Source organism: Antechinus flavipes, chromosome 5 (assembly GCF_016432865.1).
Source record: "Antechinus flavipes isolate AdamAnt ecotype Samford, QLD, Australia chromosome 5, AdamAnt_v2, whole genome shotgun sequence".
Taxonomy (NCBI): Eukaryota; Metazoa; Chordata; class Mammalia; order Dasyuromorphia; family Dasyuridae; genus Antechinus; species Antechinus flavipes.
The window spans coordinates 257,183,439-257,255,527 of NC_067402.1; the positions used below are offsets into that span (position 1 = coordinate 257,183,439).

General features: G+C 36.0%; 2 protein-coding genes across 9 annotated transcripts in view; one reads left to right on the forward strand and one right to left on the reverse strand.

Annotated features, from left to right (window-relative positions):
- Positions 1–23,764: 23,764 nt before the first annotated feature.
- C5H12orf50 (chromosome 5 C12orf50 homolog) lies at positions 23,765–60,023 on the reverse strand. Of its 8 annotated transcripts, none has more exons than XM_052001060.1 (15): positions 58,441–58,682; positions 56,085–56,204; positions 55,587–55,707; positions 47,436–47,609; positions 42,482–42,559; positions 42,284–42,394; positions 39,852–39,962; positions 36,436–36,546; positions 35,394–35,525; positions 32,607–32,711; positions 32,189–32,392; positions 27,624–27,716; positions 25,445–25,576; positions 24,970–25,120; positions 23,765–24,105 (listed from the first exon to the last, which is right to left on the reverse strand). In XM_052001060.1, the coding sequence occupies exons 1-13, from the start codon at positions 58,492–58,494 to the stop codon at positions 25,551–25,553; spliced, it is 1,440 nt and encodes a 479-aa protein (XP_051857020.1). In that variant the 5' UTR covers positions 58,495–58,682; the 3' UTR covers positions 23,765–24,105; positions 24,970–25,120; positions 25,445–25,550. The 8 variants fall into 8 exon arrangements, with proteins under 8 accessions (XP_051857020.1, XP_051857022.1, XP_051857024.1 ...); XM_052001062.1 differs by having other exon boundaries at positions 35,409–35,525; positions 58,441–58,677; XM_052001064.1 differs by lacking the exons at positions 25,445–25,576; positions 58,441–58,682 and adding an exon at positions 59,924–60,023.
- Positions 60,024–63,966: 3,943 nt separating this feature from the next.
- The window catches only part of C5H12orf29 (chromosome 5 C12orf29 homolog), a 21,920-nt gene continuing 13,797 nt past the window's right edge, over positions 63,967–72,089 (forward strand). Inside the window, exons 1-2 of the mRNA XM_052001066.1 lie at positions 63,967–64,150; positions 71,123–71,240. Of these exons, the coding sequence (XP_051857026.1) occupies positions 64,061–64,150; positions 71,123–71,240 (208 nt within the window). The 5' untranslated portion in view covers positions 63,967–64,060. The remainder of the gene's footprint in view (positions 64,151–71,122; positions 71,241–72,089) is intronic.

Genomic DNA, 72,089 nt, shown 5'->3' on the forward strand with positions numbered 1-72,089 from the left:
TAAAATGGGAGACACCTTGGCCTTTTTTAAGCTAAGATCTTCAACACATCTCAGTTTGACTGAGGCCAATAAGAGATTTACTTAAAAGTATTGGAGTGGGAAATGACATTGCCAGACTTGACACTTAGAAAGTAATTATTTTGTGCCAAGGACTTTTCCCAGATTTTGTAAATTCTACATAAAAGGAAGTAGGGCTTCAGGATCCTTTGAGAAGGAAGCTGAAGGGCCTTTAGTTCTGGGTACCAAGTAAAGAAGGGGAAGGCAACAGGCATTTATTAAGTGTCGACAATATCCCAAGCACTATGCTAAGGGCTCCTCAAGCACCTGAGAAGTAGGTGCTGTTTTTTTCTCCATTTTACAAATGACGAAACTGAAGCAAACAGCTATCAAGTGATTTGCCTGAGGACACACAGGGAGTTAGTTTCTGAGGCAAAATTTAAGCTCAGATTTTTTTGATTAAAACCCAGAGTTCTATCCACCAGGCCACCTACCTAGCCAAGTTCCATCTTGCTTATTCATCTATTCTAAAAGCCTTTGATTTTAGGTGTGCTTTAGGACTGACAGCAAAGAGTTAACATCTTTAAGTAGCATTCTTGGAAAATCAATATGTTCATTTTATCCAGCCTATTAGAAAAAATTTAAAGCTCTATGTTGTAATTTAGAGGCTTATTAAACCATTATCCCAACACTTTCCCTTTGCATGGACATTAGGCATTTGTTAAATATAACTGGCTGACAGAATGCAAACAAAGTACCAAGATAACTCTAGTGGGCACACATTACTAGATCTTTCAGAAGTAAACCAGGGCTAAAGAGAAGCTTGGTACTAAATTCTTGGTTTATTTCAACCAATGTCACTTTTCAGTAAGGTTGCATAATGGAAAACATAATACTACATTTAGATTAAGAAAGACGTAAGTTTGAATCCTGCCTGAGACATTTAACAAGCTATTTGATCCTGGACTAATCACAACTACTCTAATCCTCAGTTCTCCACGAGTAAAATGGTGATAATAAGGTGACATTTGACATTTGAGTGAATTGGAATGAAGTGGGACAGGGCTGTTCAAAGTCATCAACCTCACTCTAAAAATTAAAATCGATAGCAAATATTCAGAATTTTATCTTGATTAGCTGAAGCTCTTGTTAACAAATTAAATCAACAAATATATTGGCCCACAAATGTATTACTGAGACATTGTATATAAATTGAATTTCTGTGATATAAATCGTAGTTCATTGTTTTTCAATATTTCAATGAATCTGTGATCTCATCAGTTTGGGAAGTCCCTGCCACAGGATACATTGCAACTCATTCATGCTCATTTATTGTAAGCAACTTTTGTTCACTTTCTTTCATAAATATCCCAAAGGAGAATCACCTAGTATCTTGGAGTTGTCCTCTTAACATTGTGTGTAGAATAGTGGAGTATGCAGGTTGTCGGTGAAACTAAAGAATGTAAGTCAAAGTCATGATTAGGATGGGCTTTGTTATAGGAAGAATGTAAGTCAAAGTCATGATTAAAATGGGCTTTGTTATAGGATACTGAAATTTTAAGTGTGTTAATAATATTTGTATTCAAAAGCATAGAAATAATGAAACAAAGCAATTAAAAGAAATTAAAAAAAAAATATGAACTATAAGAGTGCATTTTCTTTCTCCTACCAGTGTCAAGTTAAGTTCAACTTTACCTGTCCTGTTAAGTAGCAGCCTTCCCCCATCAGTAGACTTGTCCCATCCTAGAAGCACAAGAGTGGCATCCCCAAGGACTCTTTATTCCTTTCATAGAACCAAATTGAAGTCTCCAAGATAGTCCCAATATTTAAATTTTTATTTTAGTGTATGTTATATGCTTCTTGCCCTAATATGAAATTTCCTAGCTATGGCTCTATGTAAGTTATTAAAGGCATTAGAGGACTAGCTGTTTAAAGTGACCCTAGGATTGCTCCTCTTGCAAAGTCCTTGTTCTTTGCTAGATATAGTGCAGAATAAGAAGTTAGAAGGCATACAACAGAAAAGAGTTTTTAATGCATAATTCCATCATCCATTAAATATTCTTCTTTGAGTTTTGTCAGGAGAGATCCTGGGCACTGAGAAATTCTGGACGTCTGCCAACTTCCTGTCCAAGGATTGAGTTCAGTTTGGAATTAGGTGGGAAGGGAATAGAGAGAAAGATGTCCCACTCACCACTTGGAGAGAACATGATTAAGTGCAGCAGAGTTCCTCATTTAGGGGTCCTTAGACAAACCACACAAGTTGGGGAGTCCACTGGGCAGAGTCGTGCTGTAAGTTTAAACAAGAATCCTAGTGGGTAAAAACAAAAGCAGAAGTAATCTAATATAATTGGAGGCAGTTCTGTCTTTCTGAAAGGCAACAAGTTTACTAATATTTATATTGAGTGTTTAATTGTTTATTCAAAGAAAAGAAGGAAGATTGACAGTGTTGAGTGTATGCAAACTCCGAGGTCAATGTTTGCTAATGTGTGGAGATACAATAATTTAGAAGTCTCTTTCTGCCATCTAGTGGTAAATGTCCTTGAAATTCAGATATCAAATTGGTGGCGTTCTAGCAGAAAATCTAAGAGGGGTTGGGGAGAAATAGTAAAATGACTTCCAGGTTTATTCCTAAGAATTTACAAAATGATATATTTTAACATTCCTGAATCTCAGTTTTATCTACAAAAACATGGAGTTTGAATCCCTAACATTCATTCCTGACCTAAATTTATGTTCCTAGTTTTCTTGGTCTAATGAGATGTTTAAATTAAGTCTCCATCCAAATGACATTTTGCTGTTTTTCTGAGATTGGGTAGTAGCTCCCCATAGGTGGACAAGCCAAAACATAAAAGCTCCATCCATGAGCACTAGCATCACAAGGTCTTTAAATCCCATTCATATGGAAGAATTGTGGTCCCTCTGATAGCCTCAACACAATTTGTCTTTAAAATTGTGTTCCATGTTATTTTCCCCAGTATGAAAATTACTAGGTATGACTCTGGTATGAATTGTTAAAGGCATTAGGGGACAGGTAGTTCAAAGTGATCCAATGATTGTTAACTATGAAACAAATATGGGTCAATTTTCCTTTGTTCAATCACATCTTAGTTATTGCTTGAGTCTGGATTTTCTATCACACAGTAGGAGATAGGAAGTGAACCTATAATGATATATGGAATTCCAAAATGGAAGATTCCCTCAAATAATTGTTTGAGAGTTAGTTAGCAGCTTCTCTGAAATTTATAGAATATTGAGAAGTTAATTAACTTCCCTAGTTCTTAGTATAGTGCCTGGTTATTTAGACAATTAATTAGTGTTTATAATTGATCAATTCTAAACATAACCAGTGTGTGTTCCAGGCAAAATTTGAACTTAGATCTCTTCTGGTTTCAAAGCCAACTCTTTATCCAATATATCATACTACCTCTCTCTATCACTTTAATTACTTCAAATCAGAGGATTATAGATCTAGAACTGAGAGCTATCTTAAGAGTTTGTGTAGTCCAACTCTCTTCTTTTTTACAGTTGAGGAAACCAAGCACAGAACATCTTGATTTCCTTCCTCCAAGGTCACAGGAAAAATAAGCTGCAAGACACAGTGGGGAAAATACTATTTTTTGTGTCAGAGACTTGGCATTTGAACAATAGCTCCTCCACTTAAAATTACTGACAATTTAGGCAAAAGGAAACCTCTTTTGGGCCTCAGTTTCCATCTCTGTAAAATAAAGGCAATGAATAGAGTAAATCCCTATACTGGTCTCAGCTCTAAATCTCTGAGGCAGTCAGATAGTACAATGGATAGAATACTGACCCTGAGTCAAGAAAACCTGAGTTCAAATCCAAGCTCAGACACTTACTAGTTGTATGACTCTGGACAAATCACTTGAATCCCCATTGCCTCAAAAACAAACAAAACACAAGATAAAGCTCCTATCCTGACTAGCAAAATTAAGATTAGAATTCATTTTTTTCAACTCTAAAGCCTACATGAATTCTATCACAGCAAATCCTGGAGCTCCATTGATTTTAGTCCGTATACTGAAATCAGTAGGTTTTAGAGTGTTCAGATACAGGACATTCATCCCATATCTTTACAGCAGGAACAAAATATATAGACTATTCACTTTATAATGCCTTTCTACAAGCACACATAAAAAGAAAAAAAGAAAAAAGCCGTAGTCAAGAAATATATCATCTTAGCTTAAATTTATGCCCAGACACACACTAGCACTTCAGCAGAGGGTAAAACAGTGCCTGGAGAAATTGTAGTAAAACCCAGAAACTTTTCAATTTATTTATCAAAATGGCTGAAGTTCCTATATCAAGTAATAAAATATTCAACAAAGGTAGCCATTCTGCATCTATTTGTGTGTGTTTTTTTAATGTGTTTTATACCTTATCCTGTTATTTTTGACAGCTAATTTATCTGTGCCATCCTACCTCCTGCTGTCTAACTTACTGCTCTCCATATCCCATGACTGTCTGTTTCCTCGTTATTCACAGATTCAAATGCTCCATTTTCAGCCTTTTTTCATTTTTTTAACATCTCTGAAGGTTTCTTATTAGTTTTCTCTCAGTCTTTGTATTGGCTTTTTTCCTGCCCTATTTTTGTACGAGACTCTCATTTTATTTCTTCCTGCATCATCCCTTGATAGAAGCTTTTAATATCCAGATTCTAACACTCCTAACATGTCCTCAAGCCCTTCCAGATATATTTGATTTAAGTAGGTCCTTGGATTCCAAAAGTCACCTTTCCAAGCAGAAACATAAAGGTTGCATACTGTCTTTTGGAAAACTGAACCACCCCCCAGCCTGGACTGGGACAGAAGGGCTTTCTCCCTTCAGTGCACACAGGCAACCTGTTATTACCAATGTGGGTTAGGCAAGGGCATCAAGAGAAGAATATACCCCCAGAGTGACCCTAGCTCCATCTGTCTACCTGTTTTATTTTCAAATATAAAACAAACAAACAAACTCTAGTATAGCTTCCCTGCATCCTTATAATTTCAAATAAATTATCTGGCCTAGCTATATAGTCTCTTTTCAGTGAAAAGGTTATTCTTTGTTTATTTTCATCTTTGAGAAGTCCTACTGCTAGCATCAATGTGCTAGAAATAAATGGACCCCAGACCAAGTCAGGCAGTTGGGATTTTGTTGAAAATCTTCATTTTCCATTCCTATGATGATGGTGACCCCTAGTGTTCAGAGCACTGATGAATTTTCTCTTTAGCTGTACTAAATATTTGAAACGAGACATTTTTTAAAAAATATTTTTATATGAACCTATTTCTATTTGTTGATAATTCAAAATGGGGAAATAACATTTTCAGTAGTATATTTTTGTATACAGTTTATATATATAAACCTGGTTGCCATTTTCTGAGATCTTGCTATGATCATCCCCTAATCTCCCACAGATGTTGGTGCTTTACTTACTTTTTAAGTATAGCTTTAGTGTGTGTGTGTGTGTGTGTGTGTGTGTGTGTATAGCTCATATATGTATTTACATATGTGTATATATCTGTGTATATGTATATACAAGTATATATGTAGAGTGGTATATGTACACATATAAGTATAGCTTATATATTCACAAATGGCTATGCATGTATATATACATATATATGCACATACATACATTATACATATCCATGTATACAATGCATGTGTGTGCATTATACATGTATATGTGTATAGTTCTGTATATATGTGCATACATACATATATTGTGTGTGTAAATATGTATATGTATAGCTGCTGAACCTTCCCATCTTCCCCCCAAAAAAAATGTAAGTTTCTTGAGTGCAGGGACCCTCTTTTGTAGTTGTGCTTCTATGCTTAGTACCCTAGAACAGTGCTCCCATACATAATAAATGCTTTGCTAATTTGGATTGAATTGATTCTGATAATGAGATTTTAGCAAATTTATGTCCGTTTTGGAAATTTATGCTTTTTAGCATTTCTCATTGAAAGCAAAAATATTGAGGAAAAAATAGAATAAAAATCAGCTGTATTATTCATTTTATAGTAATTATCATAGAATTTAGAGCTGGAATGGATCCTAGACATTGTGTAGTCAAGGGAGTTGTAGATTTAGAGCTGGCAGGAGCCCTAAAGATCATGTTGCCAAGTTTCTATTTTGACAAATGGGGAAATCGAGACCAAAAAAGCTTAAAATGATTTGTTTAAGGTTATACAAGTATTAACTAACCAAACCAGGATCCGAAACTCAGGCTCATTCTGCTACACTGCTTGTGGTGTTTTATTTTACAGATGAGAAAATTGAGATCCCCAAGAAGCTAAGAGAATTTTTGGCTCCAAGTCAACATGGATAAGTAATGTCAAATGTGGGATTCAAATCCAAGACATCTGGTTTTAGGACCTAGCACTTTAGCCATTGGCCTCTGAGACCTTCAGGAAGATTTGGCCTCTCCCTCACTGTATTTATTTTCACCGTCTATCTTGTTTCTCTTAAATGAAAGCTAAGAATTCAAAATAATGCACGGAGTACTGTTGTCTGGAGTCAGGAATTCAAATTCAACCTCAGGAACTTACTAATTGTGTGACTTTAAGTGCACTCTGCCTCAGTTTCCTCAACTGTAAAATGAGGATAATAATAGTAGTTACCACCTAGGGTTGTTGGGAGGAGCCAACAAGATACTTGTAAAGCACTTAACACAATGCCTGGCATAGAGGAGCTATTTAGTCTAATTTGTAAACCACTTACCTGTTATGAATCTAATTAGACCTAGGATATTAGCTCCTTGAGTACTCTGACATATTCATTTTGCATCTAGAAGATAAAGAGCTAGGCTTAGAAGACCTGGGAGTGAACCCCACACACCTCAAATCTTCTGTAATCTTGGGCCCTTTATAACTTGGCCCCAGCTATCTTTCTAGTCTTCTTACACCCCACTTACCTACACATCCTCTTCAATCCAGTAATATTGGCCCCCTGATTGTTCCATGAACAAGACACTCCTCTCAGCTCCTAGCATTCTCTCTGCTTGTCCCCCATGCCTAGAATGTTCTCCTCTATTCTGCCTACTGATCTCCCTTGTCTTCCTTTAACTTCCAAATAAAATCCCACCTTTTACAGGAAGCCTTCCCCAACCTGTCTTAATTCCAATGCTTTATCTCTCTTAATTATGTCTTATTTACATTTTGCTTTGTATATATACACATCTCGACTTTCCCCATACAAGTTTCAATATATCATGCATCAATATAAGAAATTTAATGGGAATTTGGGAGGAGTTTTGCAGATGACACAGAAAAAGTGTAGAAATTCAGAAATGCACAAAATATATTGGATAATGTCAATATATTTTCCTTTGATATCACATATATAATTTCTTTTTTAATGTTAAAATAAGTAAAAAAGTTAAAGTTTACAAAAATAAAATAAAAGTCAACAGGTAACAAAGCTAGCATTTTTACCTGTGACTAAAGTTTACAATAAGATACTGAAAACATCCTATAAAAGAAAAAGAAAAAAAATCACACTTCTTTCCTGGTATGAAGGCTAAAATGTGTTTACAGATTTTCCAGATCCAGGGTCCCAGATTCAGGATTCCAGCCCCAAGAAGAAGAAGATATCACTGTATTTGTCTGCATATTGTCTTCCCCATTAGGTTGTAAGCTCCTTGAGAACAGGGACTCTTTGTATTCCCAGAGCTCAGAATAGTGCCTGGCATATAAATGAACACATTGTCAGCACATTGGCTAAAAACTCTAATCTAAGTTTGGCCATCCAGAGCATGCATGATTTGAGCCCAAATTCCTGTTGATGGTCATCTTTTCAACAAAGGGTCTAGTTGTAATAACTTCCAATCTACTCTAGCATGAAGATCCAGAAGTTTGCAATCCCTCAAATACATGAAGTTACCTCCACAGCTAGAAAAATCTATCTTAATTAAAATCATTGTTTGGTTATCTATAACCAGGACAAGAAATACAAGCAGAAATAAGGGGTCGGAAATCCAGGTTCTAGTTCACTGAAGCAGCTCCTATGCTGACTTCAGCTCTGTTCTATATGGTATACAAAATGTCCCAAAAATCTGAGTGTTATATAGACATTTTAAAAAAGTAAATTTCCTGAAGGCAGGAACTGCTTTTTTGTTTTTATGTATATTTCCAGAACTTAACTTAATCCCCCGAAACATAGCACTTAATAAATGTTGGTTGACTTGAGGGATTTTTAAAAAATCTTAAATATTATCCTCAATTTACAGTTGAGGAAATTGAGGCAGGCAGGGGTTAGTTAAATGATTTGCCCAGGTTCACACAACTAGTAAATATTTGAGTCTGAATTTGAATTTAGATCTTCCTGTTTGAATTCAGATCTTCCTGATTTCAGGCATTATAGCTCTACTTGGACATCATGCTTTCCGATTGGATATACCCTCAATACTCATCAATATAGAGAGCATCCGTCTCATAAATTTGTTAAGATAAACTGAGATAAGGCATAAAAAGTGCTTTGTAAACATAAAGTTCTGTATTGGAGGTCTTTATGCCATGAACTTCTTTAGCAATTTGGTGAAGACTATGGATCCCTTTTAAGAATCATTTTTTTTTAATTTATCCATTAAAAAAATACATTTATCAGCAGACTGCAATCCAAAATCCTCTATCATCCCTCACCCATGGATACCTTCCCTCCCTTTTCACCTCAACCAGCTCCTTGAAATTTCCTTTTTGTGTTGTCTCCCCTTTTAGAATGTAAGCTTCTTGAGGGAGGGCTGTCTTTCTTTTTGAATGTATATATCCTCAGCACTTAGTACAGAATTTGGCACAGAGTAAAGTTCTTAATAATAGCTTGTTGAGGGGCAGCTAGGTGGCACAATGGATAGAACACTAGCCCTGGAATAAGGAAACCCTGAGATCAAATTCAGCCTCAGACACTTATTAGCTATCTGACCATGGACAAGGCACTTAATCCTGATTGCTTCCAAAAACAAAAATTAAACCTAAAAGGCATAAAAATAAAATAAAAAGCTTGACCAACTGACTGACACAGATTCTAGGTTAAGAATTCTTACATGTAAACTATAATTAGAAATGTAAAATGATCACAATTTTAAATTGAGATGCAATCACTTTGATGCAAAAACTATGGATTTACCTTGAAGTCAGTATTGCACAAATAAAAACCTGTCAAGTAAATATAACATAGAACAGGGCTTCTTAAAACTTTTTCCACTCATAACCCTTTTTCACTTGAGAAATTTTTATGCAAACCTGGGTATATAGGTATATAAAATAGGTATACAAATCAAACATTTACTGATAATAAATTATAATTTTGTGAGCCTCCAGATTTAGTTATGCAATCCTATGTAGGGTCACAATCCACAGTTTAAGAAGCTTTGATCTATTCCAACTTCTTCTTTTTTAAAAATTAAAAAAATAACAACATTGTGGTCCAGCCTAGTGAAGACACTTGACTAATGGCATACTATTTTCTCTCCTTTTCCCCATCCTTCTCTTCCTTTTCTAACCCCTTTCCTTCGTCCCTTTCTCCTCTTCCTTTCCCCTTTCCCTATCTCCTTCCAAGCTTCTATATACTCAAAACTTCAAAAATTATTCGCCAAGAACTCAAACTGTATCCTCAATCCTTTCTAGAATAATAGTTATAGCAGTGATTTTATGAACTGAATATAAACCATCAAATATTATAATATAACTAGGACACACTGAGTATCATTTTCCCTTTTTCTTAATAATCAACTTCTATTCATATAGCTTAATATTTCATTCACTTGTTTGGTTGAATGTTAAATTCCTGATTCAGCACTAAATTTGCAAGTCACTCAAATCTCAAAATGTTTTTCAAATAAAATACTTTCTAGCCACATTGCCATATATATATATATAATATTTTATATATTGTATATAATATTTTATATACATATAAATTATATATATATATATATATATATATATATATATATATATATATATATATATTTGTAAAAATCCCTAATTTGAGCAACTAGGTGATCCAATTCTATCCACCTCAGTGGATAGAGTGCCAGGCCAGGAATCAGGAGAATCTGAGTTCAAATCTGGCTTCATTCACATCGTATATAACACTGGGCAAGATATTTAACCTTGTTTGTACCTCAGTTTCCTCATCTATAAAATGAGCTGAAGAAGGAAATGGCGAATCACTCAAGTTATCTTTCCCTAGAAAACTCTTTGGAGTCACAAAGAGTGGAACAACAACAAAAACTCTAATGTAGAACCTTTCACCTATGAATTATTTTCATTTTAATCATATTAGATCTGACCCATCATTCTAAGCCTATTGACATCTTTTTTATATTGATTTTCTCGTCCAATGTGTTAGATAATCCTTCTAGTTTAGCTGCATCTACAAATTCACTAAATGTAGAACTGATATTTTTACCTAAGTAATAAACTTTATAGAAACACACCATTAAACAGAACAAAACCCATAAGAAAACTCCCTCCGGCTAGATATTTCTTGGGTATTATCTTTCAACCAGTTATGAATTTCTATCACTTTTTTTCATACTTCACGAGAATGTCACACAAAATTTACTAAATTTCAGCTTTACTAAATCAATATATGCTGTCTTTTTGTCTATCACCTATTAAATCTGTGTGATTTTTGTCTAATAAGTCTGACCCTGAAAAAATTAAATTAGAAGATTGTAAAGGGCTGAAACTTGAGTTGATCCACTGAAGTCAGATAACTGAGCACTTAAGGCTAATTACCAATTGGACGATACTCTATTAGCATATGCTTGGAAAATAACCTTTCCCACTATTTTGTGCTGGTTCAATCTTTTGGTGTATATAGAGAATTGTGGGAAGGATTAGGGGGTGGAGTAAGACAAGCCAGAGTCACTTTGGCAGTAGACAAAGGTGGTCGTGGAGATCCTGAGTCCATCCTGTTCACTTCTACCCCTAAAGACCAAGAATAAAGACCAAGGACTTTTGCTAATCCTGACTCCGGCTGATTCTAAGGCATCGAGGGTGCTAACTCAGTCTTCACAATTGGTGCCCAATGTGTGGACCAAGGACCTTAATTTCCCTGAAGAAGGCCCTGGTGAACAGGAAATAGGGTGAGTATTTTAATAGACAAACAGGGAATTTACTTTGTTTAAGGGCTAAACTAGTAACCTTTTCTAGCTGAAATGGGGCAGATGTTAGGAAAAGATTCTCCCCCAGCCCCAGCCCCACCCCCACCCCTATCTCAAGGGGGGCACTATAGAAAGCATACTTAAGTTGATCAAGGGACAAGACTTAATTGTAACTTGGGAGCAAATCATTAGACTCTTAGGTACAATAGAATGCACGTCTCCTTGGTTCTTAAGAAAATATAGAGGCAGATAATTGGAAACTAGTAGGAGATCTCAACTATGTGAATACTATAATGATAAAGATCCCGGGTTCAATTTCCAAGGAAACATTCTATGTATACAACATAATACAATTGGCCTTAAAGAATCCTGCAAGTTATAGAAAAAATAAAAGTTTTCAGAACAGCCAGATGAGGAACTATGAGAAAAAAGAGGAAGACAAAGGACAGATTAATGATAATATCACCAGAGGTCATGAGGATTTAAGTGAAGTTGAAGGGCATGGTGAAGGGCGTGGTGATTCTCACTCTCACAAGGCAGCTTCAACCCTGCCTAAATGGAAACTTATTCTTGACACACCCCCATCAACTTCACCTTCCTGGATGGAAGGAGGAAGAGTAGTTGTAGGAGGGGCAATAATACCACCAGCACCTCACCTCCAGCAATCACTCCCTCCTATAACTAGATTGCAAAAGGCACTACCCTTAAAGCCACAGAAAAAGGACAGGATATAGCTAATTTGAAAATAGGAAGGTATCCTATGATTCAACAGTTTAACTCTTCAGGTCAAGAAAGTAGAAAATACACTCCTTTTGATATAGAAATCCTCAAAGACCTGAAAAAGGCTTGTACTCTTTATGCGGCTACATCAGCTTATGTTAAGATGTTATTACAGAATTTGGCTTATGAAGTCTTAACCCCTAGGAACTGGAAATCTACAGCAAGGACGTGCTTAGAACCTGGACAAAACTACTTGTGGCTTTCTGAATATAGTGAGCTCTGTAGGATACAAACCCAACAAAATAGTCATAGTGAAGTTAATACTCCAATCACCTGTGACCAACTAACAGATGTAGGTTCTTATGAAGACATTTCAGTACAGATTAATTGCCCCATAGCAGCATATGAGCAAATTGCTGCTGCTGCTATCAAAGCATGGGCTTTTCTCCCCAGTGAAAACAGCAAGGATGAAACCTTCACAAAAAATTGCACAAGGGCCAAATGAACCCTTTGCTGATATTGTGGGACATTTGCAGACAGCTATCATACAAACTAATGGTGAAAATGCAGTAACAGACATTATGATAAGGCAATTTGCTAAAGAAAATGCTAATTAAGTTTGTAAAAGAATTATACTAGGACTACGCAAGGATGCTCCTTTAGAGGAGATCATAAGACGCTGTTGCCTCAGTGGGCACAAATACTTTTATAGCCAGGGCTATGATGCAGACTTCCCAAGATCCCAACATGGGAAGATAGGGTCCCTTTTGGGCAAGGGACTTCCAGAGAGACTCGTCAATGCTTTCAATGTAGTAAAATAGGGCATCTGAAAGCTCAATGTTGGCATAGAGATAGAGTGAGAAAACAGGGTGGGAGAACAAGACCCAATACCCAATGTCCAATAAAATGCAACAGAGGCTTCCATTGGGCAACAGAATGTAGACTGATTCAGGGAAACAGGATGAGGAGCCTAGCCCCAAGGCAAAAAATATTTGGGGCATGATGGCAGCTGATGCTACACCCAGAGAGTGCCTAAAAGTTCAGTACCCAGACATGACCAATCAGCCAGGAAGCAATCTGTTGAGAGAAAGGGATTATGTAATCAATCAGCCAGGAAACAACCTGATGAGAGGAAGGGATTACAATTGGGGAGAATAGAGTTGTATGCAGTATGTATGTATGTATGGATTACTGAGATACCCCCTGGAGAGGTGAAATCTGTTCCTCTCCAGCTTCTGGATTCCCTTGCCTCCAGGCACAGTAGGCTTGACCATTACACCTCCTGAGTGTACTTACAAAACAGTGCCCATCCATACACTGATGTGGGAAACTGGGGAATGTGTAGATAATATCCCAGTCACTAATACAGGTAGACAATGTGTGACTTATCACCCAAGAGAAGTAGTGGCATCAGGTTTAGGATACAGACTCCTGATAGGCAATCTGGTGATATTTACTCAGATTTTGACACTCAGATTTTGACTCCCAACAATGGAATCCAGGAATATTCTGGGTTGTAACCATTACAGCAGCTAACCATCCTATGCTCACTATCTATGTAAATGGCATACCACTGAAAGGGTTGGTAGACACAAGTGCTGATCACACAGTCATTAGAGGTGCCAACTGGCCCAGTCACTGGCCAAAGATTAAAGCAGACACCTACATGTCTGGTGTAGGAGTATCAATAGCAGCTGAAGTTAGTGCTACTCCTTTGAGATGACTTTTGAAGGTGAAACAGGGATTTTTACTCCTTTTATAGTTGAAAAATCCCCATCAATCTATGGGGAAGAGACATTTTACAACAATTAGGATTACAAATGAGTACTTCGTTTTTTTAGGCAGGGCTGCTGTTGAAGGCCTGCCAACACTTTTACCTGTTCCTATCCAATGGAAAACTGATACACCAGTGTGGATAAAACAGTGGCCCTTAGGTAGCGATAAAATTCAGACCTTATTAGATATAGTATAGGAGCAACTTGACCAAGGACACTTACAACCTTCTTTAAGTCCTTGGAATTCACCAGTATTTGTTGTAAGAAAGAAATCTGGAAAATGGAGAATGTTGACTGATTTAAGAAAGTTAAATGAACAGATGGAAACTATGGGAACTCTTCAGCCTGGACTTCCATCGTCTACTCAATTGCCTAGAGAATAGCTCCTTTGGGTTATAGACATTAAGGATTGTTTCTATTCTATCCCTCTAGATAAGGAGGATATGAAAAGATTTGCCTTTTCAGTGCCCAGCATTAACTTAGCTGAGCCTTATAAAAGATATGAATGGACAGTTTTGCCACAGGGAATGAAAAACAGCCCTACTATGTGTCAAATGTATGTTGCTGCTGCTCTTGCTCCAGTAAGAAAAGCATTTCCAAAAGTAATGTTACTACATTACATGGATGATATATTGGGATGTGCACCTGAGGAACAAATGTTAGAAGCATGTCTACAAAAGACCATAGAAACACTAAGGAACTACAAATTGCAAATCACTCCAGAAAAAATTCAAAGACATGCTCTTTTTCAATATTTAGGATATGAAGTATATCCTAAGGTTGTAAACACCTTTACAAGTACAAGTACAAAAGCTTTCTTTAAAAACAGAGAAGTTGAACACCTTAAATGACTTTCAGAAATTGATAGGAGATATCCAATGGATGCGTCCAGTGTTAGGTTTGACTACCTATCAATTACAACTATTATATGACATTTTAAGGGGAGACAGTGCTTTAAACTCACCACATCAGCTTACAAAAGAAGCTCAAGAGACTTTGAGAGAAGTTGAACTAGCTTTATTCAATATGTTGAAAGAGTTACTCAAAAACCCTTGGAAATATCAGTTTTTGCTACACAAGAGGCACCCACAGCAGTCCTTCATCAACGTCACAGTGTGATAGAGTGGGTTAACCTTCCAGCACAACCAGAATAAAGCCTTACTCCTTACCCAGTGCTTGTGGCTAGAATTTTTTTAAAAAGCCATTAAGCAAGCAATTATCTGGATAAAACCTGACAAGATATACACCTTTTATACTAATGCACCAATAAATGTATGCTGTGAAACCATCCCAGAGTGGCAAATTTTATTAGCCATGGCTCCAAATTTTACACACAGGTCTCCATTAAAAATAACCAGATTATTACATAATTGGTGATGGATTCTTGAAGAAAAGGTTTCTAAAGTTCCTCTTAAAGGACCAACTATCTTTACAGATGCATCCAAACTCAATATTTGTGCTGTATACTCTCGTGACTTAACTATAAAGAAAGTAGTCAGAACTCCTTTTCAGTCCACTCAGCAGAATGAATTGTATGCAATCATTCTAGCTGTTATTATCCAGGAGATATATATATAATATCTGATTCAACCTATTCAGTAGGTGTGGTACAAAGAATTGCCACAGCCCAAATAAAATTTGTAGTCTCTAATATATATCAGCTCTTTAAAGAACTTCAAGACCAAGTGAGAAAGCATCCAGGTTAAGATTTACATCTTGCGTATCCACTCTCATAATGGACTTCCAGGTCCTATTTTTGATGGTAGATAGCCTTCTAACTATGTTGGCCAATACTCCTGTATTTCAAGAAGCCCAAGAATCTCATTTTAAATAAATCAGGCTGCTCAAGCTTTACGTTTACAATTTGGAATAACAAGAGAGGAAGCTAGGAGCATAGTAAAAGCCTATACAGCTTGCCTTCCTTTCCACACTCCTACACTGCCTCCAGGGAAGAACCCTCGTGGTTTGAGAACCAATGAAATTTGGCAAATGGATGTGACCCACTATAAATCTTTTGGTCGTCTGTCTTTTATTCATGTTGTGGCAAATCCTTTTTCAGGATTTCACTTTTGCAATACTAGCAGCAAAAGAGAAAGCCTGAGTAGTCATTGAATTCCTTATATAAGCCCTTATACAAGCATTTGCAATTATGGGTCTGCCATAAGAAATAAAAACAGATAATGGACCTGCGTATACTTCTAAACATTTTGCACACTTTTGTGCTCAGCATAAGATTTTACACACCACTGGCATACCCTTTAAGTCTGAAGGATAGGTAATAGTAGAGAGAGAAACAGACATTAAGACACTCCTCCAAAAACAAAAGGGGAAGCCAGAGGTAACCCTAGAGAACTTCTAAATCTATCTTTTTATACTATTAACTTCTTGATTTTTGACAAAAATGCACTGGCTCCAGCAGACAGGTTTCATAACCCACCAGAAGGGCAGTGTCCAGTGTGAGCAGCTCCACTATCTTTAGATAATCACCAGGTGATGTGGAGAGACCCAAAAAGTGGTGAATGGAAGGGACCAGATAGGTTAACTGCTTGGGGGAGAGGGTTTGCTTGTATCTCTACAGATGGAGAAGGAACCAGATGGGTGCCAACAAGCTGTATTCACCTTGTCCATCAGAGAGAGACAGAGCAGACCCTTAAAACGAAGGAGAAGACCCAAGAAACATCGGGTGGTTCCATCACTGACTGTGCCCACCACTGAAAGAGCATGGCAGTTATGATATTTGACTAATGGATATCAAAAATTGGTGGACTTCAAAACCCTCAGGAATCATTGGATAAATTCGCGTGACCACCTGTGCTCTAAAACAAAAAAAAGCAGGAGATGTAAAGGGCTGAAACTCTGAGTTAATGCACTGAGGTTGGACAACCAAGCACTTAAGGCTAACTACTGATTGGACAATACTCTATTAGCATATACCTGGAAAATAGCCCTTCCCACTATTCTGTGCTGGTTCAATCTTTTGGTGTATACAGAGAATTAGGGAAGGATTAGGGGATGGAGTAAGACAAGCCAGAGTCACTTTGGTGGTAAATAAAGAGAAGGAAGATCGTGATGATCCTGCATCCATCCTGTTCACTTCTACCCCTAAAGACCAAGAATAAAAACCAAGGACTTTTGCTTATCCTGACTCTGGCTCATTCTAAGGCTTCCAGGTGCTAACTCAATTTTATAGAGAATATACTGGATATAATGTCATTGAATCAACAACCATTTATTAATCTCCTGCAATATGCAAGACATGGCGCTAAGAAAATAAAGGTAAAAATGAAAATCTCTGTTTTTTATCAAGAGAAGCAATATAGAGATATATAAAGTATTAAAGTATTAAATTTCAATTTTAAAGGTAGAGAAAATGTTTTTGAAATATTTGGCTCAGATATATAATTTTTCTTTAATATTACCAATATTTTTCATTTGTGCTCCAATTGGGGAATTTTATAATTTTCTTCTCCAATTCAGCAAACATTAAGTGCCTAGGAGAGGCAGTAAGACATTAAATGTGACATTGAAAGGTTTCAAATACTCCCTCGTACATTTTATGTTGTTTAGTCATTTTAGTTGTGATCTTATTTGGGTTATTTTTTTGACAGATATACTGGAGTGGTTTGCCTACTGGAGTGATTTGTCATTTCCTTCTGTAGTTCATTTTAAGATGAGGAAATTAAGGCACAAACAAGATTAAAATGTCTTGCCTAGGATCACACTGCTAATAAGTGTCTGAGGCCAGATTTCTCAGTTTTTCTCTATTCCAAGGCTGAAACTTTATACATTCTGCCACCTGGCTGTCCATTGTCTTATACACTTATTACCTGCAAAACTTTTATCACTTACCTTATAGGGTGGACTGTGAGGATTGAGAGAACATAGGTAAAGCACTTCACAAACATAAAAGCATTATATGTTGATTCATTTGTATGTGTCTTCTTTCTCATTTTGGGTTGTGTCTCTCTAGAAGACTGAAGTATTGAGAACTGGCTTAATGAGGAAGTGGCTTGCTTGATGAGCAACTCTTCCAAGTGGTCAGTGGTCAGTGGAAACAAAGAAAATAAACAGTTACATAAAAATACTGAAACTTCCAAGATTGGGTAGAGTCAATGGTTAGCTCAATGGGCTGTTCTCTTGCCTCCTGATTTGATACAGACTTCCTGGCTTGACTCTCCACCTATCAAGTTTTCCCACTAACTTGAGCTCCTTGGTTTTCAGAAGAATGAACTTAATTGTCCCTGTCCCCTGTCTCCCTGTCCTGTAACTAAACTCAGCTCAACATCTGAAGGCATTGTCCACTCCCCTCCAGGTAAAGGCTTCTTCCTCCCTTTTATTATTCACATTCAGTTAATCCCACAATTATCTTCATTTTTACATACATTTTCTTCCTTGTGTCTTCTATCTTACCCACATTCACTTCAGATATTCTTTACTCCAAATATCTGGCCCGTGGCATCAGTGCCTTGCCTCCTATATCTGTAAATCAAAAAGAAAGGCTGATAATGGTTGATCAGGTTAAAAGAAGCCTTGAGGTTTTATATCTGTGGCAAGAAAAAGGTAAAGACAATTTTTTGAAGAGTAAATTAGACAAAAATAATGATCCAGAGTCATTGCTGTTTTCATGAATTTGTTTTTTTCATATTTTACTTTAGTAACAGTGATGTTTGCTTGCAGGTGGATTGCTGAGCTAGCAGAACTAGTAGATCCTTCCCTTTACTCCACCATGCTATTTTTGGGCCTGGTTACCATTCCTCTAGACATTGGCTTTCTCACTGACCACTCCCCCTCAGTCTTCTTTCAACAAACAATAGCAGTGATGTTTGCTTGCAGGTGGATTGCTGAGCTAGCAGAACTAGTAGATCCTCCCTTTACTCCACCATGCTATTTTTGGGCCTGGTTACCATTCCTCTAGACATTGGCTTTCTCACTGACCACTCCCTCAGTCTTCTTTCAACAAACAATAGCAGCTAGGAGTGGTCACTTTTCAAACCAAGGTTCAGGTAATGATGTATACCTGATTCTGCCAGCTTGTCAGCTTCCCATGTTCCTGACTTGATTTGATGCCCTGAGAAACTGCAGTGAATGTATGCTCTGCCCTGTGAAGTGATTGTAATAAATCAATAACTCTCTCCTTTGACACAGTCTTCACAGCAGCTCTCTCCCCCTCCCTCTCTCCTCTCTTCACTTTCCTCCCTCCCTCCTATTCCCTGAAGATGTTTCTAATAACTCCCACAGAAAGCTGCACTCAAGCAATAGCAGAGTTTAGCAACTGGGCTGATCTACAATTTTATCACATTTATCAGCTTAAAAAAACAGCAAATTTCAAACATACAAGAATAAGTTATGGGGGAGCAGGAAGAGGAAAAGGAGGAGGGGAAGAAAAAAGGGGATGGAGAGAGAAAGGGGGAAGGAGAGGGGAAGAGGGGAGGAGAGAGAGAGGGAGAGGGAGGGAGAGGGAAAGAGGGAGGGAGAGGGGAAGAGGGAAGGAGAGAGAGGGAGAGGGAGGCAGAGGGAGAGAGAGAGAGAGAAAGGGGGAGGGGGAAAGAGAGAGAAAAGGGGAGGGGGAGAGAGAGAGAGAAAAGGGGAGGGGGAGAGAGAGAGAGAAAAGGGGAGGGAGCGAGGGAGAAGGGAAGGAGGAGAGTGAGGGGGAAGGAGGAGAGAGAGTGAGGGGGAAGGAGGAGAGAGAGTGAGGGGAGAGAGAGTGAGGGGGAAGGGAGTGAGGGGGAAGGGAGTGAGGGACAAGGGAGTGAGGGACAAGGGAGTGAGGGACAAGGGAGTGAGGGAGAAGGGAGTGAGGAGTGAGGGACAAGGGAGTGAGGAGTGAGGGAGAAGGAAGTGAGGAGTGAGGGAGAAGGAAGTGAGGAGTGAGGGACAAGGGAGTGAGGAGTGAGGGAGAAGGAAGTGAGGAGTGAGGGAGAAGGGAGTGAGGAGTGAGGGAGAAGGGAGTGAGGGAGAAGGGGGAAAAGGGGGAGGAGGAAGGGGAAAAGGGGGAGGAGGAAGGGGAAAAGGGAGGAGGAGGGAGGGGGAAGGGGAGAAGGGGGAAGGGGAGAAGGGGAGGGGGAGGGGGAAGGGGAAAGGGGAGAAGGGGAGGGGGAGGGGGAAAGGGGAAAGGGAAGGGGAGGGGGAAAGGGGAAAGGGAAGGGGAGGAGGAGGGGGAAAGGGGAAAGGGAAGGGGAGGAGGAGGGGAGGGGAGGAGGAGGGAAAAGGAGGGGGAGGGAAGGGGAGGGGGAGGGAAGAGGAGGGGAAGGGGAAGAGGAGGGGAAGGGGAAGAGGGAAGAGGAAGGGAGAGGGAAGAGAAGGGAAGAGGGAAGAGGAGGGGAGAGGAAGGGGAAGGGGAGGGGAGAGGAAGGGGAAGGGGGAGGGAAGAGGAAGGGGAAGGGGGAGGGAAGGGGAAGGGGAAGGGGGAGGGAAGGGGAAGGGGAGGAGAAGGGGAGGGGGAAGGGGAGGAGAAGGGGAGGGGGAAGGGGAGAAGGGGAGGGGGAAGGGGAGGAGGAAGGGGAGGGGGAGGAGGAAGGGGAAGGGGAGGGGGGGAGGGGAGGGGGAGGGGGGGAGGGGGAGGGGGAAGGGGAGGAGGAAGGGGAGGGGGAGGAGGAAGGGGAGGGGGAGGAGGAGGGGGGGAGGAAGGGGAGGGGGAGGAGGAGGGGGGGAGGAAGGGGAGGGGGAGGAGGAGGGGAGGAGGAAGGGGAGGGGGAGGAGGAGGGGGGGAGGAAGGGGAGGGGGAGGAGGAGGAGGGGAGGAGAGGGGAGGAGAAGGGGAGGAGGGGAGGAGAGGGGGGAGGAAGGGGAAGGGGAGGAGGAAGGAGAGGGGGGAGGAAGGGGGGGGGGAGGAGGAGGAGGAGAGGGGGAGGGAGGAGGAGGGAGGAGAGGGGGAGGGAAGAGGGGGAGGGAGGAGGGGAGGAGAGGGGGAGGGAGGAGGGGAGGAGGAGGGGAGGAGAGGGGGAGGGAGGAGGGGGAGGGGAAGGAGAAGAGGAGGGGGAGGGGAAGGAGAAGAGGAGGGGAGGAGGGAGAGGAGGGGGAGGAAGGAGAGGGGGAGAGGAGGGGGAGGAAGGAGAGGGGGAGAGGAGGGGGAGGAAGGAGAGGGGGAGAGGAGGGGGAGGAAGGAGAGGGGGAGAGGAGGAGGGGAGGAGGAGGGGAGGGGAGAGGAGGGGAGGAGGAGGGGAGGGGAGAGGAGGGGAGGAGGAGGGGAGGGGAGAGGAGGGGAGGAGGAGGGGAGGGGAGAGGAGGGGAGGAGAGGGGGGGAGGGGAGAGGAGGGGAGGAGAGGGGGGGAGGGGGAGGAGAGGGGGAGGAGAGGGGGAGGAGAGGGGGAGGAGAGGAGGAGGAGGAGGGGAGGAGGGAGAGGAGGGGAAGGAGGAGGAGGGAGAGGGAGGAAGAGGGAGGGGGAGGGGGAGAAAGGTAGATGGAAAAGGGGAAAGAGGGAAGACAGATAAAAATTGTCCATAAACTGATTCTAATAATCCATGGTCTGGATATGACCAAACACAAAGAGTAATTCCAAATTCCTCCCTCTTCTGCCTTCTTAATCACCCAAATCTAAAAAGTAGATGGAGCCAATTTGAGGGTCATCAGTCACCAAAACTAGGGGAGACCACACCTCCCCTGACAAGATTATTTTAACTTCTCTTTTCAACCCCCCCTTTGGATTGATATGGTTCTTTTCTAGAGTCTTGAGGAATAAATGAAGATCATTTTCTCTATTTTTTTTCTCATCAATGTGAATACTTGGTGAGATAACTGTTATACATTGTCTAAGAGATCTAGCCTCAAAGCCAGTTAGATATGGATCTAAATCTAGTCTCTTGACACATACTGTGTAGTCCCTATCAAGACACTGAGTCTCTCAGTGTTCTAGGTGTTTAACTATAAAGCAGAGGTGGTGACCTGCCTTGGTAAAAGGAATTTCCTCATGTCTCAATATCAGTGAATCAAAAATCCAATCTCTCCAGAATATAGGAATTTACTTAGTGAGATTAAGACTGTATCCCAGAGATTTTGATAGTTGGGATTGTCTTTTCAATGATTATTTTTCTTATTAATTTTTGTTTGCATTTAGTTTTATAAACTGTTATTCAATTCAAACTATTGATTTGTGTTCTGAAAATATTACATTTTTTTCTTTTGCCTTGAGCATTTGTCTTTGGCCTAATGACATCATTGGATATATTCCCTTAACATGCCATCAGAAATAAAATCTAAAGAATCCACTGTTCAAATATTTTCATGATAGCATTATGTACAATAATGAAAAACTGGGAGCAGCCTAGATGACTAACAATAGGGGAATGGATAATTAAATACAAGTACACTGATGAAGAAAATGTATAATAATATTATCAAGGCAGACAATTGTGTGGAATGAAAAGAAATCTAGAAAGATCTGAAACCATGCAAAAGAAAAAAAATAGCCAAAAATAAGGGATGGAAAAATAATCCTGATGTCAAGCTGACTAGAAGTGATGTATGTGTATAATATATGCATATAGATGTATATAGATATATATGTGATAGTTTATATAATAAATTAAGGATAAAATCACAAAACAAATTTAATTTGTATTGATGTTTAATATTAAATTTAATTACATATTTTAATCAAGGCAGACAATTATGTGGAATGGAAAGAAATCTAGAAAGATCTGAAACAATGCAAAAGAAAAAAATAGCCAAAATTAAGAGATTACAAAATACTCAAGACTAGAGGAAAAGTCAATGAGATGGAAAAATAATGCTGATGTCAAGCTGACAAGAAGTGATATATGTGTATAATATATGCATATAGATGTATATATTTATGTGATGGTTTATATAATAAATTAAGGATAAAGTCACAAAGCAAATTTAATTTTATTGATATTTAATATTAAATTTAATTACATATTTTTAAATGCTTTATAATTTGCAAAATGCTTCATAATGTTAACTCACTTGATCTTCACAACAACCCTATGAAGTAGATACTATTATCCCCATTTTACAGATGAGGAAACTGAAACTGAGTTAAGTGATTCATCCACTCTTACACAGGTGATTTTAAGAATTTGAACTCAGAGGCTCCTAAATCCAGGTTCTGCACTCTATCAAGTATCTGTTAAACTATTTCCAATGTAATAAGCACATACCTTCAGAGCTTGAAGGCATATTAAGAAATCATGTGCTATTTAACAAAAGCAAGGTTATGATTTTTAGGAGGCTCTTCATCAAATAATTTTTTTTAATTAAAAAAAAAAAACAACAACCAGAACCAAACTATGAAACTATGGTCATATGAGAGAAAAGTGAATGAATATGGATAGACAAAGAACCTGGTAGAGATTTAAGATGGAGCAACTGAAAACTTAGGGTACCTTATTTATGGAAATATATTTAAGTATATAGAGATAAGGAGCTTTGCAGTTGTCCCACCTGGAATTCACTCCCTCTTCCTTGCCTCCTGCCCTCAGGGCATCAGAGGGGATCTCTTTTAAGACTTAAGAAGCTTCTTCTGACCCCACCCTCAAATTCTAATGCCTTTCCTCCCAAACTGCCATCTATTTAACTACTTTATGTAAATGCATATATGTATATGATATGTGTATCATATATATATAAACATATAATATATACATATAACACAGGGTATTAATAAACATCTTAATGAAGATTTTGGAACACTGCATTTTAAGTTCACTTCTTTTTACTTATATTCTTATTATGTATTTATCTCCCTCATTAAAATGTAAACTTCCATGTGAATAGGGGTGTTTCATTCTTTCTGTCTATATCCCCCATCACCTACCACAGAGTTTGGTAAGTGGTAGATAATTAATACTTGACATTAACAAATCAAAATAAATGAATACATATATAGGAACAGTGCCCCAAAATCCCATTCAGAAAATTCCCTTCTGCTATCATATCGAATTCAAGGAAGATAGAATGACTATAGTGTGAACCCTTCTCCATCTTCTGACTTGTTTCCATCCCTGTTGGTCTGCAATGGACAGAGCATGGACGGGTAAGGGAGATTGGGGTCTTGCTAGGATTGTCATAAGGCTTGCTTATTAAGAATGTGAATTTTGAAAAACTGCAAAACATTAGCTAGGTATGCTATCAACCTGTTTACATGACACATGTAAATTACTTTAAGATCCCTTATCCCTTAAAGAATGATATTCAGGATTATTCTATCCAGGTTCAATAGTGTATTTTAAAAGGGCTAGACTATCCTCTGAGAGTATTTTTTTTCCCCCTAAATCTGTCCCATGGTCTTTTGATTTAAAGCCAGTTCCTTTCCCAGAAATTCATTCTTTAGTTCAGTAGTCAAGGGATAGTTCTTGTTGGTCTACTCTTGTTCTTCTAAGAAGCCCCTATTTTCCCCTTTATTTCTATTTTCTTTCATATCCCCCGCATCAACAGTTATTTTTCTCTCTCATTTGTTGGCCTCCCCCTCCTCATCTTCTTTAGGCCTTGGTTTCAGGTTCGAGCTTCTTGGTTCACAATTTATCCCATCAGTCTCATCCCTGAATGACACACAAAGACAGAATTGGTTTTCAGAGTCATTGTTTACTGTTCTCAGAAACAGAGCTTAGTACCATCACAATTTCCTCTTATTCAGGAACAATACAGGTAAATACTCAGAATGATTATAGCCAAGCCTTTCTGAGAGGTTGTCTCTCATACCCCATCTACTCTTCAGCAATGGGCTGAAGACTATATATTCATTCACAAAGCAAACATACATGTTGGGGCTGCACCACATTTAAAGGATGACTTTTGGTCTCGGAATACTTCCCTACTTCATCACTACTTGAAGTTACAGAAGCACAGAGCTGCTTATTAAGTGGGGATATATGTCATCTTATCAACTGCCCAGTTAACAGCTTGTCACCTGATTCCCCCGAATAAGTTTAAATCATCACATGCAGGTCTCACTGACACAATTTCTAATCTCATTTTTCTCTGTTTCTCAAACAATTGACTCTCTCTCCCCAGGTTTTGATGAGTGCTTTAGACAGTATGCCACTAAAATCCACAAATGGTGGGCCCTGTCTCCTCCACAAAACTGGAATCACATCTTTACAAAAGAGTAAAAAAAAACCAAAAACCTAAAAAACCCTGATTTCCCCCAATAAAAATTGAACAATATCCTACCGGTAGCCAGAGATGCATGCAAATAGAAATATTAATTCCCCTACACTCCAGGTTTCTTCTCAGGCTTGTCCTGTTTCCCATTCTGAATAGCTTCTTTTTTATTTCCATTATATGGAATGTTTTCACCTCAATTAATTCTATCCAGTTTTGAAGGTGGCACTTCTCATTGGCTCTGCACCGGGGGCACCCATTACAATACATTGTACAACAACTGCCCTGTATATTTAACAAACCTTTGTCTCTGTCTAGAACACATCAAAGTTTGGTGTTTACATTGGAATTCCTCTGAAATAACCCATCACAGTCAAACTGTAGCCCTGAGACCTTCATTCAATTAGTTTTTAACTTCATCAGATGTCACCTCTGAGGGCCCAATTTTGAAATCTAGATAAAGAAAAGGAGAGGGTTTTTCATAAGGAATATTTTGGTAACACAGATCAAAGACACAATTTTACCCTTCAATCTGTGGTCAATATAACTTGGTTTACAATTAAAGAATGACTTTAATTGTCAAACTTTTGAATTTTATTAAACTTTCATGACAAATGCATTGAATGAATTCCAGACCTGTATAAATACACATGCAGCTTATCTGTTTGTAATTTGCATTTTTATCATTTTTCAAACAGTACAATGTACTTCCTGCATCTTATTTTCAGAATTTGCATTTTATCATCTTTGGCTATAGCAGTATATAGTATGAAGTACTTGAATATCTCATTCTTTGAATTTGCATTTTTATCATTTTTGATTGTAAATCATAGGATGTCCAGCACTTTTCTCTTTTCTCCTTTTCTTCTCTCAACCTCCTGTTTTACTTGCTTCCATTTCTTCTTGGCTCTAATAATAAGATATACACAGAAAAATTATTTCTTCCAATAACTTTTCTTAAGCATTTTAATATTCTTCGGGGCTCCAAGCTTAATATCACCGAATCTCAGACTCAGAAGGCATCTCAGAGGTCATTCAACCAATGTCTAAGAATTTCTTCTCTTTCATCCCCAACAGCTGGTCATCCAGCTTCCATGTAAGACCTCCTTGTCAGGGCTAGGGTTCTATTCTTTTCATTTTTTTTTTACTTTATAATTCTAAATTCAACACTAACTGAAAACTTTTAGAATGAAAAACTGGAGGTGAGGGATAGTATCATGGAATAGGATGGGGAAAGAAATTGAATTGGAGATTGACTTCTAAAGTCCTTTGTAACTCTAAAATGCTATGGGTTTATGAGTACGCTACATGTGTGAGTTGTATTTGAGGAGAAAAAGCAGAGAGGGCGGGGGTGGCTGAGGGAGACAGGAGAAAAAGAATGAAAGAAACACAACCAACTACCACTCTCCTGAAGCTTGATAAAGGTCAACTACTGGGTGGCTGACTCCCTTCAAGGCATCATGAAAACCAAAATGAAAACTTAGCTTCATGTCATGAAAAAAAAAAAATCAACAATTAAAGCTATTTAAAACTGGAATAGACTACCTTGAGAAGTAGTGAGTTTTCTGTCATTGGAAGTTTTCAGGCAGAGATTTAATGACCCCTTATTGGGTAAGTTATGAAAAGGAGTCTTGCTCAGAAAAATGGGTTTGGCTAAATGGCCTCAGGAGTTCTTATCTCTTTAAGTGTTCCCCTGTCTGCAACCCAGGATTCCAAAATGGTTCTAAGTTTGTCTAGTATTCTCAGGAGAGTAGGTAGTTCTAGATCAGCTGGACATAAGGGCATAGTAGTTGTTTTGTATCAAAGGGAATTTCTTCAGCCTGAACTTGTCCTAGTAATTTTCAGGGAATGTTCTGGAAGCTTACAAACTACAATGTGGGTTTTCTGGGCTCTTACTCCAATTGGGTTCCCATTAAAATAGGACTTGATTGGAAAAGGTTCAAAAACACTGAAAGGGAACAAAAAGGATTCTCCAATAGTGTCCCAGATCAAGCTTAGGCTGTAAGAAAGAAATTAAAGTAGAAAAACATAGCAGGTTTCTTGAATTTATTGCAAGGCAAATTCGTATCCAGGAGAGGTTCCAATGAATATCAGGATACTCCCCAGAGAGTTGTATTTGAGGAGAAAAAGCAGGGGGGGGGGGGGGGAGAGGGGGAGCTGAAGGAGACAGGAAAAAAAGAATGAAAGAAACACAACCAACTACCACTCTCCTGAAGCTTGATAAAGGTCAACTACTGGGTGGCTGACTCCCTTCAAGGCATCATGAAAACCAAAATGAAAACTTAGCTTCATGTCATGAAAAAAAAAAAAAAATCAACAATTAAAGCTATTTAAAACTGGAATAGACTACACCTTGAGAAGTAGTGAGTTTTCTGTCATTGGAAGTAAAAAGACAGGGTATGTGGACTGAGAGATCTGCAGTCAGTCTGTGTCTATTAGGTATTTGGTATCAATGAGACTTTGCATATGGTTAGGGATCCCTCCAAAGTAGACTAAATGTACAGTTGCAAATTGCCATCTTATTAATGACCTTAGAAACCTTTTAGTAAATATTGTGCCTTAATAAACTGTAAAAATCATTGCAACCATTATACATTTTATAGAGAAGTAATATATCAAAATATTCTTTCAGTATTGCCTAAGAATAATAACTAGACAAGTAAGAAATGTTTCTACAAGAAAAATAGACAAAATCTTTATAATAGACTGGTAGTTTTCAAACTTTTTTGGTCTTCAGGATTGCTTTACACTCTTAGAAATTACTGAGCACTCTCAAAGAGCTTTTGTTTATGTGGTTTATAACTATTGATATTTACTGCATTAGAAATTAAAACATCTTATATTCTTATAAAAATAGTGTTGACTTCATGAAGTGAAGTGTCCCAAACTATTTTTGATGTTTAAATTCAAAACTTATTGTTCATCCTAAAATTTCAAAATCAGTAGAGTGAATTACCTGAATATATCTTTTCAGTTTTTGAGTATGTTTTTGAAAAAGGAATTCTTTTTCTCCATGTTGAAGCATTATAGGATGTTGAGGTATATTTGTCTAAAGAAAAACAAAGAGGCAATCAATCAAATGTTTTGTAGAAACAGAACCAATTACTACAGATATCCCAAAAAGCTGCAAAGATGTTACCAATACTGAACACATCCCTGTAGAAAGATGCATTTTTCTAATGTTCATTTTTATAGCTAGTAAATCTCTAGGAGTTGTTGGTCAAGGTCATTCAAGTCAGAGGAATGGGGAACAAGTGTCTTTACCAGCTGCCCAGTAGTCTGATCTAGTATGTGTTGAAATTACCATAGGAATATAATTGTCACAAGAATTATTTGACAAGAGTCAATTAATCTGAGCTACTATGGGTCCTATTCTTTCCATTTGTGAAAATCTATAAATATCTAACACATCTGTTTCAATGCTTCTTTCATGAGGTCTTTTCAACCATTCCAATGGCTCTTTAATAATAACAATTGCTTCTACCTTTTTGCTTCTACCATTACATTGGTTACATAATCACACATTTTGTCTTTTTTCAGACTTGTTTTTATTGTTGCTTAACCTTTTACATATCCTTGCTATAACAGTAAGGATTACCATCTTTGTAAATTTCTTATGAACAGGACATCTAGATTTTTTTGGTTTTTGTCTTCATATCCTCATCCCTTGCTCAGTATCTCCTGCAAAAGTGGTACATTTTAAGTGCCTGCTGAATTGAATTGGTCATTAATGAAATGTTTCATTGGCTCTTAATCATCCAATAAAACTATGATAATCCTTTTGAAGTGTGTTTTGCATTATAGTTTGTAAACTTCTACAGTTTGGGATTGCAAACTACAATGCAGAATATAACTACCATAGAGAGTTTTAGATTAGACTTATGATTTCACAGGTCTAAAAAAATTTTGTTTAGAGAACTCCCTTCACTGACCCTAATGATTATCAGCTGTTGTACAAAGTGGTCTTCAAGAATCACCTGGGCCACCAAGAACTTCCACAATTTGTCTAAGATGTGTCAGCTCCTAATTTTAAAGCCAGCTTCCTAACCACTATTATGCATAGTCTCTCATACTGCAGACATTGATTAAATCTTAACTTAATGAAGTACCAGTCCTACTAGTTTCAAACATGAAAAAATATTGTACCAACCAATTGTATGACTATATTGTTTTGCTATTTTGTTAGCTATCTCAGTAAAAATCTCTCTAGTCAATGAACATATCTCTTGAAATCAAATGCAAATGACGAATTCCAGGTACTTAAAGTATTTATTATACACCTACTATTCTAAAGGCATTATACTAGATGTTTTGGATTAGAATGAATATGTTACACATACTCTGACTTCAAAAAACTGATTATGTCAAGGAATGAAAATAATGTAAAAAGTCACTAAATACAGGGGGAAGTGGGAAGAATGAAGATATTCAAATAAAAAGTGTTCAAGGTAAATTGGTAGAGGAGGGAACCAGGGAAGTCTTTATGGAAGAAGAGGCCCTAAAGTAAGCTTTTTTTAAAAAGAGCATTGGTGGGGAAAGACGTCAGGAGGGATTAAGTTCTAGACTTGGGGAATTTCAGAGGCAGGAAATGGGTGAAAGTTACACAACTCAGAGAGCATCTCTTAATCCAATTTGGCAGGAATATAGATGATATGAAAGGGGGTAATATGAAACAAGACAGAAAACAAGATGTGAGACAAAAACTTTGTGATGGGGCTTTAAATGCAGGTTTTAAAATCCAAACTGTAGTTAATGCACAAAAGCTTTTGTGTTGTTACACCAATGTCTCAAGAGAAGTATAGAAAGCATACTGATGATTTTTTAAAAAATGTTGCTGAGGTTTCATGTGCACATCAAGTTAAATACAGTGCAACAGACGAGCCATAATAAGAAAATGGGATACAAGAAATTAATAGTTGGCTGAAATCATATCCTGAGTATAAATGGTTATATTAGCAATGTATTGGAAGATGGCAATATGCCAGATGGGGTGAGAAGCATTATTAATCTACTGAGCAAGGACAGTCCAGACAAATAATAGGCAGTGACCTATATTATATTATATTATATTATATATATTATATTATATTATATTATATTTCAAATACAGAAAAAAGTTGTGAATATCTAGAGAGGAGAGAGAAAGGACAATGGATGTGATAAAGTATTAAAGCAAAACAGACTATGCAGAAAATAGGAAATGGTAACAGAAATGGATTAAGGAAATAATTTCATTGTCTATTTCTAAACAAAATTCTGACCAACTCCATCTACTCCTGTCTTCATTATGACAGTTCAGCTACCCAATGATAAACACTGCTCTTTCCCCCTTCCACTGTTATCACTCCACACCTCAAAAGTATGAGAGAAAATCTTTTAACAATCAGCTCCCTGCCCTCCCAAAAAATGTATCCAGGACACATTTTTAAGTTTAAATTATTAATTTTAATAATATAATAGTTAAATTATTAACATTTTATCACTTTCTTACATCTAGACAATCAACAAACTATAAACCAAGCCATGATTTTTATCATTTGCTTATTCTGAAGTGTAAATGCTCACATTGAACAGATAGAGATGGGAAAAAGAAGGCACAGTGAAAAAAAGAAGCAAGGATGGTGGGTAAGCTAGAATTTATCTTGAAGATTCTGCCACAGAGCTCTCCACTGACCAAAAGGAAAGTCTGATTCACATTATCTGGACAAAGGGACATGAGAGCTCTAGTAATGGAGTAGACAAGGAGCATTTTACCAAGAAAGGTAGTGAAAAAAGTTCATTAATTCAAGCTACATGTAAGACATACTGAGAATAAGATTAAAAAAAAAAGTCCCAAATTCAACCTGTGATGATAGGGGTAAGTCGTTTGTCTTCTATAAAGTGGAGAAAGTCTGACCATTTATAAATGCAACTGGCAGCTTCATAGAGCAAAATGTTTTCTATTATATTTCTTCCATACATTATTCCCTATCCAAAATGTAGTCCCTCACTAGACTGTAAACTCATTTAAGGCAGCAGTGACTTGATTTGCTTAGTACTGTGCCTGGCCCACAAGAAGTGCTTAATAATTGTGGGCTTTCCCCCATTCATTAGTCATTGATAGAATAGAAAGCAATATGTGTGCATCTTAGAATTAAAATTATAAGTAACTCTCAAAGGACAATCAACAAAGTTATAAGCATTATTACCAAGAATTACTTGCACATGAAAAGAAATCTAAGAAACATTGAAAACATGTATTATCAGAAAAGAAAATATCAATAATAAGGAGTGGGACATTGTAACCCTCATGGTACATTCAAAGAATAAGAGGAAGCCCTTCAATGAAAGAAATGCCATGTCAGTATAACTTAACCATTTCAAAAGCATCCAATACTCAGAATTCCACCAATCATTCTCACAGCAGGAATAAACCCAAATACAAAATTTAATAGACTTGAGTGACATTTTGTTAAATTAAGAGAATTGTAACCAGTCTTCAAAAGGGCAAAATTCATCAACAGAAAGGAGGAAAATATTGATTTTTCCCTCACCGAGGCCTTGCCTTGCTGACACAGTACAATGATTCTGTTTTATTATATGATCAAATGTTTTACATGCAACATGTGATAGCTAGTCATCTGTGCATGGTACAAGAGATGAAACTGTCAAAAAGATTTCAGTTAACCCTCAAACTAACCCTTTCCAAAAGTAATCAGGAAGGCCTGCTGAAGAGCTAAGCCAATGGACTGAAAGTGATAATTACACTGCAAGTTACTAGAGCAAGAAAATGTCAGCCACTTGCAAACAATCCACAAGGGTGACATAAAGCAGGAGGGAAATATTCTTTGAAGTAGAACTCCAGGGCATGCAATGTCAAAACTTCTCTATGTGACATGAGACATAAAGATGCCCCTACAGTCTGTCTCTTTATTAATTTCCCTGACTGAAATGAAACAATCTGAACCAGTATGGCCATAAGACCCATTTCACAAGGAAAATTTACCGGACTATTTTCAACTTGCTCTAGATGGTCTCTGTTTTTAAGGTCCCTTCTGCAACTCTTGTTGCCATCCAAACTGGAGCTCTAGAACTTAATGACAGAAGTCAAGAAGATATTGACAACATTTCAGAACTAGGTTTTCTCAAAGTTAAAGACATTGGACATTAAAGACAATGGGGAAGAAAAAAGCATAACTATACAAGAGCAACCTACAGAAAGAAGAGAGGAGTATTTTTTCTCAATTAGTTTTAAGAACATGGTTTCTGCCAACCAGTAGAGACCAAGACATTACTTGACCATATCTCCCAAGTATAGGTTGTATTCTTTTAGCATTAATTCAGGTGGACAAACAGCTCCCAAGATTCCTTTTAAAATTTCAAATGCTTGCAACAGAAATGAGACTTTTTCTCATTTATAGAAATAAGATTGGTGATATGCTGGCAAAATGAGAGGATGCTGGATGACAATGATGATCACAATCAAACTAAAGGAATTTAAATCGGCCGTCATAGTTGATGTGGTCAATTAAAGAGCCTCACCTGGACAGAGATTGAGTTTGGGTTCCTTGTTAACATTGACTTTGTTATAAGTTCCATTTGTTGGCCTACCACGTGCTGGTGAGTTCAATGAAACACTCCTTACGGTTTCTCTCTGAACGTGAACATAGGATGCATTCTCTGTGTTCCTGTTTTTATCATTTCGTTGGTAGCTCATTTTGTTTTTGGGGTTTGGAGCCTGTGCTGCTGTTGAAGGAAAGCAGAAATCAAATGGATACAAAACATGGCTATCAGAAGAGTAAATTATAAAAATGAAGTTTCATTAAGTAACTACAATTTGGTCTAAAGAAAAAAATGATCCCTTATGTTTTTCTGGTGGGATATCCTAGTAGAGTTGTTTTACTTCTTTTTATAAAAAAAGTCTTTTCTCAATAGTAATAAACCAGTTTTAATACTTTACCTTTCCTTGTCCCTGTGCCTGGGGGATTCTTTGGTTCCTCATAAATCCATTTCTTTTTTTTCACCCCTTTAAAGTTAGGTTTCCTCGCTGACTGAGCATCATTCACTTGAAGAAGAGAAGAGTTTATTTTAAAGTTGTTGATTTTTTTAAAGAGATGCTTTCATTCAAATATTACTATAGGTGATAATTATATATCTGCACTTCAATGAGTTGAGGAAAAGAAATAATAACTATACTATTTCTATTCTGAGGGTTTCTAGAAAAAAGGAAGTTCTTTAAAGAACTCAGAAATCTATTTTGGAAGCATTAAATAGTAAGATATTTTTTAGCAAATGACATTATTCAGCAAAAAATAAAAAGTTACCCTTCATAAAAGCAATGTATGAATTAGTCAAATAAAACAAAATATATTCCATATCTAATTCTATACCATTGAATAGGCACATTATTATTAAGTAGCAATGGGCTTGATATTTTGAACAATTTCAGTATTTTATTATTGTGGCCAAAAATAAACCCCAACCTTCAAGAAGTTTGATCATATGCTTTTAACTTATCTTACTTTCTTAAAACTCTTTATCAAAGGGTTTGGCTATGCCTTTGTGGAACAAAATACACAGATTAAAAATTTAAGTATTCAGATATAGATTCTGTGACACTATCCTATACAACTTTTCCTTCAGCCTCTCTGAAGCTTTCCTCTGTGTTGTTCTTCATACCCTTAAAACAATAGTCATTCCTCAAGGTTCTGTTTTCTACTATCTTATTTTGCTTGAATGGCACTTCTTGGGTGGAGAAAGGAAAAGGAGTGCAATGAACTGGAAAATAAGGTAAAGGGCACCAATAAGGGACAAAAATACACAGAAGAAAATAAGTTCAAAAGGGCAAATAGGGCAATTTTGTTACCATATTTTTGTGTGTGTGTGTGTGTGTGTGTGTGTGTACAACTAACATTATAAGAAGTTCTCAGTTTCATATATAATCTTTTAAATTTTTTATATTTTTGATGACTGATAAATTCATAATAAAATTAATTTAAAATTATTAATGATTAGAGATGGAAAAAACATAGGCATTTTACTGCAATAGACCAGTTAAGAGAGGGTGATGGCTTTATCTAGAGAGATAGCAATGTAAATGTTAAGTGGTAAGTGAAAGAAGAGATATATTTGAGAAATATTGGGGATGTAGAACTGACAAAACTGGCAAGTGATTGGATGCTGTGGAAGAGGAAAAAACCAAAGATACCTTTTATGTTTGAGTTAGAAAGATGGTGGCATCATCAATAGAAATTTTAAAAAATAACAATTGGGGCAGGTTTAGAAAGTAATTCAGGTTTGAATATGTTAAAAGCTAGAGTTATTGTCCTCAATGTCCAGCATACTTTCCCAAACATGTGACTAAGAAATTGCTTATGTGAGTTTGAGAAACATATGTATGACCACTGAAGTCATGAGAATAAACAAAACCACCAATAAATCATTGAGAGAAGGTGTGGTAAAGGAGAAATCATAGAAGCAATCCAAGAAAGGCTAAACTAGTAGGAGGTAAATCAGGTTAGTATCATAGAAACTGAGTGGGAAAAAAAGAGGGTGAATAGAACTGATAATAGAACTGAGGGGGAAGAGAAGAAGGAAAAAAGAGAGTGGAAGGAAAAGAGGGGGGGGAAGGGAAAGAAGAAGAGAGGAAAAAAAGACAAAAAGAGAAACAAAGAAAGAAGGGAAAGGAAACAAAGAAAAAGAAGTAAGCAAGGTAGGAAGAAAAAAAGAAAAGAAGGAAAGGATGAAAAAGATGATTAAGCAAAAAGACAATTATGGCTTTGAAAAGAAACATTTCAGTAGTGGTGTGAGGATGATGAAAACTAGATTAGAGTGTGTTAGTAGTAACTGGGCACTAAGAAATGACTATTCTTCCTAGAAGTTTAATACTGAAAAGGAGAATAATATAGGTAGGCAGCTTGAGAAGTGTATTGTGGAGGCAAGTGTGTGCTTGCCTGTGTGTATGTATTTTAGGATTAATGAGATCTGTATATGCTTGTAGGCTGAAAGGAGTCAAGTAAGAAGAATGATTGACGATGAGGTAGAAGGAATGATCAAAAGAACAAGGTCATAGAAGACACTGGAGAGGAAGAAATGCACACGGGTAGAGTTATACTTCTACTGGATAAAAGGTTTTGATTATGGAAGAGTAAAGGTATGGACCCTTATCGTGAATGGTCTCAGTTGTTTTTTTTTTTAATAAAATAGGCAAATTCATCAGATGATGAAACACTATGGATATTGAACTGGGTCTTGAAAAGGTAAGAGAAGGCTTGAAATGGCCACATTATTATGGATTGTGGGGAGTGAAAGTATAACAGTATAGCAGTGGGTAACTTTTTTCTCCAACTGTTTTGCCTCCCTAATTATATCAGAGTTAGTCAAGGACACTATAGACTGTAAAGAGAAGTCAATCTTGAAGAGGGGAAATTCATTATGAATAATTTCCAAAATGTACAATATATGGGAAAATCATAAGTATTTATATGGTATTTATTTTAAATGAATTTTTTTTAAAAATTTGTTCATTAACCCTAAAAACAATCCTAGGTGATAGCTAATTGATATCTCAATTTTCCAGACATGAAGTCAACAAAGATTATATACACTTTTCAAAACCGTATTATATTTCACAGAGATACCAAGAGAATCTTGTTTCCTTCATTCTCAGGACCTGTCTCTTACTTCTGAGCTATAATCATTTTTGATGGTCTATTTCATGAACTGATTGGATGTAGTTCAAATATACCCAAGGACATCTCACTTGAAGAAGGATCCTCTTTGCATTTTGTGTTGATATTCTCAGTAGCATTTAATACGTGTGTTGTAGGTACTGGTCTTGTAGTCACTGGACGCTTTGGATGAGAACTGTCCTTGATATCTTTGGAAGAAGAAGGAAAAAATATCAGTATCAATAAAAATACTTTTTGAATTTAACATTTCAAAACTCCCTTTGAGATATTACTCTCCAAGTACAGTACTGACATCTTTCCAGAACTTTTGTCTACCATGCTTCCAACTTTGGAATCTCCATTTTTTTACACCCTACCCCTTCAGCTCCCTTTTATATAAAGTTTTCTCTCATTAGAAGATAAGTTTTTTGAGGGACAGGGACCATTTTTAGTCTAATTGATTGAATATCAACCTACCAATCTACTTCTGTTCATCTATACTTGCAATATTTCTCTTAACATACTACAACATTTCTCACAATTTTATCTTTTAATGAAATTTTGCTTATCATATGAATAATGAAGTTTTTCATTAAATTTATTTTCATTTTTTTCTGACTTCAAATTAAAAATGTTTCAACTATTTTCCTATTGAAAACATTGAGAACAGATTATAAAGAAGTAGATAGCACTGGGTAGTATTTCAGGGAACTAAGGGGGAAAAAAAAGTTTTTCCTATTGGCTAACAGCCAATAGCTACTTGCAGCCTGGGTGGAAAGATCCCTTGTTACGTATTCTCAGTAAAATATGTGTCAAAGTAAAACTCAGAGAGCTGCTCCCACTCAAAAGAAGTATTTTGGGGTTTTTTAAAAATCATTTCTATACCACATTCCCTTAAAGACATAAAAAGGGATAAGAAGATAATCTTTTCTTTCTAGATGCAACTTGAACTTTCTATGGAAATTACAAGTAGATTTTTAATTTAATTAAATAAAAAATGACTTTAGAGTTATGTTGGCATATTCAACTAATATCTGTAATATATGATGATAGAGTATTACATGTGTCCAAACCAATTATAAATGAAACATTAATGAAAAAGCTGTCTAGATTTCTTACCTTTACTACTGTTTGAACCTTTTGACATCATGAATTCGTTCTCTTCAGTTAAAGCTTCACTTTCATCCACTCCGAGAAATATGATCCTTTGTGGTACATAACAGTCACCCCCTGCATTGGAGGAACACAAAATACTAGTGATGATGAGTTTTATAAGTAATTTTCCCTAATCTCTCACCCAATTTAGAAAAAAACATCGACCTTGAGGGTGACCAGCCTCTTCCTTGATGGACACACTTCTAGTGACTGAGAAGTTCATTTGTAATTTACCAAGGCATCTTTTTAAAACATTAGTTCTAATTGTTAGGAAATCCTTGCTTAGAGTCAAGTGAAATATTTCTAATTATTTCTAATTCTAAGGGGAAAAGTAGGTGGCATAGAGCACTGAGCTCATGAAAACTGAGATGAAACATGAGCACTGAGATGAAAACTCATCTTTCCTGAGTTCAAAATTGGCTTTAGACATTTACTAGCTATACGACCCTGCAGCAAATCATTTAAGGTCCTGTCTGCTTCAGTTTCCTCATTGTAAAATGAGCTAGAGAAGGAAATGGAAAACCACTGTAGTATCTTTGCTAAGAAAACTTCAAATGGGATGTTGAAGTATTGGACACAACTAAAATGACAACAACTTCTAATTCTGTATTCTGGAGCTATACAGAATAATCCTCATCCATCCCTATGACAGCCTTTTAAATATATGAAAGTAATTTCATGTCATTGCCCAATTTAGGGCATGTGCCATGTTATGAATGTCCCTTTTAAACTGTGACACCCAGAACAATACTCCAACATATTTCTGAGAGTAAAGTACATGTTCTCCTTAGACTACATAGGCTTCTTAAAGTTCTGAACTTTTTTGATATTCTCTCAAATACCCTATCTCATCACCTTCTAAATTTTCCTGTTTCTGTCAAGGATACACCATCCTTCCAGTCATTCAGGTAGGCAATTCTGGTGACATCTTCAACTTCTTCTGCTCATTTGCCCCACATATCCAATCAGTTGCTAAATCTTGTTTTTTTTCTAGTATTTCTCACATATACCCTGCTGCACATCCATCATTCTATTTTAAGTCTCTATCACACCTTTCACCTGGATTATGGAAATGGCTTTTTAAACTGGATCTTCTTTCCCACCCCAATTCACACTCCACAAAGCCAAATTTGACTTGTCAGCATTACTGTTCAAGAAACTCTGATTTCATATGTTGTTTTAGGGAAAAAAATTTTTTTTCTTTGAAATTTCAAGTTCTTCCCAACCTTGATCACCTGAATTTCAAGCTCTTCACAATCTGATCACCCGGATCCTTTCCTGCCTTTCCAGCCTTCTTACTAACTGTGCCCTGGCACACACTCTACACTTCAGCCAAACAGCCTTTGCACTTCCCTCTGTTCCTTGATACTAGTCTTCTATTCCTGGTATTTTCTTTATTATTAAGCTCAAGTATTATCATCTTCTGCAGAAGACCTTTCTAGGTTCCTACCAGTTACTGATGTGTTCCCTCCTGAAATTGACCCAGCAAGATAATATTACAACTTGCTTCTTATTAGTCTGTCTAGTTTGTTTTGTAATCATCTGGTTTCTCAGCAGAATTAGAACAAGTTATTGAAGCAATAGTATTTCCCCAGTTCCACTCATTGCCAGATCATAGGACCAAAGGTTTAGAATTTGAAAGTGACATAAGGCCCTCTAGAGCTCAATCTCTTCAAATATTCAGTGAAGAAACTGGGCCCCCCCAACAGGAGAAATGGCATGCTCTTATAGTCATAAAGGAAGCAAAATGGCTGAGATAGGATTAGAACCCATATTCTCCAAATAAATTCACCATACTCTAGTATTTCATATAAGATAATGTCCACTCTAAGAATTACAAAGTTGACAAGATTCTGAAAGGTCACCTATTTTCACTCCTTTCTCTTAAATATAAACCACTCCTTTGATAATCCCAACAAAATTTTTCAAATTTTCAAATTTTGCTTTAGACTTGCTTTAGAAATTTGCAGGAAGAAGAGATTCAGCTCCTCATAAATCGACTCATTCTACTTCAGATTTCATGAATTAGCAAAATTTTCCTTATACTGAGCTGAAATCTTGCTTACTCTAGTCTTTCACCCTCACTATCAATTTCTACTCTGTGGTCCTAAGACTGTCCCTTGGAATTATAATATATCAATATTATATATTATAATATAATATAATAATAAATCAAATTCCTCTTCCACATGGCAGTGCTTTGGAGATGTGAAGACAACTAACATGACCTTTGCAATTCTTCTCATCCCCAGCCTATCCACAGCCACCTCAGTTCTTTCATCCATTTGGAGAGAAAGGAATTTTCAGAGTGTCATGTACAACTGAGATACAACTGAATCATCTCCCTAGGCATAACTAGCCATTGATTGCTAGTTTCAATTCTCTGTCAAAGACATAGGGAAAAGTTAAAGGAAGGAGCAAATAAATTAGTTTGGAACTTGAAGGTATCCAAACAAGAGAGAATTAAAGGAGGTGTACCTTTTTGAAGAGCATCTCTGACATATCTAAATATTCAGTTTTTATTTTTAATACTTGGCTTGAAACCAATCTTATCTCTCTCTCCTCTCTCCTCCTCTTCCTTATATCTCTTTCTCATTCTTCCCTGCCTTTTTGGTGTAAATAAAAATTTTAAAATTTGAAGGACCTAGTTCAAAATACCTGAGTAGAACTAATAATGTTGCTAGTAAAAGTATTTCCTAGAGCATGTAATCTAAAACTTTCCTTATGACACATTACATCTTATCTCATATTTATATTTATACATATCTGTCTTATTAGATTTTAGACTGCTTTAGTAATTTGTAATTCTTAGAGTAGACATTATCTATATGAGATACTAGAGTATGGTGAATTTATTTGGAGAATATGGGTTCTAATCCCATCTCAGCCATTTTGCTTCCTTTATGACTATAGGAGCATGCCATTTCTCCTGTTGGGGGGCCCAACATGACCTTTAGACATGCAAGGGGCATGTCATTTTTTTAAAAATCTAATACATTAGATTGTAGTTAAAATGTTTATTATTGAATTGAATATGAACAATTCCAATTACTAAAGACAAATATGGAGATTAAGAAATAGCCTGAAACTAATAAAAGAATATTAATAAATGATTTGTCTTTTATAGGTCCAAATGTAACTTTTCACAGCAACTTGCATTATTTACCAACCATCAACCAAAAAAATTTAATTTTTCTATTGTTGTGCAAATCATCATCTTTAAAGAGAACAATAATATGAAAACCATAGGCTTGATCAAAGAATATCATTTTACGATTATGAGACCTGCTTAACATGTCTGTTAAGAGTAATAAGTATGGTAGTCTATGGAATATCAGACATAATTAGTAGTAAATATAAAAAAAATTATATGAAATCACCTCCATTTTCAAAAGCAGCAAGGTCAGTTCTTGGTTTTCCATCCAATGATGCTTTTATCTCACCTTGTCTTTCAAATATATTGAACTTCGTTGGAACTGTAAGACCATCCCCTAAAATGGCACAAAAAAGGGGGAGGGTAGGGATTGACATGTCAATAGCTGTATTTCTAAAATTAGATCACCGTAGGAATTGTGTTATAGAAGTAACACGCTTATGAAAAGAGAGCAAGACTCTAGGATATGACCTAAGACAAGTATTGTTTGTACAGCAATTTCATGAACAATAAAGTACGTGACTGTTTAGATCAGTTACATAATTAACAAGGAGAAAGAAAATGAGATTATTTTCTTATTGGATCAATTAAAAATGAATTGGCAATTTGAATTTTAAAACTCTTTCTTCTCCATTGAACATGAAATAGAAATTACTTTTGATTTTATTTAAGTGGTTTTTATAATCATGACTTTAAAGGCATTTTCAAATATTTCCTGTTTTGACTCCTATTCAGAAATCTCAGATTTAGCAAAAATTGTTACATGTTACTATTATTGATTGCTCTTGTGGAAATGAAGTGACTGTCCTCATTTTTTCATATATATCTTCTTAGTCTTTAGTAAATTCAGGTGAAAATCATAGTATAAATCAAGCAAGAAGGCTTTTATAAATCACCTGCCCTCCTCTACCACCAATTTCTTCTCTTTCATGACTGAGGCAACATGGTTTAGTGGCTATAGTATCTGGCTTACTATCAGGAGTACCTGGATTCAAATCCCACCTCTGACACTTATTAGCTATGTGGAAAACTTAAAATTATAGATGCAGAACTGGAAGGGAGCCCCTTATAGGGAGGAGGAAATAAAATTGATGGAAGTCAAGTGATTTGCCCAAAGTCACACAGGTAGTGTCAGAGGTGAGATTCAAATCCAGATCCAATTAGCTCCAAATCAGTTCACTTTTCATTCAATTGCTCTGTGTGACACTGGGTAAAAGTCACCTAACCTCTCTGTACCTCAAGCAACTCCCTAGGATTTAACTCAAGTCAAAGACCAAGGTGTGATATCTCTATTGACAGACCAAGTTCCCACATCAGGAATTCCCCTACACTGAGGATATCATAGAATAGTTCATAGACCCATGTAATGGAGGGGTCACTTTGTTTAGAAGGAATAGGTTCAAGGGACTTTTAAATGCCTCAGAACTTGGACTGCATCTGCCATGGGATGTGAAGAGTACATCCATCTGCTGTCAGAAGGCTAAAGAGTATCCCAAATAATCCAGTGATTGCTTGATATAGGACAAGCAGGCAGATCGTCTGCTGGGTGGATTAACCACATGCATGAGGGAGCCATTTCCCTACCCCTACCCACCTTGACCCTGGTGACTTTCCCTGCTGGGTCTGTTTGACACAAATCCCTGCTACTGCTGCAAAACTGGTTTTAAAGCTCATCCTAGGGGCGAGAATGTGAAGTTTCATTGAGTCCATAGGCTTTTACTGTGTTTTCCTGTTTCTAACTGATATTATCAGACAACTTTAACAATCAATTCTATACACATTGAGATTAGGCATATATTTCATCTGTTAAAGAAAAGAGAACATTCCCATCTGACTGCCCAAGTGAAAAGTCTAGTTCTGTTCATTAATTACAAAAAAATAAATAAATAAATAAATAAATAAAGTGGGAGTAGTCAGAAGAGTGAGAGTTCCCAAAAGCCAAAAACCCAATCCTGACTTCAGCCACTTACTTTCTCCTGGAATTGTACACAAATCATTGAGCCTTGCTGGATTTTCAATTAGCTTATCAATTCAATAAGAAAAATCTTCACCTATTTGTGAACAGCAAAACAGCTGCAAAATCATAAGGTTTGTAGAAATCCTCATCTTATATATTCTTATGCCTGGGAAGAAGGCATAATTACATTTCTTGATAGCTTTTCATATTGAATTTAGGACACATGATAAAAAACATTACCCACCACTTCAAACAGGTTTTATCCCACTTAAAACTATGTGCTGAGACGCAGAGTAATATGGTGAATAGAGAGTTGATCTAACAGTCAGAAAAAACCCGGGCCAAATTCCTGCCTCTGACATCATTGTCTGTGAAATATTAGTTAAGTTTTTTAACCTTTTAGCATCCCAAAGAACTTTTTCCCCCTTGAGGCAATTGGGGTTAAGTGACTTGCCCAGGGTCAACAGCTAGGACCAAAGAACTTTTTTTAAAAATGTAATTGTCAGCCATCAGTGGAAGGAATTTAATTTCTGCTTTGGAGCTTAACAACACAAATGAAATCACAGAGCTACCTCAAAACCAATCAACCAAACAAAAAAGACTCTGTCCTCATGTATATCTTACTAAATAAGTAATTCATGTAATAGAACTAGATATGACCTAAGCATATCATTTTGAGGTGCTGTCACTTAATGGCTTACCTTCTTGCAATTCATTGCCATTTTCCAAGGGTTTTGCTAACTCTTTTTCCACTGTTGAAGTTATGCTTTTTGCTGAAATGTCTGGAGGAGTGTGAAATCTGTAGTATTCACCTAATCTCCCCATAAGGAAAATAATGGTTAGTATAGTGCTCATGCACAGAACTAGAAAAAAGCCCACACCATCACCAAAATGCTTACCAGACTTATAGCACATTTCCTTTATGGCCCTTTCTTCTTCAATTTCCTCTGGAGTCTTTGTCCACAAACTAGAAGCATCTGCAGGATATATTTTTCAAAGGTAAATTGTCTCCCATAGACAAAGTCTATGAGAAATTCTATTATAAATTAGAAAGAAAAAAACCACAGCTGTTATCCTTACTGTGAGATGTTTCCTTTTAATTTTTAAATTAATTTAAAATTAAAAGAAATTATTTCAGAATTTTAAAAATCAGTGAAATTTGTATCCAGATAAATGTTCATGTTTGTCATGCTGAAGAAAGAATAAAATATGATTCCGATTTAAGAAACCACCAATTATATACATTAAGCCCAATTATTTCCTTTCCGGCTTCCCATTGTAGGGTAGAATAGGGCTTTTGGCTAAATCTAAATGTCAAGTCCTACTTAGTATTTCATAAGAACTTTCTGTATCTATTCATCTGGCACAGTCTCTCTTTTATAGGTGATGGGTGAAAAAAGTAAGAAATATATAAGGGATATATACATGCTTATAAGCTAACAAAGGTCGTAGTAAAGCTAGCATCCATTCTTATATTGATCACCTAAGTTTGTATTCCCTAGTGTGATCCTAACAGAAACATTAGCTCCCCTTGCATACAATATGTGTCCTTTTTCCTTGCTGCCATTTAATAAATGGAAGAATGGTAAATAAACCAATGAATAGGGAAAATAGTTTAAAAAGAGGTTTTTGTTATTTTTTCTCTCTTGACATTTAGAACGTTTATACAAAGGCCCTACCTGTCTCTATGCACAAATACATAGGCAGCACTTACTAGATTATTATTTAAGGGACATTATAGGTGTATAAGTATATATATACATATATATATATATATATATATATATATATATGTATATATATATGTGTGTGTGTGTGTGTATACATACATATATGTGTGTGTGTGTATACATACATACATCTGTACATATATAGTTGATATGTTACATGTGGGACCATAAGTACTACATATATACTTATAATGCCCCTTAACTCTCTCTCTATATATATGTATATACTGATATATTTATAAGATAAATAAATTATATATACACATATATATTATAATGCATATAAATAAAATAAAAAATATCTGTTTATATATATAATTCATGTATCCAAATATAGAAAGTTCTAATTAAGTTTCCTAGAGAGGTTTAATTCATATAAAATAGTTTAACAGAGAGACCAAAGAGTCCAAAAATCACAAACAATGATATTTGTACTTGAAAGCAAAAACTAACACTGATTTAGCATATAAAGTCATTTTTAAAAACTTATTTAAGTGTATGGTGGAAGATTATGAGAAACATCATCTCCCAAAACATGGAAGATCAATGTTAAAATGACGTTGCAGAAAGCTTTATGAGTCCCAAATAAGCAATTAAGTCAGATTATAACAAGAAGCATTTAGAGATAAAACAAAGAAAGATAACACAGATGAAGTATGAAATAAGTATCATTTCTACATAAAACTATTTTCATTACCTAATGGTAATGAAAAAAGAGGAAGAAAAGGAGAGGAAACAGCTGGACAAGCCTAAGTCTACATTATTTGAATGCATTTCTACACTTTTGAAAACTATACTATTTTGAATGTTAACTATCAATTTATGTTTTTTTCATCTTAAAATATTTATAAGAATAAGCTACATATATATTGAGGATATTCTTGATTAAATACAAGTTAGGGTTGTTGGCCATGGTTTATATAAAGCATATCTATCATTCTTGTTACAAGTAAGTTCCATACTGACTAAAAAATACACCAAAAGCCAACAAGCAAAGGCCCATTATAATGTTTAATGCAGATCTCAAAAGAATTTCCTTATCAAATCTAGATAGTGAGATCATCCCCCCAAAAAGCACTCATTTGTAGTTGTTGTTATGCTGATTTCATCAAAGATTAAAAGATGAGTTCCAGAACTACTCAAGAGACACCACCAGATTACTAATGATCCACAGTGGAAAAGAGATGAAGTATGCCTTTTGTGATACAGGCATACACTCTTGAAAGACAAAAAAGATGAACACAAAAGGGACTCAGAGGAAGACTGAGCTGATTTACATTTGGACATTAAAGTAGTGTTTTCATTACTATTTTCTGAAACAAAGGCTCAGCTCTTTAATAGTAATATTCCTTTGGTGATGCTGTATCAGCATCAGTTGTTATGAAACCTAGAACACCATCATCTTATAAAAAAAAAAAAAGTATTTTATTTTAAGATAAGCATTTTGAGTGACCCAAAAGGATAAGGTAGAAAAATAATGAGTGGGTCGGGGAAGTAGGTTATAGCACATTACCAACAATATATGTTCGGACAAATGGAATAGTAAATGTCCAAGAAATATATAAGAACCAAAAAAACCCCACAACAATAATAATGAAGAATGAGTGCTGAATTAGAATGGATTGAATAAGATAAAAAAAAACCTAGGAGGAGAGGTCTCCACTCCAGTTCATTTTGGGCAAACCTTCAATGAATGAGATGTTAAAACTACCAAGATATTCAAATATTCAAATAAGCATATTTATAATTCCTACTAGCTGCAATTATCTAAACATTGAAGTGCCATCTTCTTCAGTTCTTACTATACCGAAGGAATTTAGTACATGTTTTCTAAAATAATTTAAAGTCTATGATGCAGCCCAAAAAGAAAAAGACAACTGAATTTGGAGTCATGGGATATAAGATGGAATTCCTGCTCTGTCACTTAGCATCTGTGTGATCTTAGACAAGTTACTTTTCTGTTTCTCAATTTTTTTTTCTCTAAAACTAAGGTATTAGGTGATGAATGATAAGGCGCTTCCTAGCTGTAAATCTCTGATCCTCTCATCCTTTGCTCTTCTGTTAACATCTTTCTACCATGAATTCCTCACCACCACTCCCATTAGAATTCATTCCTTGGGATCACTGTAATGTCCCCAGAAAGGTCTACCTTAAAATGCAAAAAGAAGGGAAGATACAAGGAAAGGGTGATGCCCAACCATTTTTCCTTGAACTGCTATATACAAGGTACCCCAGAAACTATGGAGATATAAAGAAAAATAAGGCCAGTCTTTTTCCTCAAGGAAAGTTACAGTCCAGTAGGGGAATTATGAACACACACATTCTCTAAAGATAACCAACAATGTAATACAACAGGCATATTGTCATTGTTATATTACTGGGAACTGAGAATTAAATGTGATTTCCCTGAACAGGGAGATTTCCTTTACTTGAGCAGGTCCTCACTTTTGATGCAAATTATTATAGTTTTAAGAGAGTTGCCAAGAGCATTGGGAATTTAAATGACTTGCCTAAAGTCATACAGCCAGATGTGTCAGCTATAGGCCTTGAATGCACATTATTCCAGGTTCCGCAGCTGGATTTCTATTCCCTATAACGTACTGCTTCTTCATATAGCTAAAAAATTATCACAAAGCTGAGGTACCATTACTTTTCATTAATATTATATAAGCATGGCTAACAATATGAGATTTATTGTAACCTATCTGGAAGAGAGGGTTTACCTGAAAAGGCTATAGAGTTTAATTTTGGAAAGGTCAGCTTGAACCAGTTTGTAGAGAGACTTGAATTTCAGGCTTAAGAATTTGAGAATGTAAATTCCTTGAAGACAAGAATTGCTTTAGCTTTTGCTTTTTCTTTATATTCCCTAGTCCTTGACATAGTACCTGATATATAACATGGGATTAATAAATGCTTATAGATTCTTGTTGATTTAATTTATTCTATAAGCAATGAATGGAGCAGCTAGCATAATAGGCCTCATGCCAGGGAGACTCATCTTCCTGAGTTCAAATCTAGCCTCAGACACTTATTAGCTGTATGACCCTGGATAAGTCATTTAGCCCTATATTTGCCTTTGGCTCCTCATTTGGAGAAGGAAATGACAAACTGTTCCAGTATCTTTGCCCAAATGGGGTCACAAAGGGTTGAATAGAACTGAACAATAGAAGCAATGGACAAGTTGATCTTAAAAGTCCCTTTTCATTTTAAATCTGCGATCCTACAAACTATTGAAAATTCTAGATCAAGGAAAGGACCTAGCTAGTGCATGAGTCAAAAGAATAAAAACTGGAAAGACAAAAACAACTTTTCCATAGACAATGACATAATGTCTATGTGAGATAAAAAGGGACTGATTTAGGTTGAAAAAAGATTGTCTTGGTTGCTGACATTCAAGAGCAGAATTATGCTTACTACTAGTTTAAATAAAAATTTAAATTTCTATATGCCATTGAACATACCAGAGATAAAGATTTTAAGGGTGGCTTAGGAAACAAATGAAATTTCTAAAGCTGACAAATTAAATTTTTAAATGTCCAAAGCAAATAATGGATTTTAGGGAATGGAGAAAGCATTTTAATTTCCAGTTTCCCATGCCTGAGGGAGAACACAATGTGCTTTACAACTTTCTGTATAGAGGGACCATAATCACAGATCATAAGTTTTGCATGACTCATTTTGTTGATTTCATTTTATCTGTAATGTGACTGAATCATGGAATAGAGCGAGCTGTTTCATAATGGAGTTTGCTATATTTCCATAGACTGACCTAGAAAATTTCATCTCCAAATTCCCATAATGACATGAAAGTCATATTAACTTTGTCTGACAACTAGTGTATCCCTGGTACATAAGAAAGAATACATAAGTAGTGTTGAAAGTTAATATATCTCCACCAATTAAGGAATTTATTTACTCCTGATCGGTAGGATACACATACTCAGACTATTAAATTAGAACAATAAATTAAGAGAGTTATGAAAACTAAAGCAATTTTCTCGGTAATATCTACTTTCCATCAGAAACATGGTTATTACAAACCTACAAAACATTATGACAAGTTAATAGAGAACAGTGTAAGGGTCTTTACATACATCATAGATTTAAGGAAGGTCATACTAACTGTTCTCCTTGTCATCTTCATCTTCATCTTCCTCATCCTCCTCTTCTTCAAAGTTAATAGTTATAACCAATGGAGGATGAATGGGTCTTGAAATATTCTCCTGAGGTTTCAGAGGTTCTTGACTCTGGGCAGGGGGCAGAATTCCTTCCTGGGTTTCTTTTTGTAGTGTGACATCTATAGAAAGAAAATTACAAAAGCCCAGTCTTTTTTTCATTGTATATAGTCTGAATGCTGAATTTCAAACCTTTTGCCCTATATTAATTGCATGCTTTGCTAAAAATGTCCCACTTCCTCCTTTTGAGGAGAACACAAATCTAAAAAAAAAAAAAATTAACATTTTTTGAGGGATAGCAAAAGTTAGCATTCCTACTTTTCCTAAAAAGCACAAATTATCTTAACTTTTTGGAGTCCTTTTCTTCTGAGAAGCTCAAAGTAATATAACTTCATTCTTATAATATCCCTATAAGGCAGGTAAGTAGGAATGACATTACTATTCTCATTATGACAATGAGGACTAGGATATAGGCTAAATCAATGGCAGCAAAGTCAAATAGAAATGGATCCCTGAAGACCACATATTGAATTAGAAAATCACAAATCAGCATTATCATATTGTATTATCTTGCTAAACATTTCCAAATTACACTTTAATCTGGCTCAGGCCACACTCAGAAAGGATTCAAATTTGATGCTTCAGGTCCAATGCTGACATAGCTAGATCTACACAGTGAGCACATGGGAAGCCATAGAAAATTCTAGCAAATCCTATGTGGGGAAATCTTTCCATCTCAGCAATTTCCAAAGTTACATATGTTTAGATATAAAGCTTATGAGAACTGCCTGGCCAAGTAAGAATGAAAAAAACAAAACAAAACCCCACCACTTGATAAAACCTAACAATTCTAATCTTTATTCTTATGTATTCGTATGCAGCAGCTGAGGACTTTTATCCCCCTCACCCAGGGCTATTAATCTTTAACTTAAAAGTTCATGGACTCCACAAGGCCCATGCACTTGAATGGGAAAAATTACATCTTTATTTTTCACAAATCTCTAACTGAAATTAAGCATTTCATTCAATTATTAATTTCTTTAAAAAGACAAAAGGAAAGGAAGCATTTATATAGTACTTACAATGTGCCAAACACTGTGCTAAGTGCTTTATAAATCTCATTTGATTAACAAATGCCATTAGATTCAGTTTTAAAAAATTACTGGAAAAATCCAAGTAGACACTTTGGAATAAGAGTTTAATTGAAGTTCATGGGCATTTTGTGGTCAAGTAATTCAATAAAATCTGATTAATTGAAACCTCTCTGATTTATGTTATGTGGTTTGATGTTTTACTTTGCTACTAACTACTAAAGGTTTATTAAATCAATATTGTAAAGAAAATTGCTAAAAGATTGCAAGGATACTCAGCTAACCTTAAATGCACAGTGCTTTGGAACATCCAGACAATTCCTTTAAATTGCATTAATTTACATTCAAGTTACTAATGCACCACTTATGAAGGACATTTAACCATTCATTAAAGCAAGCCAAGAAAAATGTCCATTTGTCAACTATTTAATTATTAATTACAAATTTTAATTTAAAATTATAATAATATTATTCAAAACTTTATATATTTATATATTTTCTGTTTATACCTATTCAGTTGGTGGAATTGTGATCTCATCACTGAGGGGAGGGGGAGAAATGTCATTCACTCATACAAATAACCTATTCTTGATATTCTTGGTTATGTCATTCCATAAATTGTCTAAAGAGGTTCAAACAAGCACATTATACTACTTTCTTCTGGATCTTTTAGTATTTCTTAGGTTCCAGTACACTGTTCAGGCTTGTCAACCTCTTACCTACACGACTGTTTTCTCTACTTTTTCAATCTGTGTAATGTCCATGATGTATTTACATTATTTCTTGTGTATAGGTCACTCTTGGTAGTATATTGACATCTTTTACCCACCATGCATTTTGTTACTGCTCTTGGAGTCACCTGGAACTTTCATTCTTCAGATTATTAGGATATTCATGGTGATTCATCATATTGCATATTAGTGTTGAATAGAATATTAATGTTGAAAAGAAGGGTTTGTGTGGCAAGTAGTAACTTAAGGTAACCAAATACAATACAGAGTATTTATTTTGCAAGTGGAAAGGGCAGTTAAATGGTGCAGTAGATACAGCACCAGCCCTGATGTTAAGAGGACCTAGTTCCATTCAGGCTTTAGACACTTAACACTTATTAACTGTGTGTCCCTGGGCAAGTCACTTAACCCCAATTGCCTCATTAAATACATACATTTATATTTTTTTTAAAAATCAACTTATCGCCTATATTCAATTTTGCAACAAGTTTATAGTCTGTCATCTATATGTGTCTAAGATAGATAAGATATAGAAATAAATACATCTCTATTAGTTTAACTCTATTCACTATTATTTAGTGGCAGGGGTCCAAACTACGGCCTGCGGGCCAGATGCAGCAGCTGAGGACTTTTATCCCCCTCACCCAGGGCTATTAAGTTTCTTTATTTAAAGGCCCACAAAACTTAAGTTTTTGTTTTTACTATAGTCCAAGCCCTCCAACAGTCTGAGGGACAGTGAACTGGACCCCTATTTTAAAAGTTTGAGGACCCCTGATTAGTCCATATGAACCATATACTTTCACCTTGCTCTTGATTTTTCTTGTGTGGATTGTTAATCCATAAAAATACTATTGATCTATCATTATTCTTTATTGCAGCTTATTCAATAGAAAAGCATCAACAATACAAGTAAGGCCAAAAAAAACCCAGAAACCACCTTTGCCAGCAAACATTTGCTTGCAGAGAGATGTGAAGTACTATCAAGGCTACTGACTCCTTTTAGAGCATATACTCATATTACTATATACCTATATTAAAGCATGCATTAAATTATAAATTGTTAACAAAGACCATTCATAAGGAAAGACCATGATCTAACTAATGGAGCAACTCCCTCGTTCTTCAGATGAAGACCTAAAGCTCAGAGAGGTATTGTGACTTATACACAGATAATATGTAAAAGCGACTGGATTACAATTTAAGTCCAATGTAACTTTTTCTACTCTTCATAGTATTAAAAACTATCACCTGAAATAGTATTAGAATAGCACAATTCCCCAAAACACTCAAAACCCTCCTCCCTTCAGTCATGTTTTCATACTCTATATTTTATAGTTAGGTCTTGATTAGTGTGAATAATAAATTCTCTTCAGTGGTCATATTATTCAAATTTGTGCTATTTGAAGTTATGATTATATAAAATATGGTAATTTGTTCCAACCTGAAGAAAATATGGGATGTGAATTCAAATAATGCACTCCCTTTCAAGGGACTCATTCACACTAACTTTTTTACAGAATTAACTATTCAGTTAATACATTAGTGAAATTCTTCTCTTTTTTTTTTTTTTGGCCTTTGTTCTAAAAATAATTTTTATTGATTTTTTTGTGTTTTCTGTCTACATTTCCCCTAGTATTTCCCTTCCTCCATCTCCCACATAACAAAAAATATTTCCTACTTTGCCTTCCTTAGTAAAAGGAAACAAGATGAAATTCAAATAATGAATATCAATTTGAAGTATTTCTGGATGTTGCAGTCTACACTCTACACTGAACTATTTGAACATTTCTATAACAAGCACCAAAACTTGTTTTGCAAAGTCAATGTCATCATCACCATCAAGAGAATTAATGCATTTGGCTTATTATCTGTGTGGGGCTCTCTGCTAAATACAATACAAAACAAGTTGGCAGACATTATCTCCCTGAGAGCTCACAATACATATTGATGTCACATTTCCTGAGGTTTGTGATTTGCTTTCAATTACCTCCTATAATGAAGTACATTTGGGTTGCACCCAAGCATGAAATTCAACACTTTGTTTTATCTCTATCATTCTACTAGGTTTTTAATAGTGCTTGGGGACATATGATAGCAGGCAGCCAATCTGGGGCAGCAGCTTTATTAGGTAGTTGGATTGATGTACATCAAGGGCTTGACATATGTTGAGTTGCCTATGTTAGTTTCTAGTTATGTTGTTGTTCCTTTAAGTCCCCAAACACCAACTATCTTTGTGTTTTGGGGAACTGGTTGAGAACACACTTGTCTCTGATGAATTTCTACAAGTAGGCAATTGTTTCTGAAACCTTTATTTTTCCCTTGCCAGGATAGCTCCACACCACTGTGCTCAATTTTAGATTTGTCAATTATGTTTTATAGAGTTCTTGGTGTTAGAAACTTCATCCTTCTTATATGACTAAGACTGTCACTTCAGCCACAGATGACTGAAATGGGAGGTACTGCTTTCTCCATCTTGTCAATTTTTAAAACAAATCCTCTTTCCACTATATATATTTTGTACCTCTGATCCCCTAAAAGAAATGTTTGGAGCTATAAGTTTCTTGTCTCTAGGGATATTCAATATATAAAATTGTTTGGGGTACAAATTCAAAACTGATTGTTTTTTGGTGTTTTGTTTTTAGGACTCCTTTTTGCTTATATCTTTTGGGTAATTATAACCCAAAAAGCATTATGGTTAATCACACCAATTAGAAGTGGAATCTAGTTCTTCCCTCAGAAAAGCATAGAAATTCATTAACTTAAATGCTATTTAAGAAAACCTTCCTCTTTTCAAAGACTCCCCATGGAATGGCTTGTCTACTCATCACAGCCAAGTCAGCTGGGCAGATGTCAGGGGGAATGGTGTCCTCCAACACACTTTCTCCTATAGAAGTTCTAGAATATAATTATAGAATCTATAAAATGAGCAAATCCTCCATGCTTTGGGATTAAGTAATTTTCTCTAATCAAGTAATGGATTGTTAAAAAGAAATGCTGAATGGACCTTTTAAACACTTAAATTCAACATCTGAAATGATGCACCAGGCAGATTGAATTAAAGATACATTTTCATCACAGAATTATAGATTTGTAGCTGAAAGGTACCTTCAATTCAAGGTCTCATATAGTCCAATCACCTCATTTTGCAGATGAGGAAACTGAAGCCCAGAGAGTTAAAACAAATTTGGCCAACTATACAAAAGGTAACAAGTAGAAGAGGGTAAGACTCACCCCAGGTCTCATAGCTTTAAATAGCTTTCTTTACATCTGCCCCTCCCAACTTCCAATTAAAAATGGGACTATTAATTGAAGAGAGCAGGTGATGAGATGTATTTTACATCTCAGATCCAGTCTCTGTGCCTTCAATATTAATTGTCCTCATTTTTAATAGTACTTCACTTCTAGTCACAGCCGTAGTGTCAAGACTATGCTGCATATTTTTCACTTATTTAGTAATTATGTTCATGGCATTATTATTTGGCAGAATGGTGAAGATGATTCCCTCAAGGAACTTATGATCTCGTGAAAGCCTTTGGTAAAACTGTTGTTACTGACTAAATTTAATTTCTCTTCAAGTTGTCAATGCTATAATAATCACCAAATCCAGAGTCGGTTTTTTTCAACCCTCTAGCCTTCTTTTGTGATATTTGATCCTGTGGACCAATTCCTATTCTTATTCTTTAAATGCTATGCTTTTCTCTAACTCCTCTGGCTTCTTTAAAATATCCTCTTCCTTTTTTGGCACCTTAGTGATCCTCAATCTGTAACCTCATTTTCTTTCTTATTTCCTCTTAATCATTTTTTTGTTTTTATTTTTGGAGGCATCGGGATTAAATGGCTTGGCCAGGATTTAAACAACTAATAAATTCCTGGGGTCAGAGTTTTAATTCAAGTCCTCCCGATTCCAGCGTCAGTGCTCTGTGCTACCTAGCTGGTCCTTCTAAATACATCTCCTGTTATTTCCCCACATGTACTTTATATGTTCTAATCTCTATTAATAAACATAGATGACTTTTTCCCTTTCTCTTTTGCTCATATTTTTACCTTCAAAATTATTATTCATTCTTTAAACAATAGCTTTTTATAATATTTTAAAGTTTCAAAGTGCTATATGTGTGTTATTTCATCTGATATTTGGAAGTTATCCTAAATGCCAGAGTTAATTAAAAGAGACCTTAGAAATCATCTATCCCTACTCCAGTTTTTACAAATAAAAACCATGCAGCCTTAGAACTAGAAGGAACCTACACAGGTAGTAATGTATTGGACAACTCCTACAGGTTCTTCCTTGAGAGCCATCTTCAGGATTTGATTTGTTTTGTTAATTGTCTAGACTTAGGAAAGTGATAATAAAATACTAATAATTTAGATTAAACTTAAAAATGTGTCCTGAAATTTTGGAAAACAAGTTGATAAACGTTTACCAGCACACCCTAGGGGGATCGCACACCCTAGGGGGGTCGCACACCCCCTAGATCCTGGTCTAAACTATCATTTAAACAGATAAATTGAAGTCTAGAGAAATGAAATGCCCTGTTGCAAGGACTCAAGAGATAGGCAAAAGCAGATCTAAGACTCAACTCCAGGTTCTCTGACCCCAAATTGAATGTCCATTTCACTGAATCACACTTAATAGAATTTGTGAAAGAGCTGACTGACTTTTAAAGCAGATTCTCTCTAATTCCCAAATTTTGCCATCTTTTCCACAATGCAAACATTATCTCATCATTACTACACAACATTGTCACTTACTCAGTTCAAGAGCATTTATATTAAGCACTTACTGTGTTGTCAATTACTGTGCTAAAGTATCTGGAGGTACAAAGAAAGGCAAAAATGATCGTCCTTATCCTCAAGAAGCTCATAGGCTAATAGAGGTGACACAATACAAAAAAAACAACCACATACAAACAAGACAGATATAGGAAAAATAAGACACCAAGCTTTCTCATTTATGTTGTAGTATGGGTTGTTAAATTTAAAAAATTTGGTGATATGGGCAAACTTTGTATTGTAGGGCCTTACTAAAAAGAAATGGCCATAGACAATATGGTAGGAGAAGCATCATGGAAGCCCAAATAGTCACATGTTCAATGAAAAAGTTTTTCACAATTGAGGTATCAAATTATTGTGCACTATTCCCACTTAATGCTTTTGTAGCCCCTCATACTTCATAGCACAATTAGACTGGACGAATAGGGCCCTGGATCTGTCTTGGTCACTTATTCTATTTAATAATAATAATAATAATAATAATAATAATAATAATAATTTTGTTTAGTCACTTAGGTCATGTCTGATTCTTTGTGACCCTATGTGAAAATTTTTTGACAAACATACAGGAATGGTTTGCCGTTTTCTTCTCCAGCTCACTTTACAGATAAGGAAACAGAAGCAAACAAGTAGGTGACTTAACCAGGGTTACACAGATATTAAGTGTCTGAGGCTGGATTTAAACTCAGGTCTTTCTGACTCCAGGCCCAGTGCTCGATCCACTATGCCATCTAGCTGCCATAATGATAATAATAATAGTAATAATAGCTAGCATTAAAAAGCACTTTTAAAGTTTACAAAGTTCTTAATGATCATTTTCCTCATGTATCTTCATATCAAACTAGGGAGGTAGGTTATATCATTCCAGTTTACAAACCAGGAAAGTGAGGCAGACAAGAGATTAAGTTCAAAGTCACATGGCTTTTAAGTATATGAAACTGGATTTAAATTCATATCACCCTACTCCCACATAGAGTGTCCTAGTCACTGTACTACCATCTAGATGCCTCTAGGTGTTACAGTAGGGAGACAAAACTGCTAAGGAGTTAAATGTTTATGTGGGCTGCTCTTGGGGTTATGGACATTTCTTTGCTCCTAAAAGCAAGTGATTCAAGATATGGTCATAACCCACATGAGAAAGGCTATTCCTGTTTTTATCTTTTTTTTAGAACAGATCTAGTGGGGTCAATGACTTATTCACATTCTAATGATTTTTTTTTAAACCACCTTGGATACATATTATTAGACCTGAGATATATCATCTCTCCCTTGATACATCACCAGACACAGGAATAAGTAGTCTGAGGGTCTGTTCTCCAAGCCTCATTTCATGCTTTTTGATAGAGTCTTCCATTTAACATTGCCAGAGTCATACCACTCATGATATTTTCAGTGGTCTGCCATCCCACATCACAATTCCTAGACAGATGGTTTCCAGCTACAGTAGAAGTTTACATTCAGATTTCAATCTGCCATGCAAATATTATTAAGAAAATATACTCACTGCTACTTGGTGGCAAAAAAAGTCCATTGATATTACGGGGTTTGCTATGATAAAACACACAACTGATCTTCACACAACCAAGAGGCTGAGTTTCCCAGAAGCATGAAATGCTGCAGTTTTGCTAGAGAAAAAGGGGAAGAAATGGAGTTTTCAGAGGCCATATTCATAACAAACTCAATTATTTCGTAAGAGAAAAAAAAAAAGCAACAAAAAATGCCAAATGAAAGCGATTGCTTTTTAATCAATGGGGATTTTGTCCTGCTGTCAATATTGTAGCCCTAAATTTGAATTGAGGTCGCAGAGGCTCCTATGACATATTCCTATGTACTAGCCTAAGATTTCAAGTTCAGTAGCAAGCTACCGTCATCAATTCCATTATTTGCCACCGGCAGGAGTAACATCATCTCCCTGTCATGTTGTGATGTAGGTCAAGAAGATTACTAACGTGCTATATTATTGACAAAGAATGACGATGAGGAGGAGGAGGAGCAATTCTACCTGCATTTCCATGTGTCTAAATCTGCAAAGTGGATCTAAACATTTTCCCTCTCTCCATAATGAGCACACAGTGTCACTGCCAAGGGCTTCTTCACAGTGTCGGAATCGGCACTGGGAACCCTAAGAGAAAAAAGTAAACAGTGCAGAAAACTCACAATATATTGATGCTAGAGGTCAACAATAATTGTAGGTCACTTATTTGTACCTATCATTCTCATGATTTTTTAAATGAATATGCTTATAGCTAATTTAGAAAGCCATTAGCGAAATAAATACCAGAAATGTAACACTACTTGCCAAAATCTTTGACAGCTTGTTTCAATTTATTGTTAGGTGAGATTGTTGTATAAGGAGAATTAAAGAACACTACAAAATAATGTATAGTGGTATTTAATACTACTTGCCAAAAGCTACTGGCAAAATGATTTTAAATACATATAAATATATATGTATATGCAAATATATACACACACACATATATATATATAAAATTTTTTATCTGCAGCTTATCAGGCAGATGCACAAAAGATTAGTGATAACCTAGGCCATAGCCCAGAGATAGAATATGCATGAATGCTATAGCATTCTGAAAACCTCATATTTCCAGGAAAAAAAATTATTTCAAGGCCTAACAGACAGATTCTGCTTACATATAAGATTCCTGTTTATGAATTAAAATCTCAAACCAGTGTCTATGGACTTCATGCATTTTTTACTAGTCAGTATGCATCTAAGAAAATGGTGAATGAATCTTAATGTTTATATCTTTCTATTTTCTATTTTTCTATTTTTCTTTTTCTTTTACTTTTTTCTATGTATGTATTTTCCATTTTTTCCATTTAAAAAGCTGGGCTATATTACATTATAATTATTACATTGTTATTCTATTCTCAAGCACGTAGTATTTTAAAAATCAGGTGTAACCCAAATAGGAACATTAATACATCCCCAAAAATCATTAATTCTGCATTCTTTCCATAGTGTAGAAATCTCATTCCTTTGTTTTTATCCTTCTCTTCTTTATTATATGGCATTGTTTAACTTTGGAATCAGTATTCTGTTGTCAGAGAGATAGACTGACAAGTGATTGTCCCAGTACATTCCTCACCATATTCTCCATATTTGTTCTCTTCCTTCTGACTTCATTTTTAAATATCTCTAACAATAACATTTTTACTATGTCTCCTGAAAAAATTTTTCCTTTCTGGTTTTCCTGTGGATATAATATGTAGATATTCTCAAAGTAGAACTGGCTTAACAGTTCTGGCTATCCCATTTTTATGATAGTGGATTCTTGGATCCATTATAATTGAATTAGACCCAGAAAGAATTTCTTCTGCCTTATTTTCATATAAGTTATATGGTTCAGTCATATATTGAGACTTTTTTTCTAAATCTATTGGCACTATTAATTCAAACCCCTTATTTAGTATATGAATCTGCATAGTAGAGTAGTGGATATGAAATCAGATAATCAGATTTAAATCTCAGTTCTGTCATTTTCTACTTGAATGGGATCTATCACTTAAGTTCCTCTACGTCTCAATTTCCTCATCTGGAAAGCAAAATAAAGGAGAGGGGGCAGAATTGGATTAAATAATCTCAGTGTTTTTTCCTCTAGTTTTAAATCTATTATCTGTGACCTTATATTAATGTTATGACTTAATGAACTAATTTAAATTAGGGAGAATTGTAACTTTGCCAATCTGAACATATTTACTTTTATTTTTTTACTTTAAGTTAATCCACTAAATTTACTAATTCATTCAACAAACATTTATTGAATGCCTTCAGTGTTAAGAGCACTATACAACAAAGTGCTTTGAAAACTATAAAATCATAAACTATTTTAAAATTACATAGCAAAACACAGTAATTATTTTACTTAATGAATTGGATTCATTAAAGTGAGTCTGAAGGTGACGTGAATTCAACTGAGTATGTAAAACAGAGCTAATTCATGTAACCTTGGCACCACACTTATAATCTCCATTAATCACAAGCGCCATGCTCTGCAGAGTTTTCAATGAAATAGCATTCTAATACTAGCAATTCAAAATCTAGAAAAACTTCAGATTGTACACTATAGAAATATATGTGGTTTAAAAGACACATTCTGAGTATGACTGTTGTAGGCAGCAGTGATTTCAGCCAAATTATTAAAAATACCAAATTCTCCTATATTTCCTTAAAAAAAATCAACTTTACCATAATAAATATATGGGTAAGTAAAAACAAAAAACAAAAATAAAAACTGGTTAATGTTGATTTGGTCATGCAAATTTATGCTATATCTTCCCTCTCTCTACCAGAAAGCTAAGAGATGTGAACGTCTGTAAATTTGTACAATATTTACCTTTATGCATGTGGAATAAAAAAAGAAATAGCAGTCATTCCCAACTTCTGTCATTTTCACCTCTCTTGCTGCTACTCCACTGTCCTTATATAAGAATTGCAGGAATGTAATTTTAAGAAGTCTCAGTGTATAAGGAAAAATAAAAAATAAAAAACTCTCTTTTCCAGATTTGTCCAGGTTATCAGTAGTAATCTCCTTTTAAAACTGACCTCCTGTTGACAGTGTATTACGCAATACGTAATTCTTAACAAAATTTTAAATCAGAAGATACCTTCTCTCGCTTTGCAGAAATGTTGAAAGTGGTTGCTAGCCAGTACACAAATTCAAACTTCCAGAATTTTTCTCATTGTTACCTGGGTCATTATGTGCTCATCATAAATGACCTCACAAGTACCTGTTAGCCAGTTTGACATTAAGGAATAATGTCACAGTATTTCCTTTACTCCTAATTCCAGGGTGATATTATTAACTAAGATAGCTATTAAAAAATATAATATATTTTTCTACCAATCTTTTAGTTAAAAAATCAAACTAAGTGATAGAACATATCTGGGAGAAAGGGAATTAATACTTCATAACAATGAGTTAAGTATATGGTATCTTATTTTTAAAAATGACTTGGATATGTCTAAAAATATAAGTTCTAGGGTATGATATTCCTAACTGTTTAATTAATATGAATCTATTTGCTGTACAAATACGTACTTGAATGCTTCTATCCACTATGATAGATGGAAATTAAAGTCATATTGAGATAATATATAACAATAGCTACCTGAAAATAAATTAAGATTATTCATCATATATCTATATTCTAATCCTTTTTAATCCTCTTTTCAAGGAGAAAAGTTTTTTTTTTTTACCCACAAGTAGAACATTTGCTGAGTATAAATTTTCAAAAATTGGATCACATAGTTAGGGAATTCTTATAGTAAGATATTATAATGTCTCATGATCAGAATGAAACATAATTTGGAGGTCTTGTCAATAGTGTTCTTATAGAGCTATGAGAAGCTATCAGAAATTAATGAAAATATAAATGGAGGAGAGCTTAATAAGAGAAAACAAGGGAAGAACTTTTTTCAGAGAAGAAATTATTTTAAAAATAAAATGCACTCCCACTTTGCTGGAAGTTTTTAAAGATAGACTTAAATGAAGAAAAATTAAAGTTTCTGCATTAGATGGTTAAAATAGTTGATGAAGTAATCTTTCTGCATACAATGATTTAAAATTTTTTCATAATGGAGAAAATGTACATAGACCAATGATACATACATATAAATATATACCTATATAACTATAAAAAGACAACAAAAAATATCTTAACAGTTAGGAAAACACTTTGAACAGAACTTTTGTTAAAAAAAAATGGTAACTGCTTTAGAAACTTAGTTGAGGAAAAAGAAAATAAAAGATTTGGATAACATCTTGAAAATATAAATAAAATATAGGAAAAAATGTTTTGGCTCTCATTTCACCCTACCTTCTAACTCTAGAACAACGAAGTACCCATCCTAAGCACATAGGCTACTGGGATAATCACCCCCAATGAACATTTTTAAATGATCATTGACTCCAAATAAATGGCCTGTTCACCTATGGACAAGCAGCTGCTTTTGAAATTGTTTTCAAATACTGTTACCAAGGTCCATTATTGCATGGCTACATGTGGCAACATGTTTACAACCATTATGAGAATCTGATGTGTATATACATATATATATATATACATATATGTATATATATACATATATATGTGTGTGTGTGTGTGTGTATATATATATATTACATATATATATATATATAAACAAATTTTTCAAAGAGATGATTTTACATCATAGAGCTAAATTATATTCAAGAACGAACAGTCATCAACCACCTCAACACAGCTGAAAGAGAATCAAGGCCAAGCCTGGCTAAGAGCCTTAACATGGCAAAGAAGAGTAAATAGCTCTACTTCTGATAATTCAATCACTCTAGGGAAGAGAAAACACTAAAAGTCTTTATTCAGGAAGCTCAATCTTTCAAGGGGAGAGACATCCAGTGTTAATGGAACTTTAGTTCTTGCAAGTAAGATTTAAGAAGGGTGACTGGAAAAGGATTGAAACTTAGCTTTCCCCACTGGGGATCTGTGTTCAGACTCTATGTCACCTTAGTGATGCCAGACTTGGTTGCATGCTAGAATATTCAAACCAAAGGCCCTTCAAGAGGGTTTTCCCAAACCATAGCCTGCAATGCTGTATCACTTACCTGGGGCTGGCAGCTACGCCTTGCTGCTTCTTGCAGCCCAAGAGATCCAGGCAGTACTGGTGGGTGCCCCCCTTCAGGGTAGGAGTCCAGTTTGTGGCTGTGAGTTGGTGATCTTGGGGCTGACAGTGGACATGGACAGCTACCTCTCCTGCCAGGGACTTATTCCCACGGCTGTGTTGCAGACATTGAAGAAATTGCTGCATGTGTGATGGGGAGTACATGTGGACAGAGAGATTGGTGGCCTCTCTGCTACTATTCAAACAGCACGCGGAATGTTTTAGGTGATGGTCCTTCCCCAGAAGTGAGAGAATGTTGAACTTGAAAGGTTCTGTGGCAGTTTGGGAAATGGCAGTTGTGGGTGGCTATTTATTTAAATATCTATCCTTCCCGACAGAGAAGGCAAAAGTTGCTTTGGCTTATCCCTTTGCAGGAACAAAGAGATGCGGATGTTTGATATTAACGCTCATTTGAAGTAGCTCATGCCAGTGTTGGATGACCCATATGTGGGGTTTCTTTGCTTCATTACTCTCCCATAGGAAAATGTAAGGTAATTGAAAAAACAAAAATATTCAATTAGCAAATTTCTGTCTTTTCTCCATCCTTCATCCTCTCTAATTGGTTATGGTTAATTCATAATCATCATCATCCTAATAACCCGGACCTCAGAATCTTTTGCCCTTTGGCAAACTACTCTGCACAGATTCAGTTATATTCATCAATCAACATTCATTTTAAGCTTATTTTATGTGCAAGATATTAAACTAGGAATACCTAGTACATTTCCTGCCCTGGAGGAGAAGTATATTCTACTGGTCAGAGATTCTTACAAAGAAAGGATATACTCTTTGGATTTTTGTCATCTAATTGAGCAAAACAACAGACATACTTGCTGCATATTGTAGCTCTGAATCACAATGAGATCTCCACACCTTGTCTAAATAAAGAATAGTAAGAAGAAAGTCAAACTTCAGTTAGACTGAAGAATGCATGAAAAAAGTGGGATCAGATATCATTATTTATCAAATGTATATTCAATTAGTTCTTCAAATTGAAAAGTTTCATTTAATTGAACACATTTGATCATAATGCTCATATTTCAGAAGAACTGAATGATAACTATTAAGTTTCCATAATTTTAGTTTAATACTTCTGAGAAGCAGTATGGGATAGTAGAGAATTAGTCTCAAAGCTAGGAAGTACTTTCATGTCCAACCCCTGGATAAGGTACTATGTGAGCATGGACAAGTAATTCTTAATCTGTCAGTACCTCAAGCAGCTACAACTATTATGTGAATGAGAAGATGCTGACCAGCTTTGGTAGACCTGGGATTTCCAGCCTATACCAAGAAAATAATACAGCTTGTCTCTGTCTCCACCCGAATTCTATTTAAGTCAATGACTAAAAGGTCTAAACTTATTTTAAGATGGCAGTTTTGTCTCCTGCCTTGTCTCCTGCCCTCACTTATACATGTTTTGCTTAGCTGTGTTCAGTTGCATGCAACTCTCCATGCTCCCATTGAGGGTTTTCTTGTTAGAGATACTGAAGTGATTGGTTTGCCATTTCCTTCTTCAAGGCATTTTATTAGGAAACTGAGGTTAACAGGGTAAAGTGACTTGCTCAGGGGCATACAGCTGGTAGGCCTCTGAGGTCAAATTTGAACTTGGGGAATGTCTGACTCCAAGCTCTGCTCTCTATTCATAATGCCATCTTGGAGTCCTTTTAGTTTATCATATGTAAGTATCAGCTCTTTACAGGAATGATTGTGTCTTGACACATTATTAAAAGACTTTAAATGATAGTTGAATACTCTACCTCTATCCCCTCTCCCCAAGTTATTTTCCATTTGAAGCCTTGAACTTAAACCATAACATACAACTTAATGGATCAAAAAAAAAAAAAAAAATGTAGGAAGCATCAGCAATGGAATTTTTTCTTTCATCAAAAATGTGTGCATTTGTGAAAAAGTAAATTAGGCTGTCATGACCCAATAGATGTTTCAAACATTAAACCTGAAAGGATTCTTAATCTCAAGCAAAAGATTCAATTGGTGTTTTTTTTTTAATTTCCTATTTTTCAAAAAGTAATTTCTTGTGAGAATTTTAGGAAAATCAAGTGGCTTTGTATTACAAAATTATTCACAACATAATAAACTAAAATGAATATTAAGAGGACATTTCTTAAGTACACATATCAGAAGATGTTTTTGAGGAAATCTTTCACTTCTTTCAATTTTCTTAAACTTGGTATTTTAGGACACTTACCAACTGATATTCCCTCAGGAGGGATAAGCCACTCATGAGGGATTTGATGTTGAAATCTAGTAGATAATCAGAAGTTATTTGCTTACAAATATATTTTCCCTTTTCTGGGAAAGAACAAGATGGATCAACAATTCCAAACAGTGGCTTACTGTCAGATGTCCAATGGAATCTTTTAAGTTTAAATGAAGGAAACTAATTTTGTGCTACATTGTTCTAGGTTTTGAGTATCCTCCAGATGTTTTCTCTAGCTACCTGCATCTTTAATGTTACTTTTCTGAGCAATTTCGAAGCAAGACCTATCATACATTTTATATCCCCATTGCTTAGCCCACGAAAAAGGATTAATAAAGGCTCTTTTTATTAATTTACTCACCTAAGTAAAGTGGTAGATGAGATACTAAGACTGGATTCTAGATATGAGTTCAAAATTGACTTCAGATACTTAGTGGCTGTGTGACCCTTGATAAGTCATCTGTCTGCCTCAGTTTCCTCTCTGTAAAATGGGGATTATATTTGCACCTAGCTTCCAGGCTTGTGAGGATCGATTGAGATAATTGTAAAGAGGTTTACCATTGTGACTGGCACAGTATTAGTATTATATTCATTCATTTCACTCACTAAAAAGTGGAAGGGACCTAGCTATTTCACCAGGAAGGTTCTAGAGGACATAGTGCACGTTGAGTTATTGACAATTTCCCATTTTATGTGTTTTGGGTTAATTATTTGGTTGACCTTTCGGTTCGGAGGCCGGGTGAACACACAGACTGAACGACCCACGGCCTTAATTAGCGCAGAGACTAGGTGGGACGCGGAAGTTCACCTCAACCCTCAACTTTACTACAACTCCCAACGGTCGATGCGGAAGGACCGCTCCTTCCGGGAGACTCTCCCCGCCTTCCGCGGCAGAGGATGTTTGTGATTGGACATTGTGGGAGAGCCCGCCCCCCCCGCCCCCGGCCTGCCCCCTTTCTCGAGCCCATGGGCCATCTGTGGCTCGCTCTTCCCTCACTCGGGCGTCTTCTCGCTTGCCTGGCCACCTGCCTGCCTGCCGGCCATCTGAGCGGCGGGGGTCGCGGGGCGGCGCCGGGCCGGGCCGCTGCGGCCCGCGATGCGGCGCCTGGGCTCGGTGCAGAGCAAGGTGCCCTGCGTATTTGTGACGGAGGTGAAAGACGAGCCGTCGGTCAAAAGGGAGCACCAGGTAGCGGCGCCCCACCTTGAGGGGAGGAAATTGATGCCGAGGGGGAGGGAGCCAGCGGACCCCCCCGGGGGGGCGGGGACAGGGGCGGAGCCAAAGGGGTTTCTCATTTCAGTGGATCTGGGTTGATGTGGGGGCGGGGCGGGAGTCTGGGTGTGGAAGTGAAAGGTGGGAAAGAAGGGTGAAGGGGAGAGGGAGAACCTGGAGAGAGACAGAGGTAGAGACTTGAGAGACAGAGACGGGAGAGAGATGTGGAAAGACATGGAGACAGAGAAAAGAGAAAAAGACTTGAGATATGTGGAGAGAGACAGAAATAGATACAAAGAAACCGGTTACCTGCTTTGCCTAGCTCTAAGGTGAATTGTCAGCATAGTCACTGAGCAAGGTCTGTTCTCCAATCCTTTCCCTGCTTTCTCTTTATTTCCCCCCTCTCCTCTTTACCTCTTTACCTCTTTTATCTACCCTTCTTTCTCCCCCATCCTTTGTCTTTTTACACACACACACATGCACACATACATTCGTACATATGTATACACACAGGCAGTATCCCCCAAAGTCTTAGTGTACTTTTAAGCTAGCTGTCTAAGCTCAAAACTTGACTAAGACTTTGGGAGCACTACATAGGGTACTTAACCCCCTCTTCCCCAAACACACAAAGATACGGACACACAGCTATTTAAAAAGCTGCACAAGCATAGGAAATGATGATAATGAAAGGAGATATTCCTTGAACCTGAAAACAAGTGAGATCCAAAGCATGCGAGCTAGATCTGTGATTCACTGATATAGGTACCTCTTACATATAGAAACTCAAGCTTCTAGTTCTGGTTTAATAGAACTGCCTGGAACAGGATTTCTTAAATTTTTTCCATTCACAACTCTTTTGTATCCAAGAAATTTTTATGTGACTCCAGGTATATAGTTATATAAAATAGGCATAGAACATAAAGAATAATTTTAACCCCCATATTCAGTTACATGATCCCATATGGGGTTTCGAACCACAATTCAAAAAGCTGAAGCCTAGAGCACTTGCCTGGGATCACATAGAGGTGGTCTTAAACCCAGATGTTCCTGGTTCTGAGAAGCTTTGATCCACTGTGCCATATAGGCCCTTGCTTTCAGATGTTTGTTTTCTTCAGCATCTCTTTTAGGGAAATTCCAAGATATCATTCCTGTTACTGGAGAATTTTTAGTGTCTGTGTGTATTTAAGTAAAAGGAGACAAAACTAATTTACCTAGAACAAGTTTTACAAGTCCTACCCATGTGAATATGTTAATGGTTAATAATGACAATTGGCTTTCTAGATTGCGGTGAAAGATAAAGACTTAAATAGTTGCCAGAAATTATTCTGTATGTAGTTCTGTATTCTGTATGTAGTTCTGTTTTTCTTTGGATCCACTATTCCTACTAGGCAAGTGTGTTTTGAAAAAAATCACCTGGGGTGTCTTGGACTGGATCCAACTATTACAGTGGTTCCTACCTTCCCTGCATACATTCAGATACCATACTACTTAATATCTTTGAATTGAAATCCATTGATGATTTTCAAATCTATTTCTCTACCCCTACCTTCTTTTCCTGGCTCTAGTCCCCACATCAGCTGTTGTTAGCCATTTAATTTCCTCACTGCTGGGACTATGGGAGCTCACTGCCTTCAAAGGCAGGTGGTAAACTGTTTTAATTTTGGAGATCTATATTGGGAAGTTTTTCCTTATATCACACTATTGTTGCTAGATCTGCTCTTTGGAACAAAATGGGTTTAATTCATCTTTCACATGATAGCTCTACAAACAATTAAAGATAGCTCTCCTCTCTTACCCATGTCTTTTCTTCTCTGGACCAAATACTCCCAAATCATTCAACTGATTATTATATGGTGTGGTTTCAAGTCACTTCATTAGCCCAGTAAACCTCCTCTGGATGTCCACCAGTTTTGGAATATCCTCCACTCAATCAACAAGCATTTATTAAGCATCTTTTATGTGTCATGTGCCAGACACTGTAAGGGGCACACTGAATATATTAAGTACAAAGACCGAGACATTTCCTGACCTCAAGAAACATATTTGTAAAGAATTTTTTCAATGATCAGGATTTTTTTTTTCTCTCTTCCATTTTCCCCATTCAATTAAAAAACAAATGTTACCTTTGTAGCAAATGCATAATAGTCAAACAAAAGAAAGTCTCATAGTTGCTCTGTCCAAAAATGTCATTTCCTTATTTAGTCTAATGCTTTTCTTTTAGAAGATGGATAGCATTCTTCATCATTGGTCTTCTAGAATCATGGTTGATCATTGCTTTGTGTAGAGTTCTTAAGCCTTTTAAAAATTTTGTTATTGTGTAAATTCTTGGTTTTGCTTGCCTCACTCATCAGTTCATGCAAGTCTTCCCAAATTTCTCTGAAACTGTCATTTTTGTATTGCAGTATTTCATTACATTCATAAAATATAATTTGTTTAACCATTCCCTAATTAATTGTTTTCCTTATTTTTCCATTTCTTCCATTTCTTCCTTACTACAAAAAGTTACTATAAAAAGATTTGTGAATATGGGACTTTTTTTTTTTCCTTCTTTGATCTCTTTTGGAGGATAGGCCTAATAGGGTCATAAAACTTTTTTTAATAGAGCACAAATTTAATAACATAGTTCCTAACTGCTAAATAGCCAGACCAGTTCACATGGTGGGCAGGACATGGATAATAGTCCAGGAACTGTGGCACCTAGAAATGTATAGAATTCTCTAAAAGTAGTATAACTGGGGCACAATTCATGAAATTTTCACCCTTCAAATTCTGAACAATGAGTCTGTGATTGCATTAGCTATTTGACTATCATGTTATATTATTCACATACCACCACTGCTGATTAAAAATACTTTTGACCAGATTATCTTTCCTGTATATTAATTTTTTGAACCCAAGAATATAATTTGTATTTATTCCTATTAAATTTCATTTTATGGTATCTAGTCTATTAAAATATTTTTGGATCCTGATTCTTTCATCTGTATTTGTTATTATTCCTAGCTTTATGCTATTCACATGTTTGAGAGGTTTTCTACTTGTACAACACAGCTGAGTAACTCCTTTATAAAAACCTCTGAATAGAACAGGCTGCTACATTAGAGACTTTTTTTAGTTTTTTAATCAATACTTTTTAAGTTTTGTTAGTATCTAGATAGTAATCTACCTAATATTTTTCATCTTGTTCCCAAGGACAGCATGGGAGATATTGTTAAATGTCTGTGGAATTCAGGTGTACTCTGGTGTTGGCAACACTATCAAAAGGGAAATTTTTGTTTTTGATGAATTTATTGAGAAATTCTTGGAGCCTGGCTTCTTTGTGATTATTTTGACATTTTCTAGATGCTCACAATTCATTTATGAGTTCTAGCATGCTGACAATTTTTTTTCCTTGATGTCAGTTTCATTTAGAAAAGTATGTAGTATTCAAACACCCTAGTTTCCTGTGAAAATGCCTTATAGAAATTCTATTCAACATAAGCATCAAGATCTTTTTTGAAGATATTTCTGTCAGCACCACCTTTCATGTTAAGGAGATTAATAAATTTACTTGATTCTCTATGAAGGATGATTTTATTTTATCAAGTCTAAATATTTTTATTTATTACAATTCTTTTAAATAGTTTAGTACTCTGTTCACAGAGAAAGATCCAGACATAGTCTTAATCCGAAGCTTCTTATGGCAGTTTTCAGAGTAAAATTTGTATCTTGTTCCCCTTTTGACCCTCAAAATGAAGATGACCTTTTGATAGATGATGACCTAGTATAGTAGATAAAGCACTGGTCTTAAAATCAGTAAGTCACCTAATTCAAATTCTCTGATGCCAGGAATATGATGGCAAGTCACTTAACCTTGAGCACTTGAGGTGAGCACTTTGCTCACCTGTAAAATAGAGATAACACTAACAGGACTCTTCTCAAAAGAGAATCAAATAATGACGTTTAAAATGTAAAGTGCTTTGCAAACTTTAAAGGGCCCAATAACTGTTAATATTGCAGATAAATTAGAAGTATCTGAAGTATCTATACAGTTTTATTTTCTTCTTTGATATATTTTGCTGTTTGTCATCATGAATGTTAAAAAAAAAAAAAAACCTAAATTCAATAGGTAAAAAACATTTAATAACAGATTTTAAGAGATGGCCCCAAATTGAAATGAGGACTATGAACAAAAACTTAAAAAGCAAACAAAACATCAGGAAAAATGAAAGGTAAACAATCCTGGGTAAGCTGCATGTAGGAAAAAAGGAAGACTAGAACATCATTGTGGCCAATTAGTATTGTGCAAAATTTAACTGTGTGTCAAAGTAGAGACAAAAAATGACTGAAACTTCATTATAGTACTGAATAAATTGGTTGTTATAACTTTGTCTTGATTCATTTAAGGGGATTTGACTATTTAAGTTCACTCCTTTTGATTGATGATGATAATGCTGATAATCATCAGAAAAATAGTGCATTTTATGGTTTGAAGCAATGTATAGACATATATTTTACAGAAGTATTTCAGATATTGTCATTTGATCCTCACAACAGCTTTGTCAGAGTTTTATAGATGAAGAAATTGAAGCTCAGAAAATTTAAGTGATTTTTCTAAGTTTCGATAATTAAAAGTCTAAGGAGGAATTTGAGTTCTTTATTTTCCTGCTGCCCAGTGCCACAAATGGAGAGCCATTCTAAGTCATTGTAAGATCTGAGATACAGTCAAGTCTCGCTGAAGTAAAGCCATTGGAGTTGAAAAGGTTGTGGATCTCTGAGTCTCATGTGTCAGAATAGTTGTCACCATAGAAAAGTCTCTGTAAAACCAGAAGGGGAGGATTGAAACAGGCCCACATCTGGAATGTCACCTCTGGAATGCCTCTTCAGTTCTAAGCACAACCGTTGTGACAGCTGTTGGGAAGCTGATAACATTCAGAGTGCAAGATACTCTGTATTAGGGTATTAAGGTGACTCAAAGCCAGGCCATTTGAAAATTAGTTGAAGGACTGTCCCGTGACAGTCAGCCTGGAGAAGAAAGTAATTACAGGAAACAGTCAGAAATACACTATTAAGCCCAGATTTTAGAATCCCTTGTGTGCTTAAAAACTCAGCTCAGATGCTACCTCCTACATGTAGTCTCTACCAATCTCCCAGATATACAATGCTTTCTTCCCTACCCCCCAAAAAGACCTTGCAGTTTTTTGTTATATAGTTTACATGTATGACCCAAAAATAGGAGTTTGAGGGTGTAAACTTACATTTTTCTTTTTGTATCTCTAGTACCTACTATATAGTGCCTTGTACATAGTAGGTACTTAATAAATGTTTTGTGATTTGATTAATACTTCCAGGTTATGTATTAGAATAAAACTGCAACTGAATTTAGAGTCAGGGTCTGGCTTCCAATCTTGGCTCTACCACATAATGTCTGTGTGAATTCAGAAAAATCAATACTCTGGGCCTTCCTTATCTGCAAAAGCAGTTGGGTTAGACTAGGTGATCTCTGAGGAGCACATAATTATGTTAAAATATTCAGAAACATATGTGAAAATTATCAGAATAGCTTCTAAATGAAGAGTAGTAGAGGGAATTCCTGGACTACTAATGATCACATTGGGAAAAGATGAAAGAAGTAATTGTTTGGCTAAGACACTCTTAAAGCAGTGATTAACAATAAAAAGTATGTTATAACTTGCTTCAAAGATATAGATGCTGAGGACAGATGCCTATTAACTTTTAAGAAATGTGTTTATAATGAAAGAAAAATTCCTGAGTTCAAATCTGGCCTCAGACACTTACTGTCTGTGTTACCCTGGACAAATCACTTAACCCTGTTTGCCTCAGTTTCCTGTAAAATGAGCTGGAGAAGGAAATGGCAATAAGAAAACTCCAAATGGAGTCATAATCAGATATAATTGAAAAATGGCAACAGAAATAAAAGTTTCATCTGAAAATAAGTATATATTCAGAAGACATTCTAGCCTACCTATTCATATTGAAATTCCTTTGTAGAAATAATATAATTACATGGTTGTTAATATCCATATAAAGTAGTATGGAATATATTGCATTTTGATCCAGATTATTCAGGTATTCTGCTGATTTTATATATATATATATATATGTTTTTTTTTTTTTATTAAAGCTTTTTATTTACAAAACACAAGCATGGGTAATTTTTCAACACTGACCCTTGCAAAACCTTGTGTTCCAAATTTTCCCCTTCTTCCCCCCACCCCTCCCTTAAATGGCAGGTAATTTAATAAATGTTAAATATGTTAAAATATACGTTGAATCCAATATTTGTGTATATATTTATACAATTATCTTGCTGCACAAGAAAAATCAGATCAAGAAGAAAAAAAACTGAGAAAGAAAACACAATGCAAGCAGATAACAACAGAAAGTGTGAAAATGCTATGTTGTGATCCACGCTTAGTTCCCACAGTCCTCTCTCTGGATGTAGATGGCTCTCCTCATCACAAGATGATTGGAACTGATCTGTGATTCTATATTTCATTCAAAAAGTCAAGGGGAATAGAAAGAAGAACCGTTATCTTTTGGAATTGGAAGAAGTCCCGGGGAAAAGAAAGTAAAATAACTGCATTCTGAATGTGGGTGTAGGAGAATACAGAGAGATCTGGCCACAATGGAGATAAAGATACAGATCTTCCCTTGAGACATGAAGAACTTGGCTGATGATAACTTTTAACTAAAATGATCCAGTCTCCAATCCCTTATTAAGAATGTATGATGAAATTTATTTTTTATTGTCTATTCTGTTTAAAAAAGGGAAAAAATATTTCATGTGGGGCCTTAGGGATATTACAGAATTCATTAATTCTTAAAATGTAGGTTAAAAAATAAGCTTTAGTGACACAAAGTGAAGGTTGTAAGAGAGAACAGTAAGAATATCTTGTTTTATACCTGTGTTTCTAAAATCATGTTTTCTTTTTTTTTTTCCTTAAGCCATTTAAAGTTTTGGCTACAGAAACTATAAATTATAAAGCATTGGATGCAGATATATACAATGCCATTCCCACTGAAAAAGTAGATGGAACATGTTGTTATGTTACTACCTACAAAGGTAAGGTATTAGAGTTTATTTTCTGTCTTAGCATGAACGTTGAGTCCTATTTTTTTTTTTAATGTTGTAGGAAAAAAGGATGTTAAATTGAAATGTTAAAGGGTTTGCTAGATAGGAACCTATAGTCTTATTTTATCACTAAAGGTCTTTTCCCAGGTTATGTCCAATACATTGGCCTGGGCGACTAACAATTTTTCCCATCTTCGGATTTCTGATTTCCTGGTGATGGTGATTTCCATCATTGTTCCAGTTACCAAAGACTCTTTTTTTTCCCCTGAGGCAATTGGGATTAAGTGACTTGCCAGTGTCACACAGCTAGGAAGTGTTAAGTGTGTGAGGCAGATTTGAACTCGGGTCCTTCTGATTTCAGGGCTGGTGCTCTATCCACTGCACCACCTAGCTGCCCTACCAAAGACTCTTTAGCGTCTCATGTAACTGTCTTTAGTGGGATCTCTAAACATCCATCAATGGTCAGATTTGATTGATGCTCCCTGCTTAATCTCAGGCTGGTATATGGAAAGAACATGAGTTCTGAAGTCAGAAGACTTGGATTCCAGTCCCATCTCTGACACTCCCTGTATAATGTGGGTAAATCAGTCTCCTCAAGTATAAAATGAGGGGTTTGGCTGAGGTTTCTCCTTAGAGCTTTCTAGCCTTGGAGCTGTCATAATAACTTAGGTTTTCCTTCACATCCTCTTGTTCCTGGAACCAGCTCCACTTTTCTCCCCTAACTCATTTTTAGAAGAAGACCCATTTGATCTTCCTACTTTTGGCCTATTCCCTCTCCAGTGTATCCTTTATCTTGCTCTTCTTATAAATGATTATATAACCTCTCTACACAGAGACCTT

Coding starts and splice junctions, on each gene's coding strand:
- C5H12orf50 (XM_052001057.1), bottom strand. CDS start 58,494: ATGACAGAAGTTGGGAATGACTGCTATTTCTTTTTTTATTCCACATGC. Junction 42,560..47,435: donor TGAAGATGACAAGGAGAACA/GTTAGTATGACC, acceptor TATATCCTGCAG/ATGCTTCTAGTTTGTGGACA. Junction 32,712..35,393: donor TTCAAGTGAGATGTCCTTGG/GTATATTTGAAC, acceptor CTCTTCTTCAAG/TGAATGATGCTCAGTCAGCG.